Raw genomic sequence first — 62818 nt, forward strand, 5'->3', positions numbered from 1 at the left:
ATAAGCAGGCCTCCTGACACCAATTAAAGAGATTATGTCATCAACTGAAAAGAAAGCTATAACCTTGTATGTTAATGCCGTGATTACTTAAGACAGGGTCACTGGACCCAATAGAACAGGGAATGACCTTGGTGAAATTAACTTCGGAGCTCAATTCCTAATTAACTGTTTTCAATGAAAGAATGTGTGATTTCAGGCTATTGGTTAAAATAGTCACTTTTTTCTGTACAAGGACTTTGACACCAGAAGTTAGTCTCCAGCAGCATTAAAAAAAACCCCAAAAACCTAAAAAACACAGGAATAAGATTAGGAGATGGCAAACAGCATGTTCAGAGCTTTATGAAAGCAGATATTGTCCCCTGGATATTTTGCCTGAAAAACCTTTTTCTTTTGAGGCTGCTTTGCCCACACTGCAAAATTTACAATCCCAGGGAGGAAATGACACATTTGAACACACATCCAGGGCAGGAGATACTGGGAAAAAAAAAAATATTGAAAATCCAACTCTACTAAAAAGTAGTTATGTATATAACATAAGCCTGTATTTGTAAGTATTTTAAATTTACTAATTTTTAAATGGAATTGCAGCATATATAAAAATTTGGCCAGGGGAGCTGTATTTTGTAGCACTGGAGGAACAAGAAAAGAAGACAGGGAAGGATTTTATGCAGCTGTCTCTCAGGTAAGGGTGGCAGTGAGGTTCCAGAAGGATGGCACCAGGGCACCCCTGGACTTTGAGCTCTATTGGAGATGCTCACTCAGAGATGCACTCTCAGTACTGGTGAAGGCACAGGCAGGGGCTGTGCAGTCCCCTTGAAACCTTTTTTTGGCACTGAACTTACCTTGGATCTCTGACCAGCTATGCTAAAGTCATACCTGTATCTGCTTTACTTTCCCAGGAAGAAATACACACCTGAAAACATTTTCAACACTAATATCCAGCTGGTCTGGTGATAAAAAAATAAGTTTAACCTGTTAGCCTTTTCCTGCTTTCTTAAATAACATTTTTAGGTGTGGTCCAAGTCATACTCAGACTGGGAGTACAAATCCTGCACTGCAGCAAACAGCAAATTCCCTTTCAAAATAGTCAATAATTAATTGCTTCATGTGTTCAAATACTTCAGACCTGAGCTACCCCTCTGAACAGGTTCCACTCCTGTAAGGTTGGGTTTCACAGAATCATTGAATAGTTTGGGTTGGAAGGGACCTTTAATGGTCCAATCCCTGTCCTCAGCTGTGGTTTACAGGGTTCAGTGTTATGTCTGAACAGGGCAGAGGTTCCTCCCTCTGCAGGCTGTGAGCAAGGCAGGCAGAGTGGATCTCCAGGGTGTCACACTGTCCCCAAGCCAGGACAAGCCCTGGGACTCTGGATCTGCTTCTGCTGCAGAACTGGGAGATGGAGCTCACTCCCCTCTGGTGTCTGTGATGGGATGAACATGTGAGGAGGTCATGAAGGGGACACAGGAACCTCTCCCATCTTATTCTAAAGAAATGATTACACAGAATGTCCCAGAGAGGGCCGAAGTACCTGGTGCTCAGAGACAGCAGAGGTACCTCTGTACCACGGGCAAGACCACAAAGAGAGCCTGCAGCAAAGCCAAAGATGAACCAGCTTCCTGAAATTCCATCTCTGTTCACAATCCACATCTGTGCCAGTCACAGAGCATCACTGGTTGACCCCTGGACCAGCCACTTCTCATGTAGAGAGAAAATCCTCCTGGGCTTGGGCACAGACACTGAAATATCAGAGTGCAAAAAAGACTTTTCCCATGGTCCCCAGGTCATCCAGCAGCATGTTCCAGTGGGGATCCAGCTCTAGGGGACAGCTAAAGGGACTGGCACTGGGAATAACAGTGGTGTGATCACTGATACCTGCCTGGAGATACGGCCTGCAGATGGGAAAGCATCAATTAAACATAAAGGTCTGTGGTCCTGTGACCTTGTATTGTAGGCACAAAACACTCAATTCCCTTCAAACCCAACCAAAGGCAGGCAGCTGCTTTCTCTAAGAACCAAGAAAACAAAACCTCATGTGGCTTCCTGGCTTTATTTTCATTTCAGGGTTGAAACATCCCTCTTAGGGAATGGATGCAATCAAACAAACGGCAGGACTGGATATCACCATCCTCCCAGAGCACACTTTGGATAACCACCTTTCACACCCCAGCCCCTGGCAAATAAATGGCAAGGGAGCAGTTGGTAAATTTGCTGAAAGGTGCAATTAAAAGCAAATAGGGACATTCTGCCTGCTGCAGGCAGTGTATTCTTTACTGCTTATTTGTGGAGGAGGGAAAAGAAAAAGAAAGGAAAAGATTCCTTCCTTCCCTGTGGACCACCCATGGAACTTTTTTGTCCCCTAATTCTGACACCAGGAGAAAAAGAAGTACCTTTTGCTCCCAGCTCCCATGCACACTCCTCCCTATACAGTAAGGCTTTGGGAAGTTAATTGCATTAATATGTTCCCTGAGTAAAAACAGGTGTTGCAACACCTGCATTTTCTAAAGCTGGATTTTGCTAAGAATGTGATTTTTCAGAGGGTTGGAGCGCATGGTTTATACAGAGGTGATATTTAAGGGACTTAGGACTGCACAGAACCTCTAAATTGGGAAAGTTCATAGCGTGTGCTATGAAATTCTGCAAATTATTGGTGACCAGAGCTAAGCCTGGACAATGTCGAGCTGTCTGCAGGAATTCAGCATGGATGTGATTTTCAGGGAGTGGCACTGGAGTTCCTGTTTGTGAGTCCCCTTTTGGCCTGTGCTTTAGTGCCTGCTTGGACCTGACAAAGATGTTCAGCACTTTCCAGGATGAAGCTCCTTCGACAAAGCCCCTGAGCCCACGGGACTGCAGCCTACAGGCTCAGTGCCACCATCTCCATTGAAGAGCCAGGCCAGAGTGGATGGGATGAGGCAGCTTTTAGGGAATAAATATTACAGTTGTAAAGAACATGACAGCAACAACACTACGGCTGGAAAGCCTCCTGGCACTGAGGATTTTCTAGGAACAGGGAGCAGCTTACAGGCTACAAGGGCTGAAGTGGAAGATCTGCTTACTCACATGAGTAAGGGCTACTAGCAGTAGGAAGGATTGCAAGATTAAGCTCTTAAGGAATGAGGTGCTAATGGGTCTGACGGTGAAGTGGCTCTGCAGTTGCTTACACAGCTGAGGAGATGGCCTGTGACATAACACGCTCAGCCATGCAAGCTTCGTGTGTACATGTCCATGTCAATACCAGCAACCTGCTAAGTGCACATCACCCTCCCACCAGAGACACGGGGGCTGACTCCTTGTAAAAAGCATGTTAAAGTCCCGAGAATATCCACTGCCTTGTGCCAACACTCATCTCTACATTGAATCGTGTCAGGGGGATGCATCTGGGGTGAGAGGCCCTTCCCTCAGCCCTCCCCCCCCCATTTCTCTGGGTTTTTCTGTGCACTAAAGGGTCAGAACCACAGGAAGGGGTTTGAGAAGCTTTGTTAAGGGCAGGAAGATGATTCCTGCAGAGACAGCAGGAAGAGGCAGAGCTTTCACCTTCCAGGGACAAGTTCTGGTGCTGAGGGTGTGCAGAATACAGACCATAAGGAGGCAAACCACTGAACGATGCTGTGTAATAATTAAGGCAACTTAGAGAGCTCTTTCAAATACAAGTGGAATTGGGGCTTTCCTCATAGTTGAAAATACTCAGAAAGTATTTAAAATCTTTGTTGCCTCAAATGCAACAGTGAGCATGAACCCAACTCTGTGTCCTTCTAAGTACCATGGCCATGTTTCATGCAGTGCTTCAAATTAATAATTAATACCTAATTCTATTATTATTTTTATTATCATCCCTGCTCACATCCAATCTTGTGATATTCTCAAGATCTGTAAATCAAGTGCTATATGATTTCATTCCAACTCACTACAGTTTTTAGCCCAATCAAACTTCTGCAGATAAGTCACTTGTCAGCAAACACAGAGGGAAAGGCTGCTTTTTTTCTCCCACTGGGCGCACTGAGTTTCCTGGCAGGAATGCAGCACTTCCATGGGATGTTTGTTGTCCTGGACACACAGGCTGGAAATACACCCCAAGGAAAATAGTTTAAATGCTGGTATCAGTCAAAACATTTAGTTCAAATGCTTTAGAGCACAGAAAATCAGTGGAAGGCTCTAAATATCTTCTAAAAAAAGCAGATTTACCTTGTAATGAATGTGGAATAAAATTTTCCAAGGGGAAATGAGAGATGAGCAGCAGAAATGACTGACATCCGTTTCCTTCCTTCTGTTGTGGGCTATTTTCAGACATGGATGACAAGGTCTTTCCTTGCTTCCCCTGAAGTCCACTCTAGTAAATTCAGAATCACAGAACTGCAGAATTGTTTTGGTTGGTAAAGACCTCTGAGCCCACTGAACCCAGCCATTAACCTGGCATTGCCAAGGCCACCACCAACCCGTGTCCCCAAGTGCCCTGCAGGGATGGTGACTCCACCACTGCCCTGGGCAGCTGTGCCAGAGCTTTACAAACCCTTCAGTGAAAAAATTACTCCCAGTATCCAAAGTAAAACTATCCTGGCACAACTTGAGGCTGTTTTCTCTCGTCCTGGTGTTTGTTCCCTGGGAGTACAGCCTGACCCCCGCCTGGCTGTCCCCTCCTGTCAGGGAACTGTGGAGAGTGAGAAGGTCCCCCTGAGCCTCCTTTTCTCCAGGCCAAGCCCCCCCACATCCCTCAGCTCCTTCTGGTGTTCCGTTCCCTTCTCTGGACACTCTCCAGCCCCTCAATGTCCTCCTGGCCCTGAGGAGCCCAGCAGTGGCCGCAGGATTTGAGGTGTGGCCTCCCCAGAGTCAGCACAGGGCCCTGCTCCTGCTGCCACCCCGCTCCTGCGGCCTCCTGGCCCAGCCGGGCACACCCGGGCCCACGTTCAGCCGCTGCTGAGCGGCACCCCCAGCTCGGCAGAGGGATTCTGTATCTCCCTGAGCTGGAGCCTGGTCCCAGAGGGCTGTCCCGCCCGGGGACAGGGCTGCTGGTAGCACAGCCGCGGCTGGGGCTGCTGTGAGGGGAGCACACGGAGCCGAGTCCGGCTGCAGCAGCCGGGGCCAGCTTCTCTTGACCTCTGCGGTGCTGCGGCACAAAACCCGGGGCTCCCACACGCTCGCATTCAGCCTGACAGATGCTTTTCACGCTGCTGTTGTTCCAGGTGTTCCTGCTCCCATCCCCTGTGAGCGGGGAGCCAGGCACACACGCACGGCATCCCCCGCCGCCTCCTCCTCACGGCGCCCCAGCGCTGCCCCGCCAGGGACTGCTCCTCTCGGCCTCGCTGCGCTCCTTTCACCAGCCGGGATCGTGTTTTTCCTGACAAAAGGAGCTGGAGCCCTCTTGTGTTGAGTTCTGCGGCTTGCAACCATGCCTTCGGAAATCCCCGCGGATGGAGCCACCCCAGCTTCGCCGGGATGCTGCGGGCGAGCTGCTATTAATAGGAACCCATCTGCACTGCTTGTCTTTGCTTCTGCAGCAACACTGCACGTAAGAGAGGGAGGAAATGGATTTCGGCCTCGAAAGCCACGTGTTTAATTATAAAAAGATACATAAAAATCTTATGATTTAAAGCCTTCCTACTCTAATCTCAGCTTCTGAATAATGCAGCTTTTTCATAGACCCAGAGAATCACAGAATGGGTTGGGTTGGAAGAAACATTAAAGATCATCCAGTTCCCACCCCCTGCCATGGGCAGGGACACCTTCCACTATCCCAGGCTGCTCCAAGTCTCATCCAGCCTGGCCTTGGACACTGCCAGGGATGGGACAGCCAAAGCTCCACTGGGCACCCTGTGCCAGGGCCTCAGCACCCTCACAGTGAAGAATTTCTTCCTGAAATCTAAACTTGAAGCCATTCCCCCTTGTCCTGCCACTCCAAGCCCTTGTCCAAAGTCCCTCCAGCTCTCCTGGAGCCCCTTTAGGCACTGGAAAGGGCTTTAAGGTCTCCCCAGAGCCTTCTCTTCCCCAGGCTGAACACCCCCAGCTCTCCCAGCCTGTCTGCAGGGCAGAGGAGCTCCAGCTCTCTGGGCATCTTCATGGCCTCCTATGGATTTGCTCCAACAGGTCCACTTTTTTAATCATTGCTCTTTAATTAATAGGATACAGTATGTAGCAAACTAAGTAGGAAGCACATGTTAGAAAGATGACTGTAGGATTTGCAATTTCACTCGTATTTCACAGATGCATGAGATAAATCAATCTGCTCACACCTGCTACAGATCTGTGCAATACAACTGGTTTCCACCGATTTCCACTCAGTTTGTCTAAACCTGATCTTCCAGTCTGTGGCTACAGTAGAACAGCACACACACCTGGGAAGGGGCAGCACCTTAATGGCTGAGAATTTCCAAGATTATTGGAAACTGATGAAAATTCGGTGTTACTTTTTTATTATTTTTATGCATAAATAATTATTTTCTGCCTCATTTAGTAATATCAGCTTGACAGTGAAAGCTGATATTGAAACCACTTCAAATAAAGCATCAGGATTTTATTTTGAGAAGCTATTACTTAAGCAACCACAATCATGTCATTTGTTCAAAGTTGGGGAAACCCTAGGATGATTTTTGTTTTAGGTTTGTATGTTAGGAGATACTTATATTTGTTGTAATACCCTTCTGATAAAAGATTACTCTGCAGCAGTTGGAGCTTTCTGAGCTTGTAGGACCACACAGGGATAACCACCTCTCCCAAAATTCAGGTCTTTTAAGATGCTTCCCGTTGTTTATCCATGAAAAAAAAATAAAAATTTAAAACATGCCCCCAAACATTAATCAATAAAACAAAATCTGTCTGCATTTGGTTGGAAACAGATAAATTCAGTACAGGTGAAGGTCATACTTGATCTTTCTCCATTTTGCCTCCTGGTTCTCACCCCATGTCAAAGCCCTTGATTATAATCTGCCACAAAAGCGTCTTTGGCAGGTGATGCATTTCCTCTGCTTGTGGTTAAACACAACACCTACAGGCAAAATGATCTTTTACAGTTCAGGACTGGGGTGGCAACAGCTGGAAGAGGTGACTGGTAGGTATTTCAGCTTTTATGGTCTGGATTTCAGAGCCATCAGGGCCTGAACAGCAGTGAGCGGTGGCTGAGTCCCACCCCAGCACAGCTGAAATGGAAATAATTGATGCTGATGGTACCTTTAACTGAGAGAGAGTCCTTAATACCTCCTGCCAACAGCAGCTGAGTGTCTGAGCCAAAGCAAGGGGGGAAGGCTCTGACAGAAGATATTATAGTAATGTACTATAATGGGACTTGCTGATTTGAATAAAGCAGTATGTTAAACACTCCACAGTCTCCTTGCTGTGTGCCATGACCCTATTTACAACTCTACATTTAAGATATTTGCACTCCATACAATTTGAGACAAGCCAACACGCCCCCATTACAGTATTTTTCCATTTATTTTATCCTTAAAAATTTAAAAAGGGTGCATAGAAACTTTGTCCCTTGGTGAAAAGCTGAGAGCTCAGAACAAGCTTTGCAGCAGCATTCCCATCGTTTACCTCTTGGATGCATCTTTTGCAGTGAAATGCTTGTCCCAAGCCCAAGGTCAGCACAAAGTCACCTGTCACTTGGAGGCAGCACTATTGATCTCAGGCAAGAGCTAACACTTGGGTTTGTAGTTGTTAGAGCAATAAACACGCTTTATTACCCATTCATAATGGAAAAAAAAAAAAAGAGCTGATATTAATAACTGCACATACTAATGGCTGCAGAGCACCATAACCCGTGCTGCACACAGGCCCTGGAGAGCACTCGAGTTCCAGCTGAGTCAGAGCAGCAGCCTGAGATGGAGGAGATGATAATGCACACATGAAATGTACACACTCTGCTGCTCCCCTGACCTCGGCAGCGCTTCGCTCTTCAAACCTTTGTAATCCGTCCTTCCTTCTGCTGCTGCACGACCCCTGTTCCAAATACCTCCCTCCACCACCTTCACTTTCCTAAATTGTGGTTGACTTCATCACCAGTGGGCTGGAGGTGTCTGTCCTGTGGGAAGCTGATGGAGCTACTCCTGCTCAGCCCCTGCACTGCTGGTCTTGGACCAGAGAATTAGGGCCTGCTCCTCTCCCCATCCCTCCCAGCCACTTGGATTGCAGCCTGCATTTCTAGAAAGTCAGGGTTTCTTTAAGCTGCAAATGTCATTTGTAGTTTTAATTTAGTCTTGTGTTTAACTCCAAATGGAAAGCCTTTGTTTTCTTCCAAGTTCCTTGATGCAATTTTCCTTAAAATTAAGGATCTTAAAATGAAAAATTCTCATAGAAATCAAAATGTTCAAGATTACTAATGGCAAAATAGCTTTTATGAACAGCTCAATTGCATCAATATGCAATATGCATCAATATGCATCAAAAATATTCTGAAATATTTGAACCAGTGATTATTTGTTTACTCATTTTGATATTCATCTTGGCCAAGACATTTTGAAGCTAAATCTTTCTACCTCTTTTACCTGGGGATGCTGCTGAGCTCTCGTGCTCGGAGCTGTGTGTCACACAATGACAGAATGGTTTGGGCTGGAAGGAACCTTAAAGATCCTCTCATTCCAATTCCTGTCAAGGGCAGGAACACCTTCCACCAGGCTGTCCACAGAAGTTGTGGCTGTTTCATTCCTGGGGACATTCAAGGTTGCTTGGAACAACCTGGGATAGTGGAAGGTGTTCCTGCCCATGGGGACATCTGGAACAAGATGATCTTTGAAGTCCTTTCCAACCCAAACCCTTTGAGTCTGTGATTCTAATTTAATGGCTGAGGGTTCCCTGGTGACTGCAAATGGGTAACTCTTGTCTGGGGAAGATCAGTTTTGATGAACAGGCTGCTGAAACCTGTTGACCATGGCAAACTAAGAGGAGCTTTGTGTGCAATTTTTCTGCCCCTTTTGAGAGGTGCAGATGGTTGTGAGCTGACACCAGCCATCACAGGATGCCCAGGGATGTGAAGCTGAACAGGACAACCACTCCCAGAGCCCGTGGTGGGGCAGTGCCCAGCTTCTCCCAGCCTTCTGCTGCTCCAGGAGCCTTCTGCACTGGGAATGGTGGGATGGGAAGGCAGGCAGGGGCTGGCATGGGGGCAGGGGTAGCTGTGACACTGTGATGCAGTGTCACAGGCTGCTGCTGCTGCTGCTGCTCATGGGGCCCTGGAGAATTCATGAGAATTGACAGTGAGGTCAGGGAGATAATCTGAAGGAGCTAAAGCAGCTGGAAACCTGGAGAGAAAAATGACAAGTTCTTTTGCACTTTTTGAAGCTGAACCTTATTTACTTCTGGGCACAGATCATCAGGACTGATACACACCAGCGGCTAAGGGAGGAATTCCAGGGGAGTAAGAGAACATCCCTTCAGAAACATGTGGGTAATGAATAGCAGAGGAAAAAGAGGCAAGGATAATTTTGGATCTGAGAGCAATGCTGCTGGAATTTTTCTTTTAAGAAAATTTGCAAAAGATATCTCATTGTTTGAAAACCCCAGCAATACACCAGATGCATTCAAGCATGACTAGATCTGAAGTGTAATTCTCTCAGTGACGTGATGGTCACCCTCGGTTTTTTTAGCAATTATGGGGCAGGAAGGAGTCAGCAGTCAGGAAGCAGCTTCCCTGAAAAGGCAAATCTTTCTTTTTGCATAAACCTAAGGTAATTCCTTTCTTGCCACTGAATTCCTGGTTCATAGCCCTCTGTGAGCAGGTGTTCTAGGGCACAGGCTAGTTCAGCACAGAGGGGACTTGCTGAGTGTCCCTGGTTTAAGTGCATCACATTTTAGGTTCTGTAAGTGCAGGAATACAAACTGGCTGACAAACTTTTGTGAATTGGACCATGAGTCATGATTAATTTATCAAGCTGTTCTAAATGCATCAACTAAAATAACAGAAATATAAACAGAAGTTATGTAATTCCTCCTTGCCTGTGCTTGAGCCTTGCTTGTGATGGTGGAAATACAAACTGAACTAGAGCGTATAAAAAGATTTCCAAGAAAAAGCCTTTGTTTAATGTTTCCTATGCATCAGATATTCCACTTGCCTCCCAGATGCATATATTCCAAATCAGGCTTTTGCTGTCCACAGAAAATTCCTCCATCTATTTATACTTTCAAATCTATGATCTTATACACTAATAAATAGTAATGAAGTCCCAAAGTAAATACCAATGTGATGGTTTCACTGGAGATCTCGCTGACATTTATAAATATCTGCAGCTTTCATGGTTCAGGACACTGGCAGAGCTCACAGATTCTGTTAAACTTTATCATATAATTGTACATATGGTCCCTCTTTTGAAACTGTAGTGCACAGGGTTGATGGAATATTTCTGTTAGGCAGCACTGCATGTGTTTGCCTGCTTTATGAAAAGCCATGTTCCTGTGCAGATGTATTTCAGCTAAACCCACCGTTTTTCATCTCAGCTGACACCAAACAGCACACACAGTCTGGACTTCCCCAAAGCTATGGAAATACTGCTATCTTGTGCTTACTCACCGCTCTGAGTCATCCATTTATATGTCTGTGCATTTATACTCCAGGAGATAATCCGACGAGGCTAAAAGCCATTGCACTCCTTGTGTGTGCCTTTGTCTGTCAAAGGGATTGCAGGACTTGGGTCCCCATGGTGGAGAGTTTAACTCAGTGACCCGAGAAATACTTTCCAATTGAATTCCGTCATTGCCCTGCTCCAAAAGGTAAGACAGGAATTTCATAGGACAGAACCAGAACTGAACCTTGCATGGGACAGTCCTGGGAGAGGGATTTTGTTGCTGGGATAAGGCCAAGGTGGAGAACTGTAAAGCATCAGTAGCAATGAGCTTGAGTCCAGCTTTTCCAGGATATGTTTAAGTGACCAAGGACTTGACATGGAAATTCATTTCAGCCTCAGATTCAGGGGTGGCACAGGGATTTCTGAGCCAGTTTCTTGCTAAAACATTCAATTAACTGTGCAAAAAGATAAATTTCTCAGTAGACCGAGCCCTACATACTCAGCATCTCCCAATTATCCCACAAGATGGGAAAGTGGGAGGGAATTCTCCACTCCAGAGAACTCTGTCAGAGTAGGACTTTGCTCCTCATACAACAGGGAAGGTCCTCCCTGGCTTTAGTCTCCCAAAGGTCCTGTCATCAGAGCAGGAATCAAATAGTTGCCATCCCTGATGTCTGCTACAACTGGCAGGAAATTGATAACTTCCAGATAAAACAATAGCTAAAAGCCCCTTTTTGCACAGTTAAACTTTCACACTCTGAGGGAGTTCTGTGCTCAGTCATCTCCTGTCTGACATTCGATGGAGACCTTGGGACAGCAGAACAAGTGAAGCTGTTCAGGAAAACCTCTCAGTTTGTGTGCAGATGACACACAGATAGAGCTGCTCCCAGTAACCCTGCACTGGGATGGTGAAAGGAGCTTCCATCACCTGCTACATGGATTCTGCCAGCACTTCTGAAGCCCCAGCACTGTTCACATCTAAAGTCAGTTAAAAGTGCTTTGTGCTATCTCTCTGGGAAACTTCTTAAAAATGAACTTCTGGGAACAGTTGCTTTAATCCTCTGGGACATGAGACCTGTGTTTGCCACTGCTGCTGCTGAGGATGGGACTGGAAGAGAGCAGCCAAGGCAAATAGGGTGGGCTGCTGTTGAAGTAAACACTAAATCCCAGATCAGGTGGGACTTCTGCTGGCAGGCTGCAGGATGGCAGCTCTCAGCACACTACACAAACCCAGCTTTTTCCCAGATGCACAAAGCCCCTTTAGACTCTCTCCAGATTTCCAGAGATGCATTTATACTGGCCTAAAATAAATGTACCAGGGAGGAAGGGAGAAGGGCTTGCTGCATATGCCACAATACAGATCAAGTCAAGCGAAAAAGCCAGTGTTGGTGGCACATGAAAAATTAGCTCCCTGGAGCAAAGTAGGCAACGACTTATTTATGCTGGCTGGAAAAACTGTTTCTTCTACACACTTGCTTTCCTCTTACAGCTCTCCTCCTTTCCTACAGCTCTCCCCAGGTAAGGATAACCAGCCTGGTAATTTTGCATATCAGATCCTTTTGCTGGTAATGTTTGTAGGTGCTGGATGTGTGAGCTAACCAATGATTCACTGATAAGTGATTTAAGATGTGTGACCCATCCCCAGTTATCATTCTGAAAAAGGGAGGAAAAGCAATGATGAAAGTGTGTGCTTAAAGAAAGGTTGTGAAGTCATGTTCTGATCCACATCTCACAGAACCAGAGTGTCCTGAACTGGAAGGGACCCACAAGGATCATCAAAGTCCAACTCCTGGCCTTGCCTCTGCTGTGGATCCTCTGTGGCTGAAGACTTTGTCCAGCTTGCAGATGTGTGTGTGACCCCAACAAATGCTTCATGTCACCACTTGAGACCCAGGGGCTGTGCAGGGCAGGCACAAACCCTGCTGTGGAGACCAGCTGGTTGGTTTAAAACCTGCAGAACTGAAGTGGTGAGGGCAGCTGGATGTGCCAGCTGTGTGTCCTACTAAGGAAAAGGGGCAGGAGGAAAGGAAGAGGCCACAGCTTGCACCAGGGGAGGTTTGAAATACACATTAGGAAAATATTCATGATTGAAAAGGAAGCTGGGCATTGGAACAGGCTTCTCAGGACGGTGGTAGAATCACCATCCCTGGAAGGGCTCAAAAAAAAGTGTGGATGTGGCACTTGGGGACATGGTTTTGTGGTGAACACAGTGGTGCTGTGCTAACAGTTCTCAATGATTTTAAAGGTCTTTTCCAACCTTTATTACTTCATGATTCTATGGATGTTGCTAAAAATGACCACTGGAAAAATGAAATTTCGACATGCTGAGGTGAACTCACCAAATTAGTGCCCTGGTTGCCTCATTGGATGGATCATGCAATTTCTCAAGCTGTTCTCTTGCTAACATGGATAATTACTCCCAGCCCAGATAAGCCCAAAGGTACCAAAATAACATCCTTCCCGCAATTTTTTTTTTTTTTAAATTTTGATTCTCCGAAGACGAGGTCTTTTAAAGGTCATATCTTGACAGAATTCCCCTTCTTACCCCCCTGTTGTGCTAAAATAGATCAGTATTATTGACCTTGACAACAATGCCTGAAAGGTTTAGTGACAATCCATTCTGTATCAACGAGCACATAAAGCTGCTGTTTATGGGCTGGGGCGTTCTCTGTGCAGAGAGATCGGCTTCTCCTGACAAGGCACAGAGTAAAAAGATTTAATGTACCCATCTGAATGTGAATTGGATCGTACCCTCCTGACATGAGATCCCCAGCCGCAGGGAGAGCCCTGCCCGGCGCTGTGGTGCCGCATTAGCCGCTCGTAATAGCCACGAGAAGAAACAGAGCATGACAAGAGCTAAATAACATCAGAGCGGGGAAATGGCCAGGTTTCCCCCAGCCCTTCTGCTCTCCCAGACTTTTTAAAATGTGGAAAGCAATGAAATGTTTTTAAAGGCGGCTTATTTTGCCTTTGAAACAGCTCTCTTTTTTTTTTCTTTTCTTTTTTTTTTTTTAAATAAGCATTTTTTAGAGGTGGATGTGTCACGATGGAAAAAAGCATCCACTCGTGTTTAGCTGCTCTCCCACGTTTAATTCCAGTCCTCAGCCTGTGTATGCTCTTACACCTGTTAATTGAATTCTTCTTTTCCTCTTTTCTTCCCTGAAGAAGAAAAGCCCTCTCCAAAATGATCAACAAAAATAAGAGTTGAAACTGTGGCCTCAACAAGGGCAAATTGAATGTGCCCGTGGTGTCAGTGGGGGCAGGATTTCACTTGTTCAGTCAGAAACAGGTTTTGCCAGAATCCTGACTCTTTCCCCTCGAGTTATGCTGATTACTGGGGGAGAGGGGAAGGGGGAAGGGAGGTGGAAGAACTGTAGAAGAATAGATAAAGAGGTGGATTAAAAAAAAAAAAAAATCACACACAGTGGTAAAATGTACGCTGACTATTGTTTTTCTGGTTGTTTATAATAAAATTTGGAAAACAAGGTATGTGAAGAAAAGAAGACAAGATAAAAATTAAGAGGTTTGTTTCAGAGTTTACCTTTCTCTGGTTTAAGGAGTTATAAATAATCCCTCCTAAAGAGCTGAGTTACCTCTCATCATTAGTCTTATCTCCACAATGCCTTTTCTGTCATGTTCATTTCAGGGTCAAAAAATTCACCTTGAAAAGCCAGCAGCACACAGCAGATTTCCCAGATCCAAGCAGGGAGACTTGTTTACCAGCCGCTGCACTATTCCAGCACTGGGAAGCCAACTGAGGCTTTGTGTGTTTGGCCTCAGGGTGTCTTTCCCTGGATCATTGTGTCTGGAAGTAGCATGGAACAAACTAACAGCTCCTCATGGTCTCTTCTGGAGATACAGGATTGCTGTCCAAGGATCAGCTGCTTCTGTTTCAGTACATGTATTATTGAATTGGTATCATTGAAAACAACACTTGGGAAGAAGAGGGGTCACTCACTGCAGCAGAAGTCCCAGGACTGGAGAACAGCAAGCAGAGGGACATCATGGTCCAGGGAGGCCACAAGAGTGATCCAAGGGCTGGAGCCCCTCTGCTAAGGAGACAGGCTGAGAGAGCTGGGGCTGTTCAGCCTGGAGAAGAAAAGGTTCCAGGGGGACCTAAAGCCCCTTCCAGAGCCTAAAGGGGCTCCAGGCGAGCAGGAGAGGGACTGTTCACAAAGGCTTGGAGTGGCAGGACAAGGAGCAATGGCTTCAAACTGCCTGAGGGCAGGGTTAGATGGGATGTAGGAAAACATTCTTCCCTGTGAGGGTGGTGAGGCACAGGGTGCCCAGAGAAGCTATGGATGATCCCATCATCTTGTTCCAACTCCTCTGTCATGGACAGGGACACCTTCCACTAGACCAGGCCCCACCCAACCTGGCTGGGAACACTCCCAGGGATGAGGTGGCCACAGCTTCCCTGGCAGCCCGTGGCAGTGCATGTTTAAGGTTCTTTCTAACCCAAACCATTCCCTGATTCCATGATTCTTCCTGCCTGTGTGGGGACAAGACCTAAACTTGGATGAACATTTGTCTGCACACGCATTTCCAAGCCCCAGTATTTATGCAGAGACCCCTAGAAATCCCAGCCTCCTTTCCTTCTCAAAAGCAAGAGCACAGTGTTACTCTCCTAGCTAAAGATGTTTCTCTAGTTCATATTTCTCCCACATGAGCTCATGTGATTCCTGCAGTGGCAGAACTTACAAAGAATTGCCAAAGGAGAGCTTTGACCATGGTAAGTTCAGCAGCACCGCACATCTCTGGTAAGCAGAGAATCACCACCATCACTTACAGCATCACTTTAGTGCCACACAGCTGCTGCAGGTCCAAGAAACCCAGCTTGGGTGGCTGGTAAAGCAAATTCCTGCTTCAGTCATTCAGTCACTTTGCAGATCAAAGGTGAAAATTAAGGCACAGGTTACTTGAAATACAATCTCGGCTGGTATAACCCACTGCGGGGTTCCCTACCTGGGAATGCAAACAAAAGGGGGAGGTAGCAGAGGATGGACAAAACCCCCCAAAAGTCAAGGAAAGAACGAGGAGGGAAAGAGAAAGGATTACTCATTCCATCGCCAGCAGAATCCTGAGCGGTCCATTTGTTCTTCCCGCAGAAAAAGTCCTTCCTTTGTTTGCCATCCACAACAATCACCTGGCCTCTCGCTTGCCTTCAGAGAGCCCTTTTCCCCCGTTTCGAGCCCGTAATTACCGACACCAGGTGCATGGCTCCAGCCCATCCCGGGCCCGTCATTCACAAGTGAAGGTTTGCAATTTGCCAGCCTCCCCTGAAGGGCTTTGTCGCAGCCTCCTGTCCCGGTGCACTGCCAGCGGCCCGGCACAAAGCGAGGGAAATGGGATTTCCCGAGGGAACAAAGGGCAGCCGAGCTCCCCGCCTGCAGCCCAGGTGACTGCAGAGCTCCCTGAGCAGTGACAGCAGGCTCGGAGCAGCCCCGAGCATGGCAGCAGGGCTGGCAGCTACACCAACCACAGCCCCTGGTGCCACTGCTGTGAGCAAACACCGTCAGTCCCTCTCCGAGTTTTAATTACTGAATTATTTTAGCTGGTCGGATACTCGGTGCTGATGGAGGGCGCTCGGCTCGGGCAGCGTTCACCCCCTCCCTTCCCTCCCTCCCCAGCCCCTGGCAGCAGGGTTTCCCATCTCTGGACGCCTCCAAGGCTCTGCTGATGGCTCCGTTTGGGGTCAGGTGCAGGAACTGAGATGCTGTGAAAACAAGGGGCTCGTGGATTTAACTCCGGGAATTTGCCTGTTGCACCTGCACGGGGCAGGACCTTTCCCTTGTCTGTGGCAGGAACTGTCCTCAGCCAGGGCTGATCCATGAGTGGTGCCCCTGCTGTAAAACAAAGTAACAGTGACAATGATAATCACAGGAAAGTGAGAACTGAGATGATTTAGGCTTGCAGCTCTGTCCTGTGGTTTGGTTTGACGCAGCAAGTCCAGGCATGGATGTACCAGGGATGAAGGGGTGAATTTCTCCCCTCTTATCCCTGGCTTTGTGGCACAGAATCATAAGTGGTTTATGTTGGAAAGGACCTTAAAGATCATCTCCAACCCCCTGCCATGGGCAGGGACATCTCCCACTCAACCAGGTTTCCCAGGGCCCCATCCAGCCTGGCCATTCCACTGCATGTGAGATTGCTTGCAAGATTCTTACAATCTCTTTGCAGCTACCTGAATGAAAGGTGTGTCCTGTCTTTCACTCCCAGAAAAATCCCAACAAAAATCCCAATGACCTTAAACTGAAAGAGAGTATGTTTAGATGAGATATTAGGAAGAAATTCTTTCCTGTGAGGGTGGGGAGGCCCTGGCACAAGGTGTCCAGAGAAGCTGTGGCTGCCCCATCCCTGGCAGTGTTCCAGACCAGGATGGATGGGGCTTTGAGCCACCCAGGATAGTGGAAGGCATCCCTGCCCATGGCAGCAGGGTTAGAACGAGGTGATCTTTTAAGGTCCCTCCCAAGCCAAACCATCTGATAAGTCCATGGTTCTGTGTTCCAGGGGAGGGCAGTAGTACTGAAGTTGCTTTCTCTGAACGTCCCTAAGGCAGCAGCTCACAGCAGACGAGGAGAGCAGCACGGCAGCAGTTCTCCTGAGCTCAGCACAACCTCCTCCTAAAGCCCCTGCTGCTGCCTGGGTTGCCCCTGCCAGAGCTCTGCTCCCCCTGCCAGGAGTGTGCCTGCTGCTGGCTCTGGAACACTCAGCTCAGGCACCTTCTTGCTCTTCCTGCAGATGCTTCTGACTCATACTGATCTCCCAAAGATTAGGGAATCCAGCTTTTGAAGTGCTCTGAAACATGTGTTAGAAAAGAAAATAAATTAATTGAAGCAACATTGGTCTGAGCCCTATCAAGGCTGAAATCAGACAGAGGCAGGAGGAATGTCCTTTTTTCCATGGCTCCCTCTGACCCATGGGCTGGAGGAGGAAGTGGGCAGATATTTTTAACAGAGACATTACATCACCATTTTTTTATATTCTCCATCTGTATGAACTGTAAGACAAAGTGGAGCCAAGTGTAATTATTCCTAAAGAAATTAAGGCAAGAGCACATGCACAGCATCAAGGTGGAGATCCCAATATGGGAATCTTCCCAATTTGGCTTCTCTCTGGGCCAAATGAAGATCTGTCCTTCTTTCCCACCACCTCCTCTCCTCCCTATAAACCTGCAGCTACCTGAAAAGCTCCCAGGACACCTGGCCATGCCAGGACCATCTGTGCACTCACTGAGACTGGTGTGACTTAAAATCAGGAGCACTGGGAATAAAGCTCTCGAGGGACACTCCTTTTCTTGGGTATTTGAAACAACAGTCTCAGCTTTACCATTTGATGCAGTAAAGATTTCTCCCATGGACAAGTCATTCTAAATTGGGAAGGAACAGCATAAAAAAGTAGTAAAACCCACCTATCTCCAAACTGGACTTGATCCCAAGCACTGTAGGAAATGGGCTCATCAGTGGGATGAGAATCCTATTCCATATGAAGCCCTCACCAGATTTTTGCCTGATTTTCCATGGTTTGCCCAGGTCACCCCACAATTACCCTTAGAGGTTTTCCTCAGCTGCTGAAAAGAGGAGCACAGAAATGGGTAAGAGGCTGCACTGCAGCATTCTTGGAGTTTTCAGGTGGATCCCAGACATGACAACAGCCTGTCTGCTTGTCCCACCCCACTGCCTCACACTGCCTGGCTCTCCCAGAAGAAGATTTTTCCAGCCCAGGAGCAGAATTGGAGACATCATTCCCAAGGAAAGGCTTTGACATCTCTACGTGAAGGAATTTGCTCAGTAAGAAGCATTGCAGACCACAGGTGTGGGCTTACAATATTGCAACACCCCAATTTTTGGAGCACACTGAAAATGCAAGGGTTTTTTTTTATCAAAGACTACAGGTTTCACCTGTATAAAAATAGGAGACCACCAGCTTTGGATTGTCTATTAATTTTACATTTTTTACATTAGATTTTCTATTAACTTTTTATTATTTCTATTTGTTTTTCTAAAATCTTTCTGTTAGTTTTTCTATTTTTATTTTCTCTTTCATTTCCTCTGCTACTTTTTCATCATTCTGCTTTATAATCAGCTGAGATGAACAGAGAGTTCTGGCCTCTTCCCATTGATTACACAGGACTGTTTTGGTTCTCATTACCTTGTTTCTCTCTTTTTGTTCTGGAAATCATACCCTGTCTGCAAAGAGAAGGCAAGTACAGCATTCTGACCCTCAGATTTCTCTCCAGTTTTCTATTGCTGAGATGCCTGGACCTTCTCTTCCCACTGACTGCTTTTTCTACTGCTCAGCTCTGCAGCAGCCAGACTTTGTGGCAACATCCCAGATCCAGCATTCCCCACTAACCAGGAGAACGAGGCCATCCTATTCTAGTCCATCCCCCCAAGAACAGGCAGACAATTATTTGAAGCACAGGAGGGAAAGGGGTGAGGAAACTTCGGTAGTGAGGGAGAGGCTGCTCCACAAGCATTTACAAGTCTCGTTTATAAACAGGAGATTACTGCAGGAAAGTTCAGCATTCACAGCTGGCTGGAAAACCCCCTCAAATATAGTTTCCTTTGACTCTCCCTTCTGCAACAGTTGGGACTCAGTCTGAAATTCAAATTAAGTTTCATACCCGGCCTACAATTCCATTTTGTGCCCCAAAGCAAAATCTCCTGCATAATTGTGTGTATTTAGGTCACTTCTTCATTGTTCGCTTCTGCAAAGAAAATTGCTGATTTGCCAGTGGAGAAAATTCCTAATACAGTTTTCAAAAAGCACTTTTGCAATTAGAGATTGTGCTCCTAAACGAGACTGGAATGTAGGCATGGATTTGCTTGGGTAATGTCTTGAGACTTTTTATGTCTGTTTTTGACAGCAGTGACTTCATTTAAACACAGACTGTATTTGACATTTTTACAGGGCTGAGTTTGTTTGCCAAACTTTATTAAAAGAAGTATTTATCCTACTTTCATACTTTAATCAAATATTACCCATAAATATGCAATATGTGCAAATATTAATCTAAATAATTAACATTTAATCTAGAGAAATAACATCTTTTGCTGTTCTAAGGTTCTTTTCACTGCAATTTTTTCCCTACACTTAACGTTGAGTAAGTTCTTTTGTTTCTAAATTTCTGCTGTGAGAAGTACTGGGTTGGTATCTCCTGTTTATGTCTGACTGTACAGCACCAACCACATGTATGGGCAGATCCATATAAACATTTTAACTCCTCCAGGTATCAAATTAAAATATTTTGAGCTGGCTGCAATGACGAAGAAAGCTCTCCTGGAGGCTCAGTTAATTGGCTGAGACCAAGGATCTATGCAAAGCAAAGCTGTATCTCTGGGTCTTGCAATGAACTAAGGAGCATGACTCAAAATCTATATTTTTTTACATCTTAGAAACCCATGGCTTGTGGCTTCATAAATATTTTTTCTGAATGTGCTCCAGAACAGGTTCAAACACTGAGCAAAAAGCCCCACCAGGGCTGCACTTCAGGGCAATGACACCAAAGGTTGGGCGGTGGAAAGTCAAAAGCTGATGCTGCATGTTCATTTCCAGGCATTAATTAAAAAATCAAATCAAATCACTGCCACCCCACCCCCTCCAGACACGTGCTAGGGACAACAAAGCATGGCAGATCTACCTCAGGATGCTGGGAGAGAGGGGAAAAAGAATCAGGTCAAAGCACACAATATACAAATCCTTGTGATGCCGTAGGGCACAGTATGCAACGACCTCAGACTGTTTTGAAAATCGATTACAGAAGGCCTTCAGCTGAATGGAGTCAATGACCCTCTCCCTGCACGGCAACAGAAAACAGCCACATCTTCTCTGAGCTCATACAGATGAGGAGTCCCAGCCCAAGATCCTCATGGTGGCAAGGAAAAGGGGACAATGATGGGAAGAGCCCCTCCCAGCTACTCTTCCTCAGACCAGGAGATGAAAATACAGGCTTTCTTTTCAAAAAGATTTGGTTTCCATGAGATGACAATGGATGAACCCCAGTTTTCCTCTTCCCCTTTGGAAAAACATCACCAGCTGTGCTGGGGGTCAGGATGCAATAGACAAAGAATGTGTGTAATTCAGGAACTACAACTGCCTAGTGAAATATATGTCAAAAGAGACAGCTGGCCTGAAGGCTTGGGCTGCCCTGTGTCTTTGTCTTAAGGATTTCTCTGGCTACAAGTACAGGAGAATTGGGAGTGGTGAAATGGGGTGAATTTTAGCTGGTATGTCCAATTGCCAGTGTCTCCTTTCTTGCACTTAAGAGGATTTGTAATTCGTGCTCAGTTACAGCTGCTCTGCTCAGACAGTGATGAGGTTTGGTGCCAGGGAGCAGAACAGTCAGACACAGGGGAGAACCACAGAACCATTCTCTGGGGAGAACAGAATGGTGATTTGGGTAGCAAAGAAGTGGCAACTCTTAGGCTTTGGATGCTCCCAACAGACATAGAAAAATTAGTTTGGCTGTGTTACTGGTGGGCAGATACTCTGCTTCTGATAATTGTTTCCATCATCCTCATTAGAGTAGAACTGGTGAAGTTTTTGGTTCTGTGACATGCATTGAGCCTGCTCCCTCCATCAGTGCTGCACCTCGAATCCTGGGGGTCCCTTTTGGTCCTTTTGGGCCCCTCAGGACAAGAAGGACATTGAGGGGTTGGACTTTGTCCAGGGAAGAGAACAGAGCTGGGGAAGTCTGATGAGGAGCAGCTGAGGGAGCTGGCAGGGCTCAGCCTGGAGAAAAGGAGCTCAAGGGGGAACCTCCTGGCTCTGCACAACTCCCAGATACGAGGGTGGGGCTCGTGCAGGTCAGGCTCTGCTCCCAGGAAACGAGGGACAGGAGGAAATGGCCTCAAGCCGCGGCAGGGGAGATGTAGATTGGCTTTTAGGGAACGATTTAATCAGAAGCATTGTCAAGAACCGGCACAGGCTGCCCAGGCAAAGGGTAGAGTCACCAATACCGGGGAAGTTTAAAAGAATGTGGATGTGGCACTTGGGGACATGGGTGAGTGGTGGCCTTGGCAGTGCTGGGTTAACAGCTGCACTTGATGATCTTAGACATCTTTTCCAATGTAAATGATTCTATGATCCAGTGAATTGGGAATTAGGTTGGAGAGCATTACTTCCACAGAACTCGTAAATTGGAGCGCAGGGATTACATCACTTAAAAATACACACTCTTCAAGCACTGAGAACATGATACAGCAGCATCAGTTCACCAGACTAAGTACATTTTCCAGGAAATGGTGCAAAAAACTTTTGAAGTCAAGCAGTACTGAAATAAAAAATTAAAAAAAAAACAAATCAAGAAAGGGTCAGAAGCAGCTGCATTAATTTTTACTTTTTTTTTTGTGTCAGCTAACGCAGACTGTGCAACTGTGTCTTCTGGTGTTTCTGTTTCTTCTCTCAGAAAATCCTGCATAGCAGCAGAAGCAGCAGAGGAAATGAATTGTGAGCTCTGTGCCACACAAACATCTGAAGGAGCTTACTCCTGAGCACGCAAGGAGCTGCTGGCCAGCTGGGAATGGATGTTCAGCACATGCTGCAGGGCTCTGCCAGCACGGGATCCACCCTGTGGGAATGGACACAGCCTGGCCACATGGGCTGAGGTGAGATGTTCACACCATGGCATCAGTTATCTGCTTGCAGGAGTTTGGCTTCTTAGCAGTGCCTCAAACCCTGTGAGAGGGTCCAGCCTGCAGAAAAGCAGGAGAGAAGCTTATCACTCTCCACAGCTACCTGAGGGAGGGTGCAGCCAGGTGGGGCCATGTAGAATGATACTATTCCTTGCAAGAGAAAACCTAGAAAATGCAGAGAAGATGCAAGAGGGAACACAGCTCCCAACACTGAGGGGATTTTCAGATTTTTACAGAATGGTCTGGCAGCTTTGGGCAAAAAAGACATGGACAAGGGAGAAAAATCCAAGGGATCAGGTGCACAGGAGAGGTGGCAGAAGGAATGTGCTTCACTGCACACAGAGCAAGAGGCAGCCACAGGACAAGACCCAGCTGATCCCTGGGTAAAGGGAATATAAAAATCAGGCCAAAGGCTACAGTCTATCAAGAAAGCAGGCGATAAGGTGAGTACAGCCCCTTATCAAATGCTAGTATGAAAGCTCTGTGTTAGCTATTAGACAATAAAAGCTGGGCTGTGGCCTGGGGCAGGTTTATTCTGGCACTGAACTCATGCTCGTGCTGAGGTTTTTGGGTGCAGGCAAACTGAGACCCTCAGCCTAATAACTGAAACAGGGCAAGCTTCAGCCCATCAGGCTGGCACCTATCAATATTTCCTTACAGAACAATAAAGTTTTCATACTGAAATTCCCATGAACTTTAAGAGTGTAAAAGCATTAAGTTAATATACTTCTGCAATTAAATATTTACATTATTTTAATTCATGCTGCACATTTAATTGATATTACTATCACTAAAGCCTTCTAAATCAGCCTTCTTTGTTTTTTTTTTCTCCCTGAAACTGATTCTTGACATCTGACCAGTCTCCAGTTCTTTACTGGGAGTTAACAACAACCAGCTTGGGGGTGAGTTCACTTGCTCTCCTATTCCAGTTGTACATAGTCTGCTAAGACAGCTGTAGGTGAGCATTAAAATCCCCCGAATAAAAAAAAAAAAAACACCTTTGTAACAACTGCAAATATGAAGATCCAGAAACCACTCTGAAGTGCACACTTCCAGATACTTACAACATGAACTAAAACATTCTCAGGAGTAAGACTGATTTAAGTTGACGGTGTCACTTCATATTCTTCAGGTAACAGACTCCTACTGTGCCCCTGACAGGGTTGATCACCAGAAGAATAAATACTTTTTCTAAAGTAATACTTCAAAAGGCTTCTAAAATTTTGGAAAAGGTAATTTGGATAAGGAGGAAATGTAGGAAAAAAACCCCAAAAACACAGCTCAAAAGACTTGGAGGACAGGCTTGTCCAAATAATCCTGTTCCTCTTGGCCCAGAGACTCCCACATTATTTTAAAAACAGACCAGAAAATGTTTTGTTTCCTTAAAAGCCTCTTTAAAAAATGTTTTACTGCATGCTTGTATATACCCTGAATTGTTTTATTACCTTCTTAGAGTATGGGACAGGACTCAAATTTCAGAGGAAGGTGAGTGTTCTCCCTGAGTTCCACTTGGTGTTCACGAGCCAGAACAAACTCTGATATTCTGTTCAGAGTAAGAGGGAAGAGCCATGATGCAGCTTCAGCAAGCTGATACTACTGAAGAGAATCAGCAGGACACTGGACACTGTCACTAACACTTCTATTGCTAAGGAGCAGAGGTAAAGACAAGAAAACACAGAGCTAATTGTATTTTCTTCATATCTGCTCTACTGTACCAATAAACTTCCTGTTTCAAATGTCAGTTCAGCAAACCCTTAGTTCCAGACAAGTCTAAGTTGTAGGTCACCAAATTTTCAGTCCTATTTAATAGGATTAAAAACCTGTAGCAAGCATTTTCTTCAAGTAGAGCATGTACCCCAGAAAAAGCTGCTAATTGGGAAAAGAATAAATCTCTCCCACAGCTGTGGCTAAGTAGGACCTTCAAAAGGCTACAGATAATTTTAAGCTCTCCCACTTCCAGTAAAAACACTGAAAAGTTTGCATTAAAATTGGTATGCACAAATAAACTTCATCAATTAGGAATTCTCATTATATTGGTGAACTTGCAGCCCTGCAAGCTCACAAATGAGAGCCACACTCCTCGTTCACCCAAGTCCCAGAGCCTCTCCTGTGTATGTATTTGCAGGGATAATTCTTAGTTATTTCTACCACAAATATGAAGGTTGAAAAAGACCTCTGAGATCCAGTCAAACCTTCAGTAAATGTAAGATCTTCCTTCTATTTTTCACCAAATTCACCTCTCTCCCTTCAGAACTTGTTAGAATAATCTCTTATATTCTTAAAAATTGCTGAAAACTAAAACTGGAATGAGTTAAATTACTTTATCAGGTTTCAGGGTTCTGCCTCTTTTTAAATCAGCTCACATAAATGCAGCCTCATGAAATTCAGCCACAATGAACTTCTGCAGTTGGTTTAATATTTCTATCTAAACAGCTTGGATAGCATTCAAATTTATTATTACATGTCAGGATTGAAAAAACCCATTTAAACAAACCAACAATGCTATTCAGAGGTATAGTATTCTTTGGCTTTGAGGAAAAATACTTAAAAATGCATATTTTCAGTTAGATAGGATAAAACAATCTTTTTATACACTCTGAGCTAGAAAACAAAGGATGTATTTTGTCTCCAATGTCTGCTCCATTAATGTGAACCAGGGCTAACAGTCAATCTTATCATAGCAATTCCATTTTTTTAATCCACAAAAAATATTCTTTTATTTTGCAAGACAATTCAGTGGTTCTGAGTTTTAATCCTTAAAGGGATAGGGCTGAAAGTTCTTTTAATAGACAAATTTGCTCCAGGTCACAGGTGACAGCAGAATCTCCTCCTGCCCCATCCCCAGGTTTAATTTATTTAGTCCATGTCAAAATACTTCCAGCTCTCCCTGTAAAGATTTCCATGGATGACAAATGTGAGCTGGTTACATACAGGCTCATTTTTGCTTCAAATCATAAAGGCTAAACCCATATTTATTTTAGCCTTTAGCATCCCTTAATTCTTAGAAATTACATTACAAAGGTCTAGCTTTTATTTTACAGTACTGAATCGGAATCAGGGCAAAAGATAAAATGTTATTTTGCCCCTGTGTGATGTAGTATTCCAGAAGCTGGGAATCCTAATCCATCCCTAGTTGTCTTGAAAGCCCCAGACCAGGCAGCCCCTGGGGAATGCTGGGGCTGGAGCCAAGCACATGCAGCTTTATCTTGGAATTTCAACATGAAAGGGAAAAAAACAGCAAAAGGGAGGGAGTTTTATAATTGTAACTAAAAGTGATCACGATAAGCCCTTTCATTTTTTAAATTTAAATCTAACTCCCTTGAGCCAGAAAAGAGGAGGAGGCCTGGAAAATTTGTAAATCAGGGACAGTAAAAGAGATGTGAGGATGGTTTGTGTAGCATCGCACTCAAATAGACACACACGATGTAATTGCCTGTTTTATTTAGTGGAATCACTTTTTGTAGATTAGAAATATTTCCAATTCCCGTTTACTCCAATGCAAGCCTCCACCATCAACAGGCGTAACGCGGTTTGTTCAACTGATTCTAAACCAAAAAAAAATAAAAATAAAAAAAAAATAAGGAAAAAGAAAAGAAAAATAAGTACAATCTCAAAAGTTAAGTTAGAAACTAAGTTCACACATTTTCTTTGGGACCAGGAATCTGTACATAGTACAAAATATACATTTATTGAACTTTCTGTAAACACACAGTTTGAATTGTGTAAAACTGTAAATAGTGGGTGAACTAGGTGGAGAATAATTTATTATATATTGTTATACATTCTACTTAAGGAAAATAGTTATGCTCTTGTATATTACTCTGTTAAATTTATAAATTCCATAATGAAGCTGTGTAATCTGCAAACATGCTTTTCAAGCTTAAATCTCTCCATTCGTAACACACATTTATACAGGTCATCAATGAAAAAAGTTACACTTTCCACAAAATAGATATAAAGAGGTCATGAATTTTCTAAAAAGACAGGCACAGCATGTCACTACAAACAAGACTCTTATGGTACGGTGTGGAGTCAATTCTGTGAGAAGACGGGGGAAAACTCTCTAATTCAGCATGTTTGTACGTGGTCTTAGGAACAAGACAGATGCTAGAACCCAAAAATCTTCACTTATAAAGATTTATATAATAGCTGGTCCTGGAAGTCAAAGCTCACACTTTTCAGATATCCAGCACTCCCTGGCTGGGAGAAGCTCAGCTTTTGTCTCCTATCAACTCTTGGTCACGAGTAATTGAGTTTTCTGAGCAGTGAAATACCTGGTAGCATTTGCCAAGAATATTTGCATAATCCAGCACTTACTCCAAAAACTGGATTCCTGGCACCAAAGAGTTAGATCAGGTTAATAAATACAACTTTTGGTGCCCAAGGTCATCAGCAAGAACAGGCTGGGAAACCCCAGCTCCCAATTCCCACGGGCTGCAGGGCGTTAACCCGCGGAATGTGGGGTAACGGCAATCCCAGCACTGGGGACTCCGGGGTGCAACACCCAGCTTCCAATTTCAGAGGCTGGAAATTCCAAACTGCAGCAGACTTCTCAGTCTGGCATCACTCAGCAAGAATAAAAAGTTCTCCTGTAAACACTGTCAAAGATCCCTTCATAGAATGGTCCACAGAACAGTCTGGGTTGGAAGAGCCTTAAAGATTATCTAGTTCCAACCTTGCAGGAGTCCATCACTGGACATGGATATAATCCTATGCAAATTCAGGACATTTATTCCTACATTTTCAGTGTTTCATTGTCTTTCCATCCTGGATATGTCGTTTTGGATTTCATATATTTGCAGATAAAAGCACTGCATCAAGGATCAAACCTTTTGAACTGTGCTCTTCTGAGGTTTTCAAAGCAAAAGAATTCTTAGACATTTAAAGAATTCAGAAATTATCTCAGATTAATCAAACATTTTGCTTTAACATTACCACTGTCTTCTCTTTGGCTTTGAAAAGCTTTTTCAAAACCTGAACTGAGTAAAAGATTACATTTGTTTTTCATTCCAAAAGAAGTGGGACAGTTAAGGCTCCAACAACACATGCAAAATTTGTATGTTGTGAGCAAAAGCTCCATCAACGTCAGCAGGATGTAAAGTTGTTTGTGCCTGATTTTCCCAAGCCTGACCCTAATTTTCCCCAACAGTGAAATGGAATTGGCTACCCAGTATTTGCACTACTCAGAGTGGCTGGAATTCAGTAACAGTGGAAATTAAACTCTGGACCTTAGTCTACAGGCACAGAATAAAAGTATTGAATGTTTGTTTTAGGACCTGCCAGTCTGTTTTCTCATTTTTCTTAATAAATTTCTTTTTCAAAATAAGTAACAGTGGCAGCTCCTTCAACTCCAGAGGCCTCCTCACAGGTGGGGAGTCCTGTCCACCTGTAAAAACCCCACAGTCCCACCAAGCTCTTCAGAGCAAACACTTCAAGGAGGCAAAAGGGAATTTCAGCTTTGCCTCAACGTTACTGAGCAAGCTGAGCAGTGCAGATGTTGTGCTCCTAAAGGAAAATGGTGCAGCCTGAAACAGCACCCACCCTTCAGATAAATGGCTGGTTACATAGTAGTAAGGACCATTGGTTTTATTCTACCCATTTTGGGAAAAAAAAAAAAGAAGAAAAAGAAAAAAGTAGAAAGAAGAAAGCAGGTGCCTAGTGATATTTTAAAAAGCATTTGGGCAGGAATCACTTCAAGTTATGAGTAAAAATCAGGCTATGCATAAACCACTCTAGAAATATGACCTGTCATTCCACTTCTACCCAAGTTTTGACACTTTCAGATTTTCTTGGTTCTATAAAAGGCATTTTTGAAGTTATAAGCCCATTTTCCTAACTTCTGTGGTGCAAAAGTTAGGGGGTTTTGTGGTCATTGCGTTTAAAGCAAGCCTCTCCCAAAACACTTTCCTAAGACATCATTATGACTCCTGTTCCCTTAGCCTGGAAGCAAAGACTTTAGAAGAATGTGTACAAGAGATGGTGAAAATAAAGATCTGTTTTACTGCTACCCAAAAGGAACACCAAACAAAAACACAGAGAAAACGAGGAATATGCACAAAGCCTAACTACAGGTCAACAACTCCGACACAATCAGGAGATTAAAGCTCCAAACATTTTTTTCACATATTAAGTAAATGGCAGGAATATTTGCCATTTTTCTAGAAACAAATTGTCAGTGGGAGACAATGTAAACTCAACTTTTAATGTCTTTTTTTTTTTTCTACTTGAATGCATTTAGCAGTCCATGGTACTAGAGAGAAGCTTCAAGTTTTCCTAAAGCTTCCTGACCTCCTGTGAACACATGCCACAGCCCAGGTGGCTGCTACCTCATTTACAAAGCAATGTGATCAGGCAAAATAAGGCCACAAAGTGCTTCATATGTGCACACCTGGGTCTGCAGAAAGCTGCAGACTGTGCAAGCACTCCACAGAAAAAGCTCACTAAAGACTGGATTCTCTGATCAGTATTTCAGACAGGTCAGTTAAAATTATTTAGCCACAGAGTGATACTTTTAAATTCTGCTCCTTTTTTACAGCTTATAGCAGGAATCACATTCTTTTTTTTTTTTTTTTTTTTGTGCTACAGCATCCTGGAAATTCACATCTGGAGCCTCTTTTCACCACTTAAAGAGCCAAAAAACCTCTCCAGCCAGATGGAGAGTTTACACCCTGACCTGGTCTATAAAGGCTCAGGTATGATCAGCTCGGACACAGGTGGGTGTAGGAACAAGGAGCCACACTCATTGTCTAGGAGACATTATTTTCATATCTGGTGAAGCTTGGCACCAAGTAACAATTCATTTTCTACACAAGAATGTCAGGTACAGCCCCTGTAGCTCTACAGTTTTGCTGTTCCTGAACCTATGCAAGGTACATCAGGTTTGTATCAAATACTGTATTTGCCAAAGGATGAGGAAAAGGGCACTGCTTTCCTAAAGGTTAGCCCCTTTCAGACACGGCCAAGTTTAAATACCAAGGAGTTGAAATACACCCAGTCAATTTGTGCACAAAAGCAGCTCAAGAAGGTGCAGGTAGAGATGGAAGTGAACATCTTGGCATGATGAAATCCTGATGTACATTGAACTAAGGTAAGCTGTAACATATCATTAACCTAATTGTGGCAGCCGCGCTGTCTCTCCCACAGGACAGAACTCCAAACCTCTAGAGAACACGAACACAGAGGAGGGCTGTCAGCACAGAACTCAAACACAAGACATTGAGACCGAAGTTTGAGGATTCCAGTTTAAAGGAAAGAAACATTTATCAAAGCAAAATGTTTAAGTGGGGAAAGATCTGCAAAGGCTTTGATGCTCCCTGCACAGGCCATCATTTATCTGGGTGTGGTTTCCCAAACTGCGGCAGGAGGGGTGGGGCAGCCATTCCTTTGCTCTCAATCCTGTCTCCCCACTCTCCATTTTCCCCTAGCACCAGCACCCCACAGCTGGATTATCAATCTACCCAGCTCAAGAGGACAGTTTATTTTCTTTCTCCTAACTGCACACGCATGTAAGGACAAGCACTGGCACAAAAAAAGGCAGTAAGGGAAAAGTAGGAGCAATGGTTTAGTCTTGGTGTAAGATCATGAAACCATATCCTTAGACCATAAACTACTAAAAATGGAATACAAATAGGAAATGTCTCCTATCCCAGTGTATAAAATTAAGGTGGGATTCTTATCAGAGAATCAACTGAAGTGAAAACTGATCCCTAATTTTGTTATATGATCTTAAGCTTCCACCTCTTGAACTGAGCAAAATGGCTCAAACATGAGCCTATATAGTGACAGCACCAGCTCTGCAATAAATAATGTAATGGAAATTGAAATCAGTTTGCTACAAGTAAATGTTGAAAAGATCAGCTTTGGCACCTGCAGGAACTCTCAAGGTAAGAGCTACCATGACTCATCTGCTGCTCGGAATTCACCAGGCACCTCGCTGACACAACCTACGAGTGCAGTTCAGAGCAGTTTAATGACAAGCTGATGAAATTCCTCTCTCCAATTCTGACTCCAGCTCCAAGTTTAACTGAATGATGGCCGTGCCTCAAGGTCATGGTGGTGCAGCTCCTGGGCCAGCTGAGAGGCTCAGGCTGTTTCTGCCCCAGCGCGAGTACCTGGGACTCTACAGATACAAAGGATTTACAAAGCCTTGCACACCTAGGATCCTACTTAATGCCACTGCATTTAGTTCATCCAACATTGGTTTACAGCACATTTTGGAAGCCTCTGTCTTGAACATATTTTCAATGCTGAATTAGTGAGAATTATTTGGAACAGTTGTCTATAAAGCAGTTACAGGTATTCTCCCAGAACGATCAGTGAAACATTTAATCTGACTATAACAAAACTCACAGAAACTGTAGCCAGTGAAGCTGTCAAATGTAGAAGGAAAACAAAGTTGCATGGCATACGAAGCAAAGTAGCTTTACAAATGTCATTTCCTTTTGAAAACAAGCAAATCGGGACCATCCTATTTGAACATGTATTTAAAAATACATCTGTTAACATCACACAATTTTCATTTTTGTCACACAGGAATCTTTTTCCAAGAGGGAAATAAATAGCACACAATATTTCAAAGTAAAAATTGCTGCCTTGCCCCTGAGGTGCTAATGTTTTTAGCATTTGAAAAAAAAAAAAAAAAAAGTTTCTGGTGCAAGAAGGAGATGCACAAAGGTGCAAAAGTGCCTTTTTCTTTTCAGAGCAGTGAAAAAAGTACAGCTTGCCTCTTTTCTAGGATGCTTTATATACTTAACTCGTTTATTCTGTAATCAAAGTCTGTATCTAAAATGGCAGTGTTTATGCATACATCAGAATTCAGTGCTCTGAGCTCATCAAAACGCTGAATGTAGGCGGGAGAGAGAAAGGCCTGAAACGGGCTTTCTGCCACTACCCTCAAACCTACTCACATCACCTGTAGCAACAGCAGAATTATTTTCTTTCTAACCTTAAGGAGACCTCATCAGAAGAGGCTTCAAAAATCTCCTTTGTCACTGAGACAGTTTAAGTGATTATGGTTTGAAGTATGGCTTTTCACACCACAGTTTTGCTTCCGATTTTTAAAGTTTAAAACTCAAAGGTTCCACAGTCCAGTTCAAGGTTTTGCGGTTTCCAAAACTAAACTTTAGTCTCTATGAAAAAAAGGACAGAACTTAATCTGCCTAGTCCTAAATTAAGTTTAGCTTTTTGCACTAATACGCCATGTATTATTAAATATGCTCATTAATTAGGTGCCTGTGAAGCTATAACTTAACATCATTATAGTTTTGCACTCTACAACAAAATTAGACATTTTAAGCATTTATTCATAGGTAGGTAAGGAACTGGTTCTTTAAGCAAAAATTGCTATAAATTTATAAATACAAATAGTGCTTATGTTTTCTTCATTCATGCTTGAACAGATTACAAACTGAATACAATGAAGTTACGTTTAAGCACCCCACATAGACAAGAGGGATAAAAGAAAAGTTTGCTGGTATATACTATACTTAGTTCCAAGACACTATAAGTTACTTTTTCACTGTTCAGTGTTCCCTAACTCTGCATTAGTTTTAAGGCTATATATACAAATATGTATATGTCAAAGTTAGGGAAAGACAAATATAGCAAAATGCATTGTACTACATTTTCCTATCAAAAAGTAATTATACACCAAGTTCTGATTCTGTTTAACTGCAGTAAATGTTACAATCTACTTGTTTTACTGATTTTCCTTTTGAGGAATCTGCCTACTAAATGAGTAAACTACATATTAAATACAATATTCTCAACCAAAAAGACAATACAAGGTGCACAAAACAGCAGTTTTGCAAACACGACTGACTTGAAAACTTAATTTTCGTATGCTCAATGGGAGAAAGCTAAGCTTAAATCAAATTAGTTTATTATTTTATAAAATTTTAAATTAGAATTTTAAACAACAAACAGTTAAATATTGTCAACATGCTATACCTCAAATCACAAGTACTGTTTAACCACTAGTCTCTCATTCTAAGTGGGTCAATTAAAAACACACACCATAAAATGTTAAAGATTGTCAGGCTTTGACAAATGTATTTTTATCAAACAGTAGGCAAATTCAAACCAATGCACATCTTCAGTAGGGAGGGGAAAAAACCCAAAAAACCAACACCAAAAAGCCTGAAAAAACCCACATTTGTAAAAAATAGGGTAACGGATTAATCCCACATCATCCTCTAGCATATGGCTATGTCTTGGGCAATAATCAAAATCCTTCCCATTTTAAAAATGGGCTACCAATTAAGAAAAATATTTTTCCACAAGTAAAATATCATTTACAATGGCACTGACATTTTAAAAGGCAGGAAAAGAAGGAATTACACATTTATGGGTAAATGTCTTGTTTGTTAAATCAAGCTTTATTGATAAAATGGAATTCAGAGTATTTTTCTTGGAACAGCAGCAGACCCAGCCAATCAGGATTGTAAAAATGCTGCAGACTCCTACTTTATGTAGAAAGTTGTCTTCATGCTCAGTGATTAGAAGTTTCAGGTAAGGGCTAATGAAAAAAGAGGTGCAAAGAACCAAGGTGTTCAAATCCCAGGATTGGTACATCTATGAACAGAATACTGTTAACAGGGCATGATTTAACTCCCACTGAACTCAAAATCACAAATCCCTTCGACTCAATGTGAGAGCAGGAGTGCATCCAAGAAAACGATATATGTTTGTTGAAGAATGTGCACTATTCCTATGTTATTTTTCCATTGCCAAGAGAAATTCACACACTCTAATTTCTGGTAGGTTGCCCATGAGTTCAGCTTTCATATGAACCAAAAAGTTATCTTTAACAGTTTTGTGCACCTCTTGAGCACCTAGCTGGCTAGGCTGCTGCTCCTTGCAATCCAAAACCACAACATGATTTTTAAAAGGGATATATATTGTTGCATCACACAAGCCAAAACATTTCTTCTAACCTTTATAGTGATTTAAAGCGGTTCATAATTAAATATGAGCATTTTGTACAAAGACAATTGCACTTTACAAAAACAAAATCATACAACATAAATTGCTGGAGTCTGATTTACAACATGAATTTATGGTTTGAAATCACGTTTACAGAAGTCTGTTTTACAAAAAAAGATCAGTTCCTGGGCTAGATGTCGTACTGCTGTAGTCACTCCCACCAACACATCATATTCCCTTCTTTAATTAAGGTTGAGGATGGATGTTAAGAAGGGTCACTGAGGTTGGGCTGCACTTTCATTTGCAGGATGAAACGTGTATTCCACAGCTAGATGAGTAGTTTTACCACATATCATCAGTTGAGGCAGAATCCTTAAAGAAAAAAGAAGGAACCCTTTAAAGTCTGGAGTGCCCATCCTTGTGGCAATTTCTGGATAATCCAGACTGAAAAGGGTAAAGACTTAAATCATTTCAGGAGTCTCTTTTCTCTCCCATTTCAGAAACAGCTTTTAAAAAGTAACTAAACCCCACATATTCTTAACTAATTAAATATTAGAACCAAGAAATTCCAAAATATGACCAAGTGTTTCATCAATCCTGAAAATAAGATCCTAGGAATGTTACTCAAAAGCATTTCCAGAGCCTTTCTAGCTGTTTCCTGAGCAGTCAGAAGTAACACAAAATGGATACACTCAGCTCACAGGTGTGAGAAAAGAGCAGGATGTGCTCATGCCATGTGTTATCACCATTATCATCTTTTGTGTTCTCAACCCTCCCTCGCTGCATGGGAAGATACAGACATCAACTGACACCCTGTTATAACTCAGAGCTATTTTAACACTTTTAATTTAAGGTTACAAAAGAGTAGTTCAGGCAACTGAAGAAAATTGTAATTTTGGATGGTAATAAAACTGCAAGGGGAAAAAAATAAATGTATATAACAAAAAAAATAAATACTGAAAGCAGAGACATGCTGTGCTCCAAATCATAGTGTATGGCCACATTACTTGGTATTTCAAACTATCCAATACCTGAATATCCCAAAAATTCATTCCATGTAGGCCCACAGGCAACAGCAGATTTTGTATAATTACCACAAGCCTAACAAATGTTTAATCAATATTTAATTTTACCAAGTGTTTTTCAATCCATTTGCCTTCGTATCAGGCCTGTTTCCTTTCCCCTTGCTTAGACTGCTCTATATCCAGCTTTCTCTATCAGCATCATCAGGTGGGCTCACAGGTTAACCATGAGCAAGTGGGGCCACAGCTCTGCAGCTGAAGTAACAGCTGAATCAGCAGCACAGGAATCAGGGCAAACTGCCCCTGCGCACCACCTTTGGTGGTTTCAGCATCACCTGCTCCTTTTCCCTAAGTAATTAAGGGGCAGGATGGGCTTTTACAACAGCACATCCTGGTGCTTCCACAGCTACACCTCCCCATCATTACTGAGGCTGCAGGAGGTAGAAATGTTACTCCTCTTCAAAAGCACTGCCTTAGTGACTCCTTGGAGAGAAAGAGGATAATTAAGTCTCTACCAATGCCACACATGCTAATTTCTTAGCACTTAAGTTCTGCACCCTTCATTCAAGCTTGCACACAGAATCCATTACAAACCAGAAAGGAACAGTTGGCACGGAGGTGTAGTTAAAAAAACACAAACTGAAATTGCCCTTTGCAAAAGTACCACCTCCAGCTTTTCCTTCAAGACCAGAAGTAGCAAAGGAGAGCAATAATATGAAAGAACAAAATGGTTGTTTCAAGAATGAAGAATAAAAGCAGCATGAGTAAAAATGCAGGAGCTGCTTGCCAACTATTCCATATGCAAATTTCTGTATCCCAGTTGCCAACACGATCACAAAGTTTGTGTACTGTACATTTGTAGAACAGCAACATACTACAGAATATATTTTGAAGGTAAAGCATCCTCTTTCAGCCCCTATTTAGGAATTTTTATGCTAAAAACAGAACAAAGGCTGCCAAATAAAACTATTGCACAGTTGTAAAGCCAACACAAAATCTTTATGTCTGGCTGCATTTTGCTTGTGTCACATCCAAGCATGTAAGTAATTTCTGCTGGTAGTTAAAGGATCAGTTCAACAGCTCCGTGAGATATTGAACTTTCAGTGACAGAATGTTATTTCTGGTGATCAAACTGCCACTGGAATCATGGTCATGTTCCCTGTCTGGTTTTTCTCTCCCCACATCTTGACAGTGGATTTATGTCCCTCTCAGCACTGACATGTAAGAACCCAAAATCTGGGTTTTGTTTGCTTGCTGTAAGATGCTCTATGCTTAACAATTTTAAGTGTTTACACAGTCCATGTGGTAAACTAATATATTCTTAACACATCTGTTTAATCTTTAGATATAGCATTTTTCTTCTTGATATTTAGAGAAAAATGTCTTCTATAAAGAAAGGGGGAAAAAAGCCCCCCATGACTCTTTCCACCATTTGGCAGCACTTAGAAACCCAAGCAGGATTGAAATAATGAAATTCCAGCGGACAAATGAATCAACCCTACTGGAGTTTTGAGATGATGATGCACAGAAGGCAGCAGAAAACAATTACAAAACACAGTCCAAAGAGCACAGCAGTGTTATTCCTTCCTTGGGGGAAGGGGTCTTTAACAGGAATTTGCAATATCCTTCTTTACAAAACAGCTAAAATAATTGGGGTGGGGGGAAAGAGAATGTAAGAGAAAAGATACTCACAGCATCATCGTTCCTGTAGGGGTTCAGTCTGTTATACACAGCTTCAATTACACTCCGCCTAGAGCACAAAAAAAAACAAAAAAAAAACCCACAAGATTTTAAGGCTGTGTTCTTTTTTTTTTTCCCCCAAGTCAAATTCCCAATTTTAATTTAAATGCAAACTATAGAAGATGCCAAATTCACAGAACCATGTTTATTGCAAGTTAGCACTAAGTGTCTTTAAACATTGCATATCTTTTTAAAACCTTTAGGCTCAAGACAAACAAGGCTGAATATCCCTCAGAGTTCAGCAGGAGAAGGGCACAATCTGACAGTCAGGTTCCTCACTTTGAAAGAGGGTAGCAGAAACCTCAGTGGACATAGAATGTCCTGGTCATTTGTGTGCCCAAAACCCACTGCAGTAGTGCCTCATGTATTATGGCATATATTAAGTATTACTTCCATAGGGGAACAGTTCCTGGACACACAAAAATTACATTCTGAAGTACATTTTTGTTTGTGTTACATAAAAATGTAACTTTTCATGTGCAACCATGAAGAACATACTTCTAGAACAGTGCTCTTCTACAGTGACATGCCCAATACTCTCCTGCAATATTTTCTCAAAAAATTAAAATGCAAATTGCAGTTTTGTGTATTGTATCTTCAGATTGAGATAAATTTTGTCTGGTAAAAAAATATCAAAAAATTAATTCAAGCATTTTGACAGCTACCTCCTTTTAAAAAGGCCCATGTTTAGCATATTTAAGATGGCTTGAAATTAACCTTAATTTCTGAGATTCTTGACTTTTCTAACACTGATGAGAAATAAACTGATAAAATATGAATACAATATTTGCAATCAACATGCAAATGAGCACCATGACTTTTATTTATTTCTTTTAACACAGGGTGAAAAACTGAAAGTCAAAAAAAACACTTGGAAAGTGGTAATAAAAAAAAACCCAAAACAACCAAAACAAAACACAGCCAAATGTGAGGCTGAAGGAAGAAGCTGCCTTTGATTTTCCCAGTATATAAGGAAAAAACTTTGGAGGGAGAACAGAAACAAAAGAGGGGAGAAAAAACCAGAAATTACAGATTGGACTTTAAATGCAACTTTCTTTTGGATCCCATTCTGCAGAACCAAATAAGATGAAAGTAGCAGACTGCGATACAAAACAAAATTCAAAGAACAACCTTTAAAGTGCTGATGAACACATGCAGAGCAATCACAAAGGAGTGCAAGAGAAGAAAAAAAAGCAGATGACAAGCTTTGTAACCATCCTGCATCACAGAAGAGTCATGAACTACCACGTATAAAAATCATAGTGAATGATTATTGGGCAAGAAAGATGAAGCTGGATTTAAAGCAATAAAATCAAGCAATTACACACAAAATACATTGAATATATGGATTGGAAAGTTTCCCACATCTTTCAAGAAATAGGTATCTTTGATTCTAAGTACAGGCAGGTTTCTTGGAAAGCATTTTTTTCCTTCCAAATTAGCAATAGTGCTTTAAGTTACATCAACAACCAATTAAATCAGTATTTCTCCAAGCCCCTATTCAAACTAGCATCACTGAGCCACAAAATTCCACTGAAGTCGCATCACTTCAGCATTTCTGCACAACCTTGATGCTACTTCTAGCCAAAGGAGATTAAGAAAAATCAATTTGTATGCTGCATTTCATGAGTAACTGACTCACTCATACTTCAACACTACAGCAGCCCATCCTACATAAATGCTATTATACTTTAAATTGCCATCTCTTCTCCTAGTCAAACAGTTCCTACAGGAACAATATTGTTTTCTAGAAGCCATCTTTACAGTTTTCACTTTTATCATTTATTCCGTTTATTAATTTATAGTTTTTTCAATTATGTGCCTAAAGTCCTGATGTTTTGGTGTAACAATATAAAAATCACACTCTGAAAGGTCAAAAATACTCTCTATTATATATGCCAAATCCATTTTAACACAGCACAGGCTCATGAAGAACCTTTCAAACCAAAAAGCACTTGGTTTGGGATGCAAACAAGCTGAGCACATTGCTTCCTTAAAGAATGAATATTTGAGAAACCACTGAGCATCACTACTGAGCCCTTCAAGGACAAAGTCAGCTATATAAAGCTACAAATTTAACTTCCCACTTTTCTTTTTTGATAGATTTCTATCTCGCTTTCAGATTTGTCACAAACAGAGAGGAACATAAGCAAATTTTCAAGCAATTACATCATGGCTACAGACAAGAAAAGAAAGCTGCCAAGCAAAACATTTTATGCATACCACTTCTTGTTGAAAGTATATTGTACTTCAACCCAAGTAATTAAAGTCAGAGCATGATTTTCACATCTTCAAATGTAACACCCCCCCTCAGAAACCCCAGTTAATTGCAAAAAACACACTCAGGCCACCCTTAAAAACCCCTCATTCCTTCCCAAAACTACAGTTTGACATTTTTGCAATGATTCACAGTCAACTCCATTCTTAGGCTTGTCCTTTTCATCCAGAACAACCGAGCAATAAAAACTGGAGAACAGATCATCACCTTTTGTCCTGTGCCCTTCCTCCCTCCCTGCCCCCCAACTTTTAAGAGTGGCCTTGCAGTTAAAATGTGATTTAAATCAAACCCCACATGTACACTGATGTGAACTCACTTGCTTGCCAACTCCCCCCCCGGCGGGAGGTTTGGGATGCTCTCAGTTGCTAACGTACGCATCACGTGGACTAAGTCTGGCACTCCTTCACCCTGCTTCTTTATGATCTCTGGGAATCAGAAGTACTTTTTTTGTAAGTGCAGTCCAAATTTAACTTAAAAAGATTGAAACACTCAGTTTTATAAAAAGGCAGCTTAACATTAAAAAAAAAAAAAAAAATTAAAGCAACAGACCATACTCAACATGGTAATTGTTAACTTTGATTCCATAAAGAAAAACCTGTAACAGATTTGACAGATTTACTGCTGTTAACATGCTGAATTTGCTTTAGAAATACATAACTACCTAGTAATAGTGGGGAAAAAAATCTTTAATGGCTTTCCTGCTATACATTAGATAGAAGATGTAATATCTTCCCTCAGTATGCCCAAGGCATAGGGCAGATATTAACATCAGCTTTATCGCTGCAACACAGGTAAAATATTATTGCCATCACAGAAAACACAGTATTTTCAAGAAATAAAAGGTTAGACATGTCAGAAGTAATTCCCATGGCTGTATGTGTATTAACCACTACTTGTACCTCACTGTATTACAGCAACATGCAAATTTTAAGATTATACATAAATTAAAAGCCAGGACATAATATCTAATTGACAGTTTCATTCTCAACTCAGGAGGTTATTTAAATACAGGGAAGAAGCTTAAAGCTGATCCACTTCAGTTTCTGGGTAAAGAGAATCTGATCTGTATTTTAGCCACAGCCATGTTTGCCAAGACATTCATTCTTTATTCTTAGGCCTGGTTGGTTTTGGTTTTTTGCTTGTTTGTTGTTTTGTTTTTGGGGTTCTTTTTTTGTGTTTGCTTTTTTCACTTTTCTCCTCAAGTCAAAAGCACACAATTTTATTTGAATTCAAGACATTTTAGACCATACCACCCCTGAAGAGTACCTCTTTAAACAGTGATTTTATGAAGTTTAAAGAAGAACATTTTAAAAAATGCATCTCATTCATTTCTTTATAACCATGAGCTCTCAGAAATTGCAAACCACATGAATTATTAAGATCTGGTGCTGTTCAATATCAAGTGAATACTGCAACATGCATACAATAATGTACATATGTGCACATCTATACATGCATGTATGTACATGCACACTTACTCTTCATGTAAGAAAGCATTTACACAGTTTGAAAGTAGTTGGAATTCATCAGTACCGCTTTTGAAAAATACTCAAGCATTCAAGATTTTGCCCTAAATTCCAGAAGAACATACCGAGTTTCCATTTTATAATTTGTGAGATAAAGCACATTGAAAGCTTTTAAAACCAACATGTATCCAGTCCTTTTTAGTTAAAACAAAACAAAACCTAATAAACCATGATTGTGAATTACTTTTTGTGAATGTAATGTTTTTTCAGGGCTGTGTGTGTTTACAAAAACCATCAGCTCTGTTTTGAAGTCAGGCTGTGTAAATTATTTGCAAGGTATAGTGGAAACACTGCCTAGTCCTCAACCAGCATCAAACTCTGTAGCACAAAGCTTTAAGCTGTTTACTTGAAAAACCTAAATTTTAAATACAGGACACCACACACCAGAGACCTCAAGAACTTGCCATTTCCTCAAAATCTACAGCCAAAGTTCATTTTACCATCTAACATTTAGCAAAGGAATAATCTATGAATCTTAAATCTGAATAAGAAGCCAAGATCTCAGATTTGGTTTGCCAAGTTCCTTTATTGTGCAATTTTGAACATCTAGAATATGCTACATTGTGCTAGTGGCTAAAGTTCTGCTGTACAAAAATAAGGAATTTATCGTTGACCTATACTACACAGTTTCACAACCTGTAACTGCAGTACATTTAACATACAGTCTCCACTAAATGAATACATTTATATTTTGATAAAACTATAGATACAGACTGAATGAACACTGAAGACACAACAAATGGAGTCGGTCTGCTAGCTGTGTTTAATTTATTGGAATTATTCTTGTTTCAATACACCTTTAACCCTCCCCCCAGTCTTCAATTTACTTTTAAACCTTCTACACATTTTCATGGCATCAAGTACTGGAAAAATGTACTTACAACCCTAAAATAAAGGATTCAAAAATGGGAATTCCATACAAAGTTTAAGAAAAAGCCAGAACTTTGTTTATGTGAAAATTAGGGAAGGAACATATAAAAGCTAACTTAAAATTATTTATCTCTACATAGGTATAAATATTGCAGGGATTATCTATTGGGGAATGGTTTTATGTAAAAAAAAAATGAGAAAAAAAAAAAAAAGCTTAGACAAGTTTCTTTTTAGAGTCAACACATCAATAACACATATTACTGCAAATAATAGCAACACATTTTGGAATGACTGATTACTTCTACCATGAAGTTCACATGATACTTTAGGAGTAACATTGATTTATTGCAAGTAATGGCACAAGAATGCTTCTCCACACTTGCTGCTTCTTCCATTATTTGCTGCAGCTACAAATCTGGACCACAAACACATCAGGAGAGTCTTAAGTGACATGGTAAGTAGAAAAGTTTCTACATTTTTTAAAATCTGAATCATCTCTCCTTATTCAAGATGACCATCATTATTAAATCCTATTAAAATTTGCACTAGTTTTTAACAGTATAAAGGTATATTCTGGGCCAAGGGGACAAAAATACAACCAGAAAAAATGCACATTAGAAAGGATCGACTCTCATTACTTGTTGGACTTCACTGAGTACTGAAGTGCATAAAAATACATAATATGCATTTTGACCAAGTTTCCATTCTAATGAATTATAAATTAAATTCGTATTAAATTGGTATTACAGATTAGTAAGTTCATTCTAAAAGTACTCTTTATATTTTTTAGTTCCTTCAGCCAAAAATCAGACTTTTAAAATTAAGCACTGCCACTCTTATAGTATCCTAAGAGCAAGATTATTCACTGTAGTGTATAGTTTCAGATGCTGCAGCAGTCCTACCTTACTAGTCAATAAGGCATTTACTTCAGAATCAATGCAGTGGCACAGGAATTAAGTTAAATATATTAAAGTTATCAACTCCTGTTCTTGAAATTCTGCTTCAGTTCAGGCCTTTCACCTTCCTCATGCATAAGTCTTAAAAGGCCAAATTCTGCAAACAGCTGATACAAATCACTGCTAGGTTGAGTAGTGTTTACTAAACATTCATTAATTTAAATAATATTTTTGTGCAACAATAGACAAAAGATTGAGGATAACTCTAAAAATTAAGCAAAGACCCTTGAGGGGAAGTACAATATATTTCCTCAAGTTGTTCAGACATCATCCCATTAAATTAGTATTAAAGTGCTTTTTAACTACATACAGAATCCTTTTGCCTCTATGCAATTATCACACTTTGCTCATTCCTGCAAATTTCCTATTTGTATAAATGCAAAGTACCAGCAGCCAAATTCCTTGTATGTACCATAATCACATGCAGGTCCAGTGTTTAGGCTCTTCCTTTATAAAATGAAGCAGCTGTACAAAAATGCCAGCTTTCCTCACTGTAATGTTCCTGGGGTACGATGAGGCCAGCTGAAGAAGCAGCCTTGGCTTCACCATATTTTTATATTCTAGGTCACGGGTTTGTCTGAACTCAGACACAATATCTAAGATAAGAAAGCAGTACTTGCCCAGATAAGGAGAGTTACCACGCTGTGAATCAATGTGTGAATGTACAGCACACTTGTTCTTCACCCAATCTGTGGGTGGGCACACACAGCGAGCTCCTCACACGCCTGGTGCAAACCTGCTCTGCACGGGGGGAGCCATCTGACACTTCCCTCCGCGCTGTGACTGCACTGGGATACTCCTGCCACGCTGTCAGGGAGATTCACACCAGCACTGACTGCGCACCAACCTCTCCTCTCAGGCAAGTGTAGAGATTAAAACACAGAAATGTCTGCCTGGCCATTTGTTCAGGGGCAGAACAGATGCAGTTTGCTGAGAGCTGGCGAGCGAGGCCTCTGAAAAATGTGGTACTTTCTGCAGGAGCACCTACACAGGTTGTAAGTGCTTTAAAAACTGCACGTGGATTTGTCTGAGCCCACAATTCCCATGCAGGCAAGTTCTCTGTGAAATTTCTGGAGCTGCACTGTGTTACCTTCATGCAAGTTAAGGAGGGAAAAAGTGCATCATGTACTCCTCTAACTTACTAATCACTGCTACTGTAGATGTGGAGAACTCTGCCTATCGTGCCCTGTGTGCTGTTAAGGATTCTTGGGAGTACACACACACATAACTAGACTTGTAACATATAGAGGAGTCCACTTCAAAAATAGACTTAACCTATGCAAATAATGCATACAGCATGTCTTAGATTTCAGAAACAAACTCCAAGCTGTAGTTGGTTTTAAATATCAAAAGGCACTATAAATGCAGTTTTCATCAGAAAATATTCAAATTGATTTTGAATATCTTATGTGTTCCAAAAAGCCCCAGAATCACAGTTTCAATTTAAAGTTTAAGAACTCCTAAAATACAAATTTAAAGAAAAATTTTTAAGGTACTATGAGAGTAAGATGAGTTCCCAGCTTTTGTTTGTCATGAATGCTTAAAGATTAGCTTTGACAAATTTCTGACGTACTTTCAAATAAGTAAGTATGTAAGCAGGTGCTTAAAGATTACAGTAATCAAGTTGTAAACCTACTATTACTGGATAATAAAATATTACAGCTAACTGATTTGTACTTAACTATATGGAAAAATGGCACTCAAATTACCATCTTCACAGACACTTAGTAAGATATTCTGATTATTTCATTTAACTCCATGTAACAGGAACCAGAATTCACTGGTCTGAAGTTAGTACTGTCAACAGACTCAGGAAGAACACTGAGCATAAATGAATTCTCTGCCATCCTGAATAATTTTCAGGGCTACAGGCTGCTGCATTTTCATAGCACAACTTTGTCAGGAGATATAGGAGTGCTTTTTTCAGAGCTACACAGGATGGCCAATGGCACCTGAAGGTCTATTAAAAAGCCTGTATGTGTTAAGGATTTAGTTGTTGGAAGGGGAAGGGGGCCAGGGGTCTGTTTAGAAACAAAGTTACTTATTTTTTTTTAAATGATCCACCTTCTACTCTGCTTTCCAGGTACTTGTCCAACTCTGCCTCTCTTTTCACCGCCTCTGGTGATACCTTTGGTGCATTCGGAAAACAGATCAATATCACACTCATGTTGTCTCGACTTCCCTGGTGGAAAAGAAAAAATTATTTGAGAAATGTATACACACCAGGCTAAACACACATCAAAGCATTTTAAACACAGAAATTCACACATCATATGGTATCAGAATCCAACTTTCACTATTGTAGATTAATACCATCATCAGAATAAATCTCCCTGTACCTTTTACAGAATTCCAGGCCTATTCATTCAGTACAACTCTTAACTCATTGTTTTTTCCTCTTTTATGGTCTGAAGACTACATGGAGCTGGTTACAGACACCCCATTGTCAACTAAAAACTGAGTAGTGAGTGTATAATTACAAAGTTGTGTTCCATCTTGTTTTAAGTACCATCCAATCATTTTGGGAAAACAGGTGAATGAGTGAACAAAACCATTATTGCTCAAAAGCACTAATCAGGAAGGTGCTGAATTCAGACAGTGCTTCCACCAAAAATTGCAGCTATTAGGTTTTTCTTCCTCTTTTCATTTAAAACAAGAAAAGTTGCAAGTCAGAGAATTTGTTTGAAAACCTGCTGTAAGGTACCCAGGTATTTGCAAAAGATGTTTACATTTAAAACTCCAAGTAAAGGAACCCCAATACTTGAACATTTAAAAATACAAACACATTCTGCTTACACAAAGTAACTGGTTTACTTTCAATACTCCTATGCTTTGGCCTACAAACATGCATCCATAAGTTTAACTCTTAACACTAATTAACTCCACTGATGTCAGCAAGATCAGGAACAAGACAGTGTGCAGAAACAACAGTATATGGGTATGAGGAGGTTCCTACAGTTGGCTCCTGAAAAGCTTACAGCATCCACAAGCCACTGTTCCTTTCCTGGTATTTGATTTTAGGATTAGCAAACAAAAATATAACCATCATCAATCTGTCAAGGTGTTGGAAAGCAATTACAATTTTCCAGATGGGAAACAATGATCCTGTTAGTCATGTGGGATGTTGTCTTGCTTCTTTAAAAAAAAGCTGGCTTTTTTAGTCTAGGACTTACAATTTGCCTTTGCAAAATAAGTATCAAGCTATGAAACTCAGTAACTGCATCAGAGTGCAACTTATTAATACAAAGTAGATGTTAATGTAGACAAAGTTACATAGTTCTGTTAAACCAAATAGTCTCATCTTCTTCTGCTTGAGCTGATTTCAGAGCTGTGTCACCCAGCAGTGAATAAGAAATACAGTAATTAAACCAAAATAAAAACTAACTTAAGAAGCCAGGTCTTCAAAATATGAAGTCAAGGTTCATTGATTCTGCATTTATCTTGATGTAAATATGACAGTAATGTTATGACTACATGCCCAAGGAAGCAGGAGAAGATTATGAAGGGGAAAAAATACTCTCTAGCCTGAGTAAGTCTTAAGAGTTAGGGTTTTGTAAAGTATGTAATGAAATAGAAAAGGGCAGTTATTGTCTTTAGCTGCTTGCCCATAAATTCCCATCAGCTTCTAGTTTTCCACTGATCACAGTGTATCTGTACGTGATTATAACCTCCTAATTAACCAAAATCACCCAGAAAAACATTGCTTGTGTTGTGTGTGCGTTCCCGCTCTATCACCATTTTTGTAGGAAACAAGGTCATCACTGTCAGTCATGTTACCATAAACAATTGAATATTTATAGACTGGAAGCAAAGTTATTATTAACTTGTTCATAAACTTCTAATAGTGAAAACACAGTAAACTCCTTCTCTCAAGTCTGGCTACCTTGTACAAGCAGGTGTCAACTATCTCATTGCAAACTTTCTCAAGGTCATCAGTGACTTCAAGTCTGGATCTTACAAAGTCACACAGCTCTTCATTTCCCATAACATCCCAGATACCGTCGCAAGCCAGGATGATGAACTGATCATCTTCTTCTGATCTCTCAATCTCATAAACTTCAGGCTCGGGTGAGACCAGCTGTTCTGTAGGACCTTTCCCATGGACACATTTGTAATCGAAGTCCCCAAGTGCCCTTGAAACAGCAAGGGAGCCATTCACACGTTGAATCATTACGGAGCCGCCTGCATTCTGTATGCGCTCCTTCTCCAGCGGGTTACTTGGTTTGTGATCCTGTGTGAAGAAGTGAACCTTCCTGTTTCGACAGAGCAAACCTCTCGAGTCTCCACAGTTGATGAAGTATGTGTGTTGGGGAGAAATCATGACACCCACAGCTGTTGACCCACTTCTGTCTGCGCCGTGCTTCTTCTCAGAGATGACTCTCATGTGTTCATCAATTTGCAGAAAACCTGTTCTGATGCCGCTCTTTACACTTTCCACAGATGGTGGCCCATCTGGCCCTTTAAAATCCTGGTTGCTCGTGATGTGATCTAATAAATGCTCACAGCAGTACTTGGCAACCTGTGATCCAGCGTGCCCATCATAGACAGCAAAAAACGACCATCCATCAAGTCCATTTGGCAAACCAATCACAGCCGTGTGTGCATCCTCCATTTCCACGCGCCAGCCTTGCATACTGCTCAGACCGTAACGCAGCCCATTCCCCTGCCCCTGGGCATTATGCTTCTCCATCTTTGGCTTGTCTAAAAATGCTCCCATGGTGACCTTCCTTCAGTTCTACAAAAGAAGGAAAAAAAAAGGATTATTAAGATATATCCCAAATGTCTCATTTACAAATCCTGTTGGAAGATAAAAAATAATGGTACAAGTAACGTTAAGATGACCAAAATACACAGCTATAAAGCAGATTTTTCTCTGTCTCCAGTCAAATTTGCATTGCTTTCATCTAATTTAAACAGGGACACTACTACAAACTGAACTGCACTTTTCATATTTTTGTATTTTCAGCTGTTTTATAAAATTAAAAAAATTTATATTCACTGTCATTCATGGTTCTGAAAAAAGCCTCTAATAGAACTATGTATGAAATCAGTTTCAAAGAGGACTTGTTAACTGGCACACATCTGAATGGCTGTTCCCTGCAACTACTGAGCCATGAAAGAGTTCAGTGTTTCCAGGACACTGGAATTCCCTAGACCCCTACCTGCTGGCCACAAATTCCTGCTAACACTGCTTTTCTGGTTGTGATAGGGAAATGACAGCAAACTGATTAGGGCTTTTTGGGTTTGGTTGTTATTTATTTGGTTTTTTTAACAGATAAATCGTAAGAATGACCAAGAGGATGCCAAAGTCTGCATAAAGGAAAAACCAACAGTGGATAAACTAGCAGCAGGACTGGGAAGGAACAGAGCAGCTGTCCCTTTAGGCAGCAGCAAGCCATTAGTTTGGCTCAGCCATCTTGTGAAAGCTCATCCTTAGATTTTCAGTTAAATTACGCAGTAGCTTCTCAGATGTCTGTGCTGCAGATTTACTTAAAACCCTCATGTATTCATGCTTCACTGAAAGACAACTGCCCCATACAAATCTGTTTGGAAATAAAATCACATGTATTGTATATTCTTGTGTGAATCAAGATTCAAGCCAGACCCATATACTGCACGCCCTCTCCTCCTTCACTTCCTCCTTGGGATGTGATGCAGCAAATATTCATGATTAAGAGAATAAGAGTTATATTTGCAGGCAGTGTCAACTGACTGGTTTATCTTCATGGTTTTCACACCCTAACCATCCAACCCACCCTTCTAATCCACATTGCTTTATTTGTGCATCCATTATTAAAAAATCGTACAAAATAGGTCACATATTTTACATACTTGCAAATTATACCTTGGGAAGCATCAAAGAGTCTGAAAATCACTGTTATACAATACAAGGTAATGGAACAAAACTATGAGCTTTTCTATCTGAAGACTGTGGACAAAAATTAGCTGTGAGAAGAACCTCAAAGATTTTACCTGAGGCCCCAACTAACCACTTCACTAGCAGAAAAATCAGTATACCAGAGGTTTTAGAAATGTTCACCTTAACCATGGAATGTATTTGACCAGTTTTCTAAGTGACAACGTCACATTTTTCTAACATGCTTTTATTACAATACAGCATCTGCCATTAGTGACACCATATATCCAACAAAGCTCTTCACACTGTCTCTTCCAGCCGCTGTCAACCTTTCTGAAACATCTGCGTTACAATAAACAGTCAAGAAACGTTTATATTTTATCTCACCACAACAGTGATTCAAATGGGAGGCACGGGGACTGGTTATGCACTCTCTGGCTCATATGCTGTGTTAACAAAAACAAAACACATACTTCAGCTGTATGGGGATGGCAGCAGCAATTCACCTCTGCTTCCCCTCACCACAAACCCTGCTCTGGAGTTCTGTCTCTTCTCAAGGGAACACAAAATATTGATGCCCAAGCAAGCTGTAACTAACCAACAAAACAGTGTGCACGGTGTGTGTCTTGTGTCCCAAGTACATGCAGGAGGTTCACATTACTGCAGTTGCTAGGAAAAAAATATGACTTAAGATGTTTTTATCTTCACATACAACTCTAGTGAAGTCAGAGTGATCAAAATAATAACAGAATGCTGCTATAAATCACATGGGGAATTATTTTGCTGAATAATACTTTTTATTCATTCTATGATAGAAGCACAGTTTAACACTGAATGTTCTCTTTGTTGAGGAGATCATTAAACAGAATGCATATATTCAACTTTTTCACCTTAATTTAGAGCTCAAAAAAGCAGAAACTGCCCTGGAAAATATACTTTGGTAAGGTATTTGACATTATTGCTGTATTTATAATAAAACAGAAAACATTAAGGACAGGGTACAGTTACATGGACCACAAACACTGGCAAAATCTGGACTAATAAGGGCCATTTTTCTTCTAATCTCTCACCTTAGTATGTACACAACATTCAGAGCTGTGCTTTGTAAACTGTTTGTCCTGCTCAGTAGTTTATCACATAAATTAGAAGTATGTACAGACAGTCTGTGTGAAATTCTAACAACTACAGAACTGCTAGCACACCTTCTAAGTTACCAAATCACTCTCCATTTAGATACCAAATTGCCTTATCCCTTCCCAGGAGGCAACCTGAAAGCTGGTGATCTTTTAAGCCAAGCTTTGTAGGCGAGATGTTGACCCAGGATTTTTCAGGGGTGAGCGTTGACCACCATGGATGAGAATACAGCCAGGCAAAAGGAAAACCACAATGTGGCCACTGAACATCTCCTTCAGAAATTGCCCACAGCATGAAGTGATCCCCCTCTGAAAACTGCAATAAAACACTGCAGCTGTCTTCCCTGCCACACTCCAGCTAACCAGACTTTTAGCAGAACAGCAGTCTAAGCCTGCAAGAGAATAGGCCAGGTTCTCAAAATCCTCACTGTATCTGTAGAAAAAGCATTGTTTACTTAGGATAGGATGAATGGGCTAGACCTTTAGGTTTTTTCCAGAATTTCAATTCTCATTCACAAAAATTTCAGTTAAAACTGACCAATCTCTGAATTCTGATGAATTGGCGACTACCTGCTACTTCTCTCCCCATACCCTTAATGTGTAGTTAAAACCTGAAGAATTTCCAGAGTCTTAGCTATGAACAAAAAAAATCTTAGCTTTACAAGAAGGGATGGACACACACAGAGAAATGCTGACATCAGAAAGCCATGCCTCCTTCCTACTAAAAATATATTTTAGACTGTCTTTGACTCCATATCTATGGAAACATCTTTCACACACGGTGTCTACCTAAATGATGAGCACATCTGTCATTCTTTGATAAGGTGCTTTGTGCACTACAGTGACTGAGTTGGAATGACACCTTTGGTTAAGCACATAACTCTGTATGCAAATCTGATTAACCTATAGCACTTTGAGTGCCCAAGTTACAGCATGACTTTGTTATGTAAAAACACAGACCCAAAACAGACTGCATGCAATTTGTGCAATACATAAAACAGATCCTGAACATGGCTTAACTCAGCCTCTCTTTACATCTTTAGTTATCTTTCCTAAGAGGAGCTCTCATTTTATGACCTTCATTCTCCAAATAATTTTACTCTCTTAATCCAGTCACACATTTCTACAGTCATGTCAGAAAACTGCAGTCCCATGGCAGGAGACAAAACCAGTCCTCTACTCTGGAAGCTTCAACTTTGGGATGCTTGAAAGATGCACATATGTACTGAAGGAGACAGACATTCTTCCTCTTGCTATTAAAGGCAAAGTAAGAGAAAAGGCACCTTAATAATGAAGTTTAGTGGCAAACATACACCACCTTTTTTTTTCCTTAAAGAAGGACCATTCTGAACAGTACTGTAAGGGTGGTGCCTTGTAAAAAGGCCAGAGGTGCAACATTTTCTTCATAAATGGTGACTCTCACACATCATCTGGTGCTACAACTGCATAGCCATCAGCCAAGCAAGTTTTAATTTTAATCTGATTCTTAGATCACCATTTCCGTATCAGTGACTTCCATTTATTTTAGGTACTAAAAGAAAGAGCTTTCTGCAGTCAAAGTTTCTGGATTTTGGCTCTGAAGAACAGAGAGACATCTGAACAAAACTAGATGTGAAAATGGACCCCTGTGAACAGAAATTAATGTGCAGGGGGTGCATCTCTGCATCTACAAGTGCATTTGAACCACGATTTCTGAAGCACTGATTTTGTGGAGGTCAAACTGAAGGACAGCCTCTCCAGCAAGTGCACAGAAAACTCAAGTTGTGGTTTGCAGACAGAAAAGTAAGAATACTGTACACAGCCTAGAAAAATCAACACAAATAACAAGATCTTGGATAAAACCTAAGAGTGCCAAAATTCAAAGGACTGCAGCATTAGAAACAAAACTGAAATAATGAATGGAGCATGCCAAAGAGTCAGTAGCTAAACTCCTTGAAAGTAGATGCAACTGAGTGGAGAACAGACTGGCAAAGAAAAAGGAGGGTAATTAGTATACCAGGCCATGGACAACCATGGACAACCACAGATACATCACTGGAATGCATGAAATCTCTTTGCCCCTTCATTTGTTCCTCAAATTGTGCTATCCAGGCAGCACAACTGTAATGCTTTCTGCTACACAGGAAAATAAATTTTACTGTTTTGCTATTTGCTTGTTCATTTGCCTGAAGGCTCAAATGAAGATAAGCCCTAAATTATTCACAAAGGACAGTTAATGCAACTCCATATACCCCTAGAGAAATATAAATTTATTTTTCCAAAGATTTTGACAAAGATTTGATAGTTTTGTTCAAGAAAACTGACCACCCCATTTGAAAGTTTCACTTGAACAATATGTAAATTAATAATCCTTTTTAAACAATGTTCAAGTTGTATTCATTCCACCAGGATAAGCTGCTTACATGAACCACACTGAAGTCACAGGCACTTGTTCTAACTAAGCTGAGAAATACCCCCACACTCCAATTTCCTGGAACAACTCTCTCGGTGACATTACACCCCGTGTGTTGTAATGAGGACCACAGAGAAAGATTACAACCTTTACTAGAACTACAGGACACAGAGCAAGTCACCAAACTATACAGACTGCTACTGACTAGAAAAAGGGCATTTGTTCACTTCAGCTCCAGCCTGATCCACAGTACTTTTCCCTCTGCCTTAAGCAGGCTGGATGCAGAAGCAGACAGCATGTAATTCTGCAAACGTGGAAACATTTTCAGAAGTTACAGCCTCTTGAATGAAAAACTGACAGTACATACTGGATGCCCCAAATCAATTAATTTTAACAAACAACATGTCAGAGAACATCCCAGGGATCGGAAGAATGACTAAAATAAAACAGAACACGCAGATGAGGAGACATAATTACACCACAGTCATGGGCTGAATGAAGTCATGAAAAAGCCTCTTGCCAATGAAACTATTTAAAAACTATTGGAGGCTATATGACTGAGTTCTGGCACTCATGGTTTGAAACATCAATAAAACACCAAAAAATTACAGCTGATGTTTCTGAATGTGTACTTTCAGACACAGGAATACATGGCCAGCTAGGAGACGTGAACTGTTTATGAAAAAGAAGTAGATGAAAATACAAAAGTGGGGCTATTTCAATAAACACAGACTAACACACCATTTCCAGAACATTTGTTTCTTGGGGATGCAACTGTAGTCTGTGTTATATTTAAGTAAGACAGCTGCAAAAGGAAGAACATAATACCATATCTACCCATATGGGTAAGAGAAGTTCTAATAACATTAAGAACCTTTTGGTTTAGGACAGATGTAGGAGGTATGGCTTGTGGCAGACAGAAAAAGAAAATAACAGAGGAAGCAAGTTAATAACTCTGTGTGTATGAAGGAAAGTATGAACTGCTCCAAATTTCCTCGATTTACCTGCCCTCTCTCCCACTAATTAATATGCAACAGTGATGGCTATTACAACTGCACAGCACAGCAGAAAATACTAAATTACTGCACTTCTGATACCTATGAGCTCTGATTTCTTAATAGCTGGTCCACAGGCACTGCCATTTCACTAAGTTGTTCAGAGAGGTGTTTTCTTTTTTAAGTATAACTTCTTAAAATCCCTTCTCCTTGCTAGGAGCTGACAGCCTTTCCAAATGCCTCCCTGTACTAAGCAGCAAAATATTTTATCCCACGTGGTGTGTATGGCAGGGCAGGTAGGATTTAGGAGGATTATTAAAGCCTTCTGGAACACAGAAGGTAACCATTTCTAAGTTAACACCCTCCCTCCAACAACATGTTTCAGCTTCTTCTTAAAACATTATTTTCTGCTCCTGCCTACCTTTCCTGCAGACAACTAAACCTGTTCCAAGGTTAAATGAGAAGCTTCTTAATATGAGTGTATTTTGGCTGAGGTTCAAACTCTCTCCAGCAGAGACATGTGTAATCTGATTTTTGCAAAAGGAAGCCCTGGACATTGAAATAGATAATTCACCTCTAACAAATTGTTCCTTCAGAAGTTTGAAAGACAGTGATGTAGTTTCAAGAATTCTTTATGGAGTTAATTTTGCAATCTGGTCAGTTATGGAAGAAACTAAATTCTTTCCAGAATCACCAAGACCACTGCTGGGAATGAAAAATCCCTACATTGATTCTAAGAGGAGATACAACTTGCAAGTTAGAGTACCAGTCACTCATCAGGATCCTGACATGACTGGCACCCTCGGAACACGATTCAATGAGTATTTCTTGGCCCAGACAGAGTTCTTGCTTCTTTCTAAATATCTGCACTACAAATTAGAAGTGGGAAGGCATACAAGAAAAAAAAACAACGAAACAACACAGCAGCATCAAAGTATGAGCAACCCAATCACCATGAAAAACTATGTAGACAACCAAAATGGCATTAACAAGAACTATGAAAATCAAAGAGGTAACTGCATAAATTCATGTGCTGCTGTCTGAGCAGCATGAGAATGAAAATGCCAAGGTCCTTGCCTGAAAGCATTAATAAGCAGAAAACATGTCCATGCTGGTGCTGAGTTCAGCACCTTTCTCATTATACTTCATTTTCCAAAGATTTCTTACTTAGAAGTGTTGGAAGATAAACAAAAGACACCAATTTTAGACAAAAAAGCTTAGACAACTGCTTTGTTAACAGTGTAGAAATTCCTGCAGGCTCCAGCCAAAATTCAGAACCCCATTGAAGCAACAGAAAAAAAAGAACTGGAAGATCCAAGGAAGCTGCAGTCTGTGTAGACAGAATTTGGGAAAAAGAAAGGCTTTGCTTCAGTTTATATATCAATGAGATGCAATAAGATTCAAATTTTTTGAAAGAGCAAGGCAAACAAGTGAATTTAAGGAATTTAACCAAGCTGCTCATGACAGAAGGAGTACACAGTGCTACAGAGCCATTCCAACAGAACTGCACACAGCAACAGTTTCAGCACAAAGAAAACATGGGTGAAAAGGAAACAGAAAGAGACAACTCAGAAGAATGGAGCTATAGTAAGTCATAAAAGTTGAGTTACAATTTTTTCCAGTATTTGTAATACCACAAGTGCTCTGCCACTGTCATTTCTCATCAGAGCAGATCATTTCCCCACCCCTAAATATTGGGGGCCTAACTGAAAATTCCTACTTGAGTACAAGCCACTTAGACTGCAAGAATTTTATAAATCTGAACATATCAAATAATTAAAATAATAGCTAAAAGCCCCCTTTTCTCTAAGGTTTTTTTTTTATCTCTTATTTACAGTTTGAAGCTTCAGTATCTTCATTCACTGTCAGTTTTACCAATCCAACAATACCTGCCACATAAAAAAGTTAAAGATTCACAGAGCAATGTTTTCTTTAGCAGAAGGCTCACATAATTCCACTGCCATTTCTGTGTCAAAGGAAAAAAAGAAAAACCTAACCAAACAAAAAGCATTTACTTTTTTTGTCGAGTTCAGCTAAACGTATTCAGAAAAATCAAGACAACTGGGGAGTCCTAGCCCATCCTGTCCCTACCCAAAAGAGTGAAGATACTGGGTAAAGAGCCTCTAGACCTCAGAATGGCTTTTGTCCACAACTGTTCTGGTTGTTCAAATGCAACTGGAGTGAAGTCAAGCTAATGCCAATTTGTCTTTGTCATTGTTTTAGCTAAGTGTTAAAATAAACCAGGAAAAAGATGCTCCATGGAAAAAGGTCCCAATGGGATTATTCACTGAGACTCCAAAAACAAAGTGAGGCTCAAATAACAATAATTTAAAAATCAACAAAACAGCAACAGTATTAAATGAACTGTTCCTGAAATATGGGAAAAAATTTACACTCACACAGTCACTCTCAGTTGAGGAAATTGCCATCTTTTTTATAGTTGATATTGTTTGCTGCCTGTGGTAATGTGTACAAATTCTTACAGAACCCCACCATCCCTCTGTTGTATAGTTTCACTGATAACCTCACCACAAACGTCTTAAAAATTTAGTTATACAGTCCTATATATTTCAAGAAAACTGAACACATGGAATCATCCCTCTATCTGCTCTTTAATTTCTCCTCTGTGTTTCTAGTTGCTCACCAATGTCATTGCTCCTTTAAAAAACTACTTAAAGCTTTCAGATCTTTCTAACTTCAACAAGAAGCACTGGCCAGCTGTTTATGGTTTGTCTTAAGAGCAATTCATTTTAACAATATGGCAGAATGAAACCCAAGTGAAAATCAAGTTTATACAGATACAGCTTGGGAGTAAAATAAAAATAAACTATTTTCAGAGAACACAACCAGTATGCGTGTGCCCAATAATTAGAAGATGATGTTTGCATGAAGGCCCCAAAACTTCCTGTTTAGTCAAGCACTCAATATTATGAAATAATACACAAGTGATTTCCCTTCACTTTACATAAAAACATTTGTGGAGTTCTAATCTCAGCAACATTAACACTATTCTGGTGAGGATATAGGAAAAGCAGCATACAGGAGAGACTTGAAACCTGATGACTACACATGGGAATAAAATGGCAATAAAATAGGAAATGTTCTGAAGTTAGAGCTGTAACCTGGCTTTGCTTGCAAGGAAATGACATCAAAACTATGCCAGAAGCACATTAAGACCTGGAAGTCAAATCCTCAAAGCTTAGGAAAAGCTGGAGTTTGCTCATTTGTACACACACAGAGCTTTTATTTACAAAGCTATTATGCCCTCACGTCCCCAGCATTCCTAGCTCATTCAAAGAACAAGGACAGAGGATGACTGCTGCAATAAAATAGATTTTTTTCCCCAAGACTACATAAAAATGTAAAAAAGAAACCAATGAAAAAAAAACCCCAACCCTATTGTTCTTAGTCTTTTATACAGACAGAAGCTTTCAGGACAGAAGGCTTTTCTCCAAGGGGCACATCGATCACCAAGTTCACTTCTATCACTACCAGCAAAGAGGTGATTGTCCCATGATAAACAAGGCAATAAAGGTGTTCCTCTCACTCCAAATTAAGAGTTCATGACAGCTCTAAACATTCTGGTCCCTTAATGAGGACTTTGTCGGATTCACCTGTTCTTCAAATACCAAAGCAATGCTAATGCCAGCATTTCCTAAGCTTACAGGCCCTTGCTTTGCAGCCTTAGAATGTTTTTTTATAGAGTGCAGCAGCAGCTGATTTTTAACAAGGATCTGTCCAAATACTTACTGTAATTGACTGAGAGAAGTAGAAAATTATTTACTGACAGCAACTGATTCTTTCTTCATTAAATTTTCCTACAATTTAATGCTAGCTGTTTAACTGCCCACATTTTTCCACATTCTGCACTCCTTTCCAAAGACTGGGTTTTACTTAACAGCTGGAGAATTTCTTAAACTCATCTCCAAGCACAAAGAACTCAGGCACAGTTTACACACTTCTCGTGGCTACTGCATTTTGGGGCATTTCTAAGGAAAAAATACCACAGAACTTAATGGACAAATAGCTATGATATATGGTCAAGAAGAATTAAAGCTACCATTCGAATTTCAGATGACAAGGTCATTTGGCAGTAAAAATGAATTGCACACATAGATACACAAAATCCTTCAAGTTACAGCTGAGACCCAAACACGAGAACACATTTCATTCTCTAGGTCGCAATCCAGCAAGGCATTTAAGATGAGAGCAACATCACAAATCTGAGCAGTCCTACATAATTCAGCTGCACATGGTGCATCGCCATAAGCACACTGAAGTGCTTTGCTTTATTTAAACTGCAGCTATCAAAATACAAGTCATGTTACACTTGAGTTTGATGGGTTTGTAAATTCTTATCTTAGAAGACTTTAAAGACCTTTTTATCTATTACAATATTCTTACTTTTGAAAACTGAACTGTTAGCAATGAAGAGGCTAATGTACTTTTTTCTCCCTCTGTAAACTGCATTTCTCTACATTTCAATATTGAAACATGGTTAGCCAGTTTTGCTTTTTCCTTTGTAGCACTCTTAGATGCTCTTTTGATACATATACCTATATATTGCTATAAAGTTTACACTCTGAACAGTAGAAGTGTACTTCATTGGAACTATGTCAGTGAAAGAAGTTTTTATTTTGTTGTTTTAGTCACATATAAACACCTTTCGAGAAGAGCTGTTAAAAAAATCTGAGCAACTGTTTCATGTATTTATAAACACACTCTGTTCTGTAGACTCCAACAGGCAGCTGAAATATCCATTAGTGAATTGTACTGGTATTTGTGTTTAAACACAAACAAAATAAATAAGAAAAAAATATAGCAACTTGACAGAAATGTGTAACTCAGTATGTGATTTAACACAGAGCAGAGTGCAGCAGACAAGTACAGAAAAGCAGACCTTGCAGCAGTGGTTTAACACCAGTAGCACCCAGTGCTTACTGCCTCTACCCAGGAAAAAAAAAAAATCAGCCTATTCACTCCCATGGTATCACACTTGCTTTCTCCTCCTGCCCTGATTACAATTCCCTTGGTCTAAACATTCTTCCCAGTCTTAAAAGTCAAGTGATTTACTCTAGAAATACTAAATCTTAATAAATGCTAAGTTGTTCCTTCACAGACAGAGAGCAACATAATGAAGCTGCAAGTACAAAACATTATCTCCACTGTGATCTGCACCACATCATGGCTCAAATATATGAATCCTCCTTTAAAAATATTTCTTAGCTCTGGTTAATGGAATGTACATAAAATACCATAAAATGTGCATTTATGCACATTCCCATGATCTTATAAATATCCTAAGAACACTGTAATTTTTTCAAGGATTACATACTGTGTACACTGACTTGATACTTTGCATTTGCCATTCATTCAATGAAGAGGATTGTAGTTAAGCATGTGTAAATGTTACAGAAATTTATTTTTTATCCTAGTATACTAAACTGAAATTTGGATCATGTGATTAAAACTACAGAGGATCAGTAAGAGATCAGCAACCAAGTATTATCCAAAAAGTGATTAATTTCCAAAAGAACAAATGAGACAAGTTGCGTCATTTAGAAAGAAACAGATGATACATCAATTTTATTTAATAAAAAACTAAAAGTCAAGTATGATTTATGAGAAAAGAGGAGCAAAAATTACAAAGGTCCACACGCTGTAATAAGAATAAATGCAGTCTGGCTAAGGTTTAACTATGTTTAACTATGATAAACCACTATTATCTTGACTTCAAACATTACTATTATTCAAGTCTTTAAAATGTCTCTGGTTTGCAGAGGCAAAATGAAAACGGTTATTTTACAGTACTTCTCATTCTAAAACTTGTTTATTTATCAGCACAACCTGCATCATTCCCTTACTTAATTGCAATGTTGTTCTGCTTAGCCAATTACGTAAGTATTTTGTACATCAGAATAGACCTGAATATGTAAAAATTAAGCCAATAGAAATGTCAACATTTTAGTAAGAAATATGCTATTCTTAAATTATTTATATTTAGGTCATCTTGCAAAAGCAGCTGCTTTACATTCCCTAGTTCCAGTAAAAACAAAAAGTGCAATAAGATCTCTTATTGACAGCTGCATTCAAAAACATACCAGTTACATAAGTTTGCAAATTATACTGTGCCAGAGTTAAATATCTAAGCATTTTAACGACAGTTCTCAAAATGCTACCTCAGCAAGAATGACTCAACTCCACTGTATAAACTGCACTCCAGATAAGAAACAACCAGCTTGATTTTATAAGGAAAAAAACCCCAACTTTTTAGTATTCTGCTTTAATTCAAATTGCTTTGAGTTCTGCTTGTTTGGACGTGCAAGCTTTGCCAGTCATTTGGCATTTCCATCTCTCCTCACTTTCAACAAAAGTATCCAAAGCATACCTACAGACAGTTAAGGAAATACTTGGAAAACAGGTATAGTTTTCTACTGTACCTCCAGGGGAGAGATTTACCTGACAAGCACCAAGCAGAGGACTAAACCTGTAAATCAGAGCTAGGCCTTGTATATGAGAAGAACATGGCTATGCCAGAAGAGAGTGAGAGGACAAACTCTCTCCATGTTTATCCAAGTATTTCAACAGAGATCTCTGTGAGGAAAACATTAATAAGTGGCACAATGCAGCAGCAAGTCTTTTAGCCCAGTCTCATACACAAAAGGGAGACCCATAAAGGCCTGGGAATGAAAATTTTAGGATCAACTAATGCTGGTGCACCAATACAAGCTGCTGTCCTCTAACACCCTTCCCTTGAACACTACTGTGATTGGGTAGGTACAGTGCAAAACTTCCTTGGCCCACGTTTTCTCTGATGTTATTCATAGAAGAAACTATGAATAGCAACAGATGGGAAGCTATCAGAGAAGAAATGTGGCTAGAAATTGCACAATTCTTGATCATTTGGCAACTCACTCAGGATCCTGAGTAACAGTAGCCATCCAGCCTTAATTCCATTAGTACTTCACAAAACATGCTTCAGCCACCTAATCACTGAAACAGTTCAGGAAAATGCTACAAGGGCTCATATTTGAAAATTCATTCCCTGAAATCATAAGAGCTAGAACTTCTATTTTATATACTGATTCTGCTTACTCTGATACTAAATGGCTCAAACTAAGGAAACGACCTTCTTTCCAGCTACTGCTCTCATGATCTAATACTGTCTTCTGCTCACAAAAAAAAAAAATTAAAATAAATATTTCCTTTGGATTAAATACCTTATGGACCTTAAACATTAACGTTAACACAGAGGCCACCCCAACGCACAGCACCTTCCCATCTGACAAAAGGTACAGCTCAAAAACATTTAGTTCTTCCCAAGTGCTACTGTAAACTTAAACATTAGTTCTCTAGCCACAAAATTTTGCCATCCACATAGCAACACTAAGAAAAATTTTAATCGCACCAAATAAATACAAATACATATCGAACAGATGTCAGCAAAATCAATTCTACTGAAACTGTCAACCTCCAGCCTGTCTTAACGTTGTTCCACAGCGACCAGAACAAAAAGGTTAGACGTATGCTCAGAACCTCTGGCATTTCACACGCAAGCCCAATTACCCAGCACATCACCGCACAACTTTCTCACCGAGGACAGCATTTTCTTCCACGGACTTTTACCACGCACGCTGTGACAGATCGCAGATCGTCAGTGCAACCTTTGCTCATGACATTGCTTTCAAAGGCACCGAAATCTCTCACAAACTTTAAACGCCCTAAAGGCGTTGGCGAGGGAAAGCCGCCCGCTGCATCAAAATGTCACTATTTGGGGAGCGCTTGATGCTCCGACCCTCGCCAGGGTGGGGTGCTTTATAAATAGATGCGTGTTTTGTTTTTTGTTTTTATTTTTTCCCTGTCCGTGCCTTGCCCCGAGCGTTTGGGCGGCGATGGGAGAAGAGGCTGTTTATAGCCTTTATTAAATGAACTCCGGGCGAGGAAAGGAGGGGGCAGGGAGAAAAGGAAAGCTGCTGCTCCTACCTGAGCCAGGCCCAGACCCCGCTGCTCACCCTCCTCCCGCCGTGCCCGGGGGGCTGCAGGGACACCCCCACCCTCAGCAGGCGCCTGCAATGCAGGGGCTGCGCAGGGGGCTCCCGGCAGCGGCATCCCAGCGGGACTGCTCCCCCCCTTCCCCATCCATCTCCCTCCCTCCGGCCGCCCGGCCCGCTCCCAGCTGTGCCGCCGGGGATGGCGCCGAGCTCCCGCGCTCTCCGCGCTCCGCCGCCCCCAGTTGTTTACAGGCCCCGGGGCCCCGCAGCGCCCCGGCCCCACCGCCCCCTCACCCCGCCCCGGCCCCGCACTGCGCAGCGCCACTTACCCCCCCGGCCGCGGCGTTGGCGCCGGCTGTGCGGGCAGGGCCGCGCTCCCGGCGGTGCGCGGGGGAGAAGGGGAAGGAGGGGGGGACAAGGAGGAGGAGGAGAAGGAGGGGGGCACCCGGCTGGCGGCCTCGCCTCAGCTCATTCACAGGGCGGCTCTGTGCCCAGGGGGAGTCCAGCGCTCATCTCGCCCCGCCGCCGCCGCTGGCCCCCCCCCCGTCCCCGTTCCCCGCCCGAGCTGCTCCGCGCCCACCCGCGCAGCGCCGCGCGGGGCGCCGGCCGCGGACGGACGGACGGGCGGACACACGGACACACTCGCACTGCGCTGCCGCCACCGCCCCTCTGCGCAGGCGCGCACACCGCAGGGGAGGGGAGGTGGGAGCGCGCGCGCGCGTCCCCGCGCCCTTTCCCTCCTCAACGACTCCCTCCCCCGTTAAAAAAAAAAAAAAAAAAAAAAAGTCAAATAATTTAAACACCCCAAAAAAGAGACAAATTGAGCCTTTCAGGTGAAAAAAAAAGAAAGAGGGGAAAAAAAAAAGGCAGAAAAAAAAAAAAAAAGCAGCACCCCGGCAGGGTACCCGGATGTCGGACGGAGCGGGGCCGTTACGGGTATTACATCACCCTCCGCCCCGGGTCCCGCGCCGCGCCGCGCGGGGCGGTGACGTCATCGGCCCCGCCCCTGCCCCTGAGGGGGAGAGGCTGGCGCGAGAGCTGGAGGCGGGTGCTCCCCATCCCGATCCAAATCCAAATCTCGATCCAAATCCCCATCCAAATCCCCATCTCGGTCCTGTTCCGATTCCGATCCGGATCCCGGTCCCGGTGCGGTGGCGGGAGCAGCTCAGCCCACCTGAGGACGATGGAGTGCACAGTGGGTCTCGAGGCGCTGGCGGGATCAGCCTCGTCTCCCTGAATCATTTAGGCTGGGATCATCCAGTCCAACCTACGACCCAGCACCACCGTGTCAACCAGACCATGGCGCTGAGTGACACGTCCAGTCATTTCCTAAACACCTCCAGGGACGGTGATTCCATCACCTCCCTAGGCAGCCCGTTCCAATGTCTAATCACCTTTTATGTGAAGAAATTCCTCCTGATGTCCAGCCCGAACGTCCCCTGGCACAGCTTGTGACTATGTCCTCTACTCCTAAGGGATTCCTACTTGTCTGAATCGGAGCCCTGCAGGATTTCCCGTTGGAAGCACAACCGCTGGCAAAATCAGCAGCGGATTACGAATAATGAACGCATAATGGGTTTAATAATCCCACGGGTTTCAGCCCCCTTTGATGAAGGCTGGCCTGTGGACAATAGACATGGGAGTGTGTTCATGAAGCGACTCCCCCACCAGTCTGCGGGGAACAAATTGAGAGGAGAAGCTTTTAGACAAACCTCTTTTGTCTCAAGGAGGGGAGGATGATGCTCAAAGAGGCTGTGAAGGGAGAGGGGTGATTCTGGAAGGAATGGCTTCTTCCAGCAAGTTAAACCTCGTGGCTGGGGATTTCTGAGGTGGAGTAGGTGCCAGGAGGAGTGCTTCAGAGGAAGGATTAGGAACACACGGTTACTCTGAGGATGTGAAGAAGGAATTGAATACAGAGGGAGATGCCGAGGACTGCGAAAGATGAAGTGGGTGCTTGGCAAGGTTGTCTAGATAGTTTCCATCTTTAACAGTATTCACAGCAAACAGCCATATGTTAATGGCTTTAAACTGAGAGTAGTTTTAGATTGAAAATGATGAAGAAATTCTTTACTATGAGGGTGCTGAGGCCCTGGCACAGGCTGCCCAGAGAAGCTGTGGATGCTTCCATCCCTGGAAGTGTCCCAGACCAAGTTGGATGGGGCTTGAAGCAACCTGGTGTAGTAGAAGGTGTCCCTGCTCATGACAGGAGACTGGAACTGGATGGTCTTTAAGGTCCCTTCCAAACCAAAGCATTTCCTGAACTGAATATTGGGAGAGGCCTCCAGCTGCAGGTTATGTTCCCACTGCCACAACCATTCATCAGTGACTGAGGGCAGTTTACAGCAAATCCCTGCCCAGAGAGAGCTCAAAGAGCTGTGAAAAATACAAGGAAACCTCATCACTGTATGGTTTTCCTGTGATAGATGAACTGACCATGTTTAGGTAGGACTGCAGAATCTCCATTTCCCTGTTGCTGCCTGTGGCTGGATGGAATGTTCAGAGTCGATCTCCCCGTATTCACCCTAATCGTGATCCTTATCATGATACTGAGCACTGCTCAGTCGTGCTCAATGTTCTGGTAACTATTAAGGGCCTTTTATTTAGAAATTTCGGACTTTTGTAGTTAAATGCAGTAAAATTTGTTGGTAGAAACAGAATTTTAGAGAGATCTAAATGCAAGCCCTAGCCCTTCCCTTCCCAAGATTACACAGAATTTTCCTGCAGGCATGTGCCATGTTTCTTTACTGTCTCCATTTAAAAATAAATTTAATTTTTATGCCCCTTTTCAACTTCAAGAAAGCTTTCCTAGCACTTTGAATTATATACAATCATGGATTTCATTTAGATTCCACGTTACCTACACCTGTGTTTTGAGTGGGTTTATTAAAATAAAACTGAATGAAAACATGGCCCTGTATCTTTTTGGTGATGCCCTCATTTTAAGCTGCAAGGATGTAATGACAGCAGAGAGTTTGCTGCTCTCATTTGCTATTTATACATTTTTCAGGGGAAACT

General features: G+C 41.7%; 1 protein-coding gene across 6 annotated transcripts; it reads right to left on the minus strand.

Annotated features, from left to right (window-relative positions):
- Positions 1-25539: 25539 nt before the first annotated feature.
- On the minus strand, positions 25540-60395 carry PPM1A (protein phosphatase, Mg2+/Mn2+ dependent 1A). Of its 6 annotated transcripts, none has more exons than XM_014249790.2 (6): positions 60133-60394; positions 45319-46170; positions 43500-43617; positions 38400-38508; positions 35758-35815; positions 25540-25665 (listed from the first exon to the last, which is right to left on the minus strand). In XM_014249790.2, exons 2-6 carry the CDS (start codon positions 46150-46152, stop codon positions 25633-25635), a joined length of 1152 nt encoding a protein of 383 aa, XP_014105265.1. In that variant the 5' UTR covers positions 46153-46170; positions 60133-60394; the 3' UTR covers positions 25540-25632. The 6 variants fall into 6 exon arrangements, with proteins under 6 accessions (XP_014105265.1, XP_087914573.1, XP_014105264.1 ...); XM_014249789.2 differs by lacking the exon at positions 25540-25665 and adding an exon at positions 32470-33487 and having other exon boundaries at positions 60133-60395; XM_005520041.3 differs by lacking the exon at positions 25540-25665 and adding an exon at positions 32470-33415 and having other exon boundaries at positions 60133-60386.
- Positions 60396-62818: the final 2423 nt, after the last annotated feature.

The sequence above is a fragment of the Pseudopodoces humilis genome, chromosome 7, assembly GCF_049639895.1.
Source record: "Pseudopodoces humilis isolate 2021_Gansu_Grassland_sample_001 chromosome 7, ASM4963989v1, whole genome shotgun sequence".
NCBI classification, from domain to species: Eukaryota; Metazoa; Chordata; class Aves; order Passeriformes; family Paridae; genus Pseudopodoces; species Pseudopodoces humilis.

Coding starts and splice junctions, on each gene's coding strand:
- PPM1A (XM_014249788.2), bottom strand. CDS start 46,152: ATGGGAGCATTTTTAGACAAGCCAAAGATGGAGAAGCATAATGCCCAG. Junction 43,618..45,318: donor TTGACACCTGCTTGTACAAG/GTAGCCAGACTT, acceptor CTTTTCCACCAG/GGAAGTCGAGACAACATGAG. Junction 35,816..38,399: donor GGGGGGGAGTTGGCAAGCAA/GTGAGTTCACAT, acceptor TTTGTGCTCTAG/GCGGAGTGTAATTGAAGCTG.